Source organism: Echinococcus granulosus (genome assembly GCF_000524195.1).
Source record: "Echinococcus granulosus chromosome Unknown EG_S00067, whole genome shotgun sequence".
In the NCBI taxonomy this organism is placed as follows: Eukaryota; Metazoa; Platyhelminthes; class Cestoda; order Cyclophyllidea; family Taeniidae; genus Echinococcus; species Echinococcus granulosus.
The window spans coordinates 283,182-354,702 of NW_020170447.1; the positions used below are offsets into that span (position 1 = coordinate 283,182).

The 71,521-nt window shown below is 43.7% G+C and overlaps 5 protein-coding genes across 5 annotated transcripts in view; 1 reads left to right on the forward strand and 4 right to left on the reverse strand. All coding sequences in view use genetic code 11, as the record gives it.

Annotated features, from left to right (window-relative positions):
- EGR_06991 (Receptor-type tyrosine-protein phosphatase zeta) overlaps positions 1–8,379 on the reverse strand; it is a gene marked incomplete at both ends in the record, with an annotated part of 29,417 nt that extends 21,038 nt beyond the window's left edge. Inside the window, 4 exons of the mRNA XM_024496240.1 lie at positions 237–371; positions 6,562–6,696; positions 7,168–7,344; positions 8,233–8,379. Coding sequence (XP_024349357.1) covers positions 237–371; positions 6,562–6,696; positions 7,168–7,344; positions 8,233–8,379 — 594 coding nt within the window. The remainder of the gene's footprint in view (positions 1–236; positions 372–6,561; positions 6,697–7,167; positions 7,345–8,232) is intronic.
- Positions 8,380–14,514: 6,135 nt separating this feature from the next.
- Positions 14,515–28,589, reverse strand: EGR_06992 (Guanine nucleotide-binding protein G(s) subunit alpha; the record flags this gene model as incomplete). Its single annotated transcript, XM_024496241.1, has 12 exons — positions 14,515–14,624; positions 16,000–16,093; positions 18,913–19,144; positions 23,663–23,795; positions 23,854–24,010; positions 24,057–24,247; positions 25,031–25,202; positions 25,246–25,467; positions 25,508–25,895; positions 25,942–26,062; positions 27,188–27,553; positions 27,632–28,589. The coding sequence occupies 12 exons, from the start codon at positions 28,587–28,589 to the stop codon at positions 14,515–14,517; spliced, it is 3,144 nt and encodes a 1,047-aa protein (XP_024349358.1).
- A 2,848-nt stretch (positions 28,590–31,437) lies between these two features.
- On the reverse strand, positions 31,438–32,109 carry EGR_06993 (Trafficking protein particle complex subunit 6B; the record flags this gene model as incomplete). Its single annotated transcript, XM_024496242.1, has 6 exons — positions 31,438–31,481; positions 31,525–31,618; positions 31,650–31,733; positions 31,765–31,882; positions 31,914–31,990; positions 32,023–32,109. 6 exons carry the CDS (start codon positions 32,107–32,109, stop codon positions 31,438–31,440), a joined length of 504 nt encoding a protein of 167 aa, XP_024349359.1.
- A 16,968-nt stretch (positions 32,110–49,077) lies between these two features.
- EGR_06994 (Eukaryotic initiation factor 4A) lies at positions 49,078–53,874 on the reverse strand (the record flags this gene model as incomplete). Its single annotated transcript, XM_024496243.1, has 8 exons — positions 49,078–49,197; positions 51,488–51,682; positions 52,410–52,491; positions 52,540–52,680; positions 52,716–52,885; positions 52,929–53,477; positions 53,515–53,827; positions 53,858–53,874. 8 exons carry the CDS (start codon positions 53,872–53,874, stop codon positions 49,078–49,080), a joined length of 1,587 nt encoding a protein of 528 aa, XP_024349360.1.
- Positions 53,875–55,074: 1,200 nt separating this feature from the next.
- EGR_06995 (DNA-directed RNA polymerase) overlaps positions 55,075–71,521 on the forward strand; it is a gene marked incomplete at both ends in the record, with an annotated part of 38,888 nt that continues 22,441 nt past the window's right edge. Inside the window, 20 exons of the mRNA XM_024496244.1 lie at positions 55,075–55,377; positions 55,448–55,576; positions 55,655–55,888; positions 55,922–56,119; positions 56,605–56,820; positions 57,254–57,350; positions 57,430–57,500; positions 58,252–58,371; positions 58,585–58,782; positions 58,905–59,043; positions 59,268–59,419; positions 59,500–59,603; positions 59,653–59,773; positions 59,853–60,012; positions 61,355–61,516; positions 62,650–62,761; positions 65,576–65,654; positions 67,018–67,266; positions 67,590–67,892; positions 71,440–71,521. The exon at positions 71,440–71,521 is cut by the window's right edge and continues 56 nt beyond it. Coding sequence (XP_024349361.1) covers positions 55,075–55,377; positions 55,448–55,576; positions 55,655–55,888; positions 55,922–56,119; positions 56,605–56,820; positions 57,254–57,350; positions 57,430–57,500; positions 58,252–58,371; positions 58,585–58,782; positions 58,905–59,043; positions 59,268–59,419; positions 59,500–59,603; positions 59,653–59,773; positions 59,853–60,012; positions 61,355–61,516; positions 62,650–62,761; positions 65,576–65,654; positions 67,018–67,266; positions 67,590–67,892; positions 71,440–71,521 — 3,229 coding nt within the window. The remainder of the gene's footprint in view (positions 55,378–55,447; positions 55,577–55,654; positions 55,889–55,921; positions 56,120–56,604; positions 56,821–57,253; positions 57,351–57,429; positions 57,501–58,251; positions 58,372–58,584; positions 58,783–58,904; positions 59,044–59,267; positions 59,420–59,499; positions 59,604–59,652; positions 59,774–59,852; positions 60,013–61,354; positions 61,517–62,649; positions 62,762–65,575; positions 65,655–67,017; positions 67,267–67,589; positions 67,893–71,439) is intronic.

Genomic DNA, 71,521 nt, shown 5'->3' on the forward strand with positions numbered 1-71,521 from the left:
AGGGGATATTTGCATCCTGTATGCACGATGTTTCCAACTCTTGAGAGATCCCGTATAAAACCGAATAAAGGGAGTCAACCAATTTGACTGTTTTGATCCTGGTAACCGAATGTTAACACACTATCAGAGGTTGCGTCATTTACTTTTGGCAGGTCGGACGTCTTTCAGATGGTTCATGATCATTTTATTGGGTGCATGAAAGCACTAGAAATGAAGTAAAAATGGGGAAGGCTCACCTTTTTGCACTTGACATTCTTCACTAGAAAGACCCTCGCCACATAGCAGGCCAGGTAGTCCTCGGAGAGCATTTGAACACTGATGTTACCGTAGGTCTGCGGTCCGCTTGAGGGCCAGTACTGATCGCACTTGCGCTGGAGGAAAAAGATGAAGAGCGTTAGAAAGGGATTGTACTTTTAGCAGATCTTGCAGGAGAATGATACGTCTCTTCGATGTATGCGTGACCACACTAGCCTTTCTAGTCTCCCACAACCAGACCTCCTCAAAAAGACAATTTGGCCACCTACAGTAAACTTGATTTCATACCTGTGTAGATGTTGTGCGGCTGAATTAAGTCTGCTTGAATTCGGCCGTGAGGCTTAGCACAGAGGTACGATCACAGGGAACTGAAAGGGGAGGGTTATGTAGTAGGAGCTATGTGGACTTGGCATTGTGATGCAATCCCCGTGCCAGAAGTCTGCCCGGGTCACCAGTGCTGCTTTTGGATGGGTACTTTAAAAAGTCTTGAGTTGTCATTCGGAAACCGAAACTAAACAACGACATTCCTTCTTGCCTTACAGTCGTTTTTACCTAAATTGGGTACCATCCCGATAGCGGACGCAGAGGAGCAGTAATAGGAAGTGTTAGGGAAAAATATCAAAATAAGGTGGAGGTCAATTGGCGCCTGGATCCGGCCAGTCTTCTGCGATTTTAGCCCCACGGCAGTAGTGTAAGGTTAGGCTAGAACCGCTCCGCCTTTCTCTTCTTCCATGAAGCTATCTCAGGATAAGTTAGGGGGCTGTATTAACTCAAAATTTTACTTTTTGAAATAAAACTTAGTGAAAATAGTAGACGAATTTAGCTCAAGAAAGTCTAGAACTTTTGAAAAAAAATCTACAAATGCTTGTGCAAGTCACGAGATTTGACAAGAAGTGTACTTTGAATTTCACGTATACATATCAACGATACAGTGAATTTTCAAAACCAAATTCCAAGTTAAATTCTGACAAGGCAAAAGTAAAAATAATGTTATTTTGCTTAATTTTAAATAGGTCGAGACCCAACTGAGGCTAAACACTAACAGTAAACCAAGCAGATCTGAAAAAAAGGGGGTGAAAAGTTAAAAATGAGGGCTAATTGCATACTTGTCAGAAGTGAAACTAAAACACTTTTCAGTCGTCAAGGAAAAAAGTCTAGCCCCCCCCAGGCTGCTGACATTTGAAAGGAGATTATTTTCAAGGTGCACGTGTTAAGCTGCTTCTAAAATAAGAAGCAATCGGACTTCTGAAATTTCCAAGGTACTGTCACCTTCTGCATCGACTGGTCCTAACTTTCCAACTAAAAAAGTCTAAGCAACTCTTGATCCAAGGAGAGTAAATGAAATTTTGTGGAAGGCAGCATCTTGCCCCCTCTCTCTCTTACAAGACCAACTTAATCCTCCGCATCTTTTTGTTTTAATGCCAAAAAAAAATTACCCTTCTTATTTTCGCAAAAAAGCACGTTGGCTTGTGTCACTCATTACGTGGATTGTTTCAAGTGAATTTCATTACGACAATCGGATCAACAAGTCTTTTTCTATTAGTGGATACGGCAAAAGTTGGAGACCCGAAAAAAAAACTACGGAAGCGGTTACTGTAAATCCTTAAAAAATGAAGAAACAAAATCCCAAGGGACTTTTGAATGAAATCTACTCTGGGACTTTCCGACCGCACTCTATTCGTGTTGTCCAAAAAAGTACCCGATGTGTTTCTAGAAACCAAAGGAATTGAGATACGGTGGAAATGCCTATACAAGCCACCTTTAATTAGCTCCTTACAAATGACGAAGAAATGACTTCGCTTCCCATGTGGAGAAGTGCAAACACAGGAGAATTCTCACAAGCTCTCTTAATTTAAAACGATAGATTAGACTCGAAATAGCAGGAGCAGAAAGTGAGTCTCCCACAAATACGTAGTTTCTATTGAGTTGTTAGAGGCTAACTCGACTGAAATCGGCCATTAGCAATACGAGGAGCTAATAAAAATCGTAGCAGATTGTCATAAAACTTAACCAACTGACAATAAAATGAATAGCACGCTTTTTACTGGTTCCAATTAATGCTGGTGACTGCACTTGTTTTAGTTTCTACCAAATGTCAATGCCCTTATTCATTGGCGAACTCTCAAGGGGAGCAGGTCAATTTTAAGTCTTCAAAAGAATGCAAAGCAATCGTTCCCATAGCATCCGAAGAGGAAGGCCATAAAACCATGCATAAACTGATTTAGGGTTCCAAGAGAAGCCAATAACCCGTCATTAAGTTAAAAATTTTGGGGAAAAAGACAAACTGGATAGCATTCATTTACAATTTTCTGTTGGAAGAGGTTCACCCCTCTGCCACTTTACCAATCCAATTTGATTTCATGATCTTAAGAGAATTTCTACCTAAAACGCCATCAGTCTTCTTGGCCTTGGTTGATTTTAACATAAACAATTAAACTGTCCAAACAAACCTCCCTGCCTCCACTTCGTAGAGAAGTTGCTGTTCAATGTCAGCAAGGGCATGGATTACATGAAGCCAAAGACTTCACCGGTTCATTCCGTTTAGCTGAGCCGGAAGACATTCATGTATCCGGAGGTGGCGAAGGATCTACTACTGAATTGTACAATCGGCAAAATGTAATCTAACCTCAGATGTTTGGAAGCGTAATACCAGTTAAAGCTGCTATTGAATCAAAAGAAACATTCAAACATTCCCCAAATTGCTTACTAACAACAGAAAGTGGTTGAAAATTCTGGAATTGATCAGCATTCCAAGATTCATCAGATCGGGTGTCGGATCTCCTGTGACTAAAATACTCTAAGGCAAAGCATAACAGCGCAGGTGCCCATCCAACAAGAACCAACATATCAACCCACAACTCGTCAGAGCATACACTAGTGGCCATTTTCACCTGAAATAAGTCCGAGAGCGACGGACGCGATCCCCCCTCTCCGCCCCCCTATATAAGGCAATAATTAATCTCAAATGAACGAATGTCACGGCGACAGGCAGGGGTACGGACCCACGCATGGGCGAACGGGCGAGCAGGCAGCGCTTAATGGCCCGGAGGCTGGTGAGTGGTGTGCCCGCTCAAGGACGCGCCATTATTGTCCAATGAAGCACGAGGCACGCGCACGAACACACGCACTTACAACGTGGGCTAACACTTGTGCCTCATTAGCATAAGCGTTATTATTGTCGCCCAGGTTGATTCCCTTCGGGGCTTAGACTAGGAATACATGAGATTCATTTTAATGGCCCCAGTGCCAAGGTCTCAAAAGCAAGCAAACCACCACACCCTAGTTGCTTTATTGTTCCAATACGACATCAATTGCCACGGATGATAATTGATGACCCTGATGACAAAATCTCCTATTTTTGGGGGACATACTCATTACACCCTCAGCTTTAGGTAAAGTTCACATCTATCTTATTGTTTAAAGTTCAGCAGACCAATCTGTGACACGATTCGGTACAATCAGTTGGCACGAAGGGCATAATTTTACCATGAGGCGTCCTCGTTAATCCATTGAGATTTTCTGCTTCCCAAATTCATGACAACGTGCAACCTTTATAGAAGTCCCCGCGATAAATCTGACTTAAAAGATGTTAATGAGAGAAAACCTCCACCACAGGAAAGCTACGTCATGCAAGTCGTTTGTGTGTCAACTACAAGACGCATTGCGCCGTCGTCGTTGGGTAGTGATCGTCTGATTCCAGGAATTGCCACCTTTTCATAATACCATGAATATGCGCCTCTGTAAGGTAGATACTGGCTAAATTGGATACTGATCCAACAATGCTTCAATCCATTCGGGTTTCCTTTTCCACTTCTCGTGGTCGTGGACTCCTCGAGAGCTCTCTGTATTCGCCTAGTCAATGTAGCTCCTTTTGCTATTTTAGTTTACTTAACGCCTACCCTGCGGGAGAGTTTTGTCCTATGCAAAATTTCCGAAGCTCTTCCACAGTCGTTGTCATCCCAGTCAATAAAAAGTACTAGAGACATCCGGCCTAACCGAGGAAGCATTCAGATGGACACACTTAGGTGCTCCTTGTTCCGCCCTCATTGTTTCAAAAAAAGACACGCAGCGGGGATGCCTTTCAATTGCCATCCACAAATCTTCAACAAGTAACGCGCCAGTTTTACCCTCTCCCCAATTTTTTCTGTAACAGAGCGCCAAGTGATTCGTTCTCTTGCCAGGTAAGAGAAAGACTGATCAAATGAATTTGTGGCGTGTGAGACAGCTTTTCGAAAAGACGCTAATACCCAGGGCAAAATTCCATTGCGGATTTTAAAATCCGCCTAGGAAAGGCCCAGACGAATGTGATCATTCATTAAATATCAGCGAAAGTTCATTTATGGACTCAGTTTTCTTTTCAGGCAGAAGAGTGTAGATTCGATAAGGCGCAATATTTTAATCACAAACACATCAGTGCAAGTTGTAAAACCTGTCTTCCAAATCACCCATTTTGCATAAAAATCAGACAACTTTGAAGGAGAAAAGGGAAAAAGTCCCAAAATCAGATTAGAGCCTTCACCATGCCCTGCTCCTGCATTGTAGCACAATACGCTATTGTTTTTTGGCTCGCAGTTTTGAAAAAGGGCCCACTTTGATGCTCTGCCATCGTACATTCACGGAGTGGACTGGCCTTTGGACCGTGCCAGTAGTCCCTAAGTCCCCCTGTGTGTCGACAATGCATATTGCGCCCGAGTGTCGTGTCTTCCTTCGTCTTCAGGGAAGTCTCGAGGCGCTACAGTACAATCGTTTATAGCCCAAGCCTATTTCTGTACAGATTTCCATACAAGATAAGGGTTGCAATCTTTAATTCGACTGCGGAATGGAATGGTCAGCCTTTGTCTATCTTGCGTCAAATAATGGTTGTAATGACGAGGAGGGAGGCAACTCTTCTTCAACCACGAGAGCAGGAAATAAATCACCCCCTTCGCCCACACCAAAGCAGTGCCACCAATTGGACCAATTCCAGGAGTGTGTATGCAGAGAACATCACCACTGGCGTCTGCAGTTAGGCATCGTAGCAGACCGACCGAAAGCAGTCATCAAAGAGCGAGACGAAGAGGAAGAAGATGTACTTTCTTTTGGCGAAAAAAAACAGCAATGCGCATGCATCTCTGGTTACGCACTCCAATTTTGCCTGAGCAGTCGGCGATTCCGGCATAAAAAAATTACGGTGGCTTGGCGACAGATAAGCCTTCAGATAAGTAAACAAAAAAGTCTCCCTTCTCGGTGACTCGTAAAAAAATAAAAAACCTCAAACATTACTTTGGATTTTCTTCCTCAAAAGAATTGTGGAGACGATATTATATTCAGAGAGGAATGCAAATGCGCATTTATGACACAGAGACGATACTGATTAAACCCATTTTTCCAAATCCAAGTTAGTAGAGTAGATGTCTGAAAGGGGAATACAAGTGCCACAAGCAGATTGATCGGCAAATAACAGCTGCAAAAACAATGACAGTTAGACAGCAGAGAACCCAATCACAAAATCGGCCAAAAACTGTTACCTCCAATAGTTCATGAGAAAAGTCCGTATCGCACAATGGACTTTCTCGGTCAATTCGAAGATCAACAACAGGTTTTGAGAAAAAAAAGCTTACTGTACGGAAGATGGGGATTTCAAATACCCACGATTTCGTCAAAATTCATGTCAGCAGGGGTAGATTGTTCGAAATGATAGCGCCGAGAGTACATTCACCCGGACCAAAAAGTATGGGGACTGGTTACACTTTATGGGTGAGTGCATAAATGGCTCACAGCAATTTCCAAACAACGGAAATTGGAAATTGAAGATAGTAATTGTTACTTTATTTCACTAGGAATTTGAAGCGAAACGATGTTGCTGTATGGACGATTTATTTTAGGGGAAAAAGTTTGATTACACCGGTCAAACCAAGTGGAAGGTTTAATAATGCCAATATTTATTTCCGCATCCGCACAAAGGAAGAGAAACCAAGTGACATAAGTATCGTGATTAAAAAGCATCTGGAGTGATTGAATCAAACGTGCAATTCTACATCATACCAGCTTTGGTCCATGAAATTGCTTTTATTTTACAACAGACATATCGGCCACTATCTGGTGCACACTTTTCTCAGACGAACAGTTAGAATCTTGTTGGGCGATTTCGCTTGGGAAAAATATTATTTGCATTAGCGATTGCCTTAAATTATGCGAGGTCACGAAGCCTGTTCTAGCACAGTTTAGGCGTGGGCCAACTTAAATGAAGCACAGTAGTCAGAAATGACATTCACTGCGTATCTAGAAGTGAGTGTTCCTCCAAAAAATAATCATGCAAAGGCTTACTCGGCCACGTTCGACAAAGTTGGAGATCATAACGATGATGTTGGAGTTCTCATCCCAAACCATCTGCCAGAAGTCGTCGAATGTGGTGTCCTTCGGACCTTGAGCAGCGATAAAAGCCCGCGGACGGCAGAAGCCCTGAAAGTCAAGAAGAGGAAGAGGGCTAAGACTGTCCAACTTACAAAGCCCTTAATTCTTCCGTGCTGAATCGTTTTAACAGAGAAAAGCTTGACCTACCATACCACCTTTACTAGATAGAATTTGATTGGCATAAACGAACTCTAAAAATGCCCTAATAGCAGATTCAGGAATTCGTGTTACCAACATCAAACAAGTACCGTAAAGTACCAAATACCAATTTTTGTAGCTTAATCAATGCCAAATGGTAATAAAAGAGTTAATGAATAAGACAACTTTATTTGCCGAAGAACATGTGCTATATTTTATGAAAGATCCTGTGTTGAAAGGAAAGCAAGAAACGCCAAGTCATGAGAATCCGGAAGGCAGCCTCAAGGCTGCGGCACGTCACGCAGACGTCGATGAACATAATTTCTCAGAAAGCGGCTACATCCAGATGGAGACAAAAGGCCTCCACGACCTTGGATATACACTATAACTCTTCGGCATGGTTAACTCCCTCAGAATGGGCATTTCGCAGCACCCTTCCCGTTTGCGGCCCCCTTGTTCAGCCACAAGTGCCAGTGGTGAATCCACGGCCATCAGTAGACAGACCGCCTGCAACATTGAGTGTGCAGACGAAAACATGGCGTCTTCCCGTCCAGCCGTCTAGATCGGCGAATCTGGTGATTAGGACAAAACCGCCCTTCCATACAAGATCACTGACGCCGACAGAGTGCCTCACTAGTGAACTAGGGACGGATTACAAGACCTAGTGCACCGAGCAATACTGAAAATCCTACAAACCTATTAGGTCGCTTGACAGAATTGATGAAATATCCAGGTAAACACACTTCCCAATTTACGCATCCGAGCCAAAATGTCCACTTAGTTGACTTATTCCTTGTCATCCTATCACCGGATGCTGGAATGGATGGCAATACATGGGGGGACGCGGAGGTAACCTCACCGCCGGAGGGAATGAACAGCCCTTCCTCCAAAATCAAGGCTTGCAATTTAATGAAGAATTAAATCACTGCAAGTACGAGAACTTCTAGCGGAAGACTCAATTCCACTTCAACTGATTAAGCCTAACTCGGATGCAAAAATTTAAGAGGCTTAGAATGCAGGTAATGGATAATATGATGACACCAACTATACCGCCGTGCTAACTCCTATACGAGCCAATCTGAGCATCAAAGAAATAGGCTCCAGCACGGAGGCCCTTATAGCCAGTCCACAGGAGTGAGCAAGAGGTCCGACATATGCGCATGTCCCTGTTAGCTGAGTAACTAAGAAGAGTGGTAGTTTCATTTTCACGTATTTATAATATTTTGAATAAACTTGCAGTAGCACATCTAAAATTCATCAGTGCGTGATATTAACCAACTAAAGAGAACGAACGAGAGTAGGAGTTTCGAGATGTTCCAGGCTGTTCAGAAATCAGGACAGCAATGGAAAGTTTTCAGAAAGTAAAACCAAAGTAAGAGTGTTCTCCGGGGCTAGAGAAATCTTCAACATCACTCCCCGTTAGTAGCGACGTCTTCTGGAGGCCACCTGCAAGTTTCCCGTTCTGGGCTTTTGCTTACTGGGACGCCGTCTCAATAGGTAAGACGGGTCAGTCGGGACCTTCTCCTTGGTAATCTGTGGAGCAGAATCCACATAGGGAAGTGGTATTCGGTAGGTGTCCAACGGTGTGCCCATCGGCAGAGTACTCCATCGGATTGCTGATTCCCCAGCGTGCCGCAGGCGCAACTGGTCCCAATGCCTCGTTCAAGTGTCATTCCCGATTCTGACGTCCGTATGACCCATTTGCAATTACTAAAAATTTTTAAGCGACCCACCAATCGTGTCTCGGTTGGCAATCATGAGTGTAGACACTAGCAACCGATGAAGCTTCCATTAAACCCGCTTTAAAGCCGTCTTTTGGCCTAGTAACCATGGCTGCATTGATCGGGCGAAGCTTGAGCCACATTAGCGACTAGGCCGGTGATTGACAGTTTCACAAGGAAGCATTTCGAGTTGTCTGATGACAGCAGAAAACAGCTGCCCCATCTTCTCATGCCCTCAGTAGTGTTTGCTTGAATGTTCTAACAGAACGCACGGCTTGACTATGTATAGGATTGAGGGTTGCACGGTAAAAGGCATATCCAACAGCGTGTTGACAGCGCAAGCCGCGGCAATTTCACGAAGCAACTTGTTCCGTTGCCTCTGACGAAGGGCTCCGGTGGCAGTAGAGGGAATAATGGATGCTACTACCAGCCACTTCAAAAAGGCATCCACCATAACGACTGGTTTGAGGAAACCGGCGTGGAGTCATGATCATAGATCCTCTAGATGAGGCCAAGGTATTGAAGGAGGATAGTTTTGGCTAACGTGAGTCAAGTGGAAAGCTGATGTAACCTCTTGAGGATTTCCATTTATGGTTTATGAGGTACTCTAGCTGAGTGCAGCTAATCCCAGTTCGTTCCGATTGGTACTAGGTCCAGATTCAGCTAATCGAACCGGCGAAGGCCAAGTAGATTGAAGTCATCGTTGGTGGTGCAGCAAGTTCCAGGATGTGATGTTTCACAAAAAGACACAACGCTAGAATTGTCTTGAAAGGTTCGGCTGACCAACATTTGAACCGTGATCTAAACAATCCACCGGACCCGTGATTTACCGATCGGCGCCATAAATCCCCCAAGATAATGATGATGTCCGGGGTGGTGCCCTGCTGTAGCCGCACAGGATGGCCATTGTAACGGAACATGACGTAATTCTGGCGGCCAGGCTTGCTTTGATCACAAAACCTTAGCCAGTTGGTGCCGGCATTAGATTTGGATGGATACGATTAACAACACCCAACTTTGTTGTCTGCACTGCCAGAGGGGGAAAAAGTAGGTGCCCTAGGTCTTACCGCCAGGGTATTGACTGTTGCAACATGGACCAGATTGTGACAGAACAGGCTTCAGTGAGCCAGACTGATCTGACCGGTACACGGGATGGACAATGGAAAATAACTTACTTTTCAGACAGAACCAAAGTGTTGTCATGATGCAGACTATTTAGGGACTGGTACGCGTCAGCGACTGCCTTAATTGACATTTGGATTCTATTCCAGGTGCCCCACCACGTGCACTCAAATATTTGCAAATTGGAGCGACTAGAGAATGGGACCTTAAACTGAATGACAGTTAAGAATTTCAGTTTACATTTCCAACGTAAAGAGATCGTCGGCCCCATGCAGATCCAGCTTCAAGTGTTTGTAACGTACACTGAAAAGCGATAACCCTTTATTGAAGCAGTTTTGCAGAGATTTTGCTGCCTCATCAAGAAAGCATTCGCATGGATTACGTGATGGTATCGGGTTTCAGAAGAAGACAAACCTTCTACGAGTCATCATTCCAACGAGTTCGATATTGAATGGGCCCTCATACTATTTGAATGGTGAATAAAACGCATTGTCTTCTGGGTCATAGTGGAACTCCACTATGACCTCATCAATAGCATCAGTTGATGTTGGGGCCATTGTGAATGATTGAATGGACAGAGTCAAAACCGTTTATGCTAATAAACTCATTAATTTCAGTTGATGCTCGAGTAGTAATTCAAGTTTTGAGTCCATAAGGATCATACCAAAGAGACAAAGACGCTGCTGCGCACATTCGCGTTGCCGACATACGTGACGGAGCCAGGGGACACAGCTCGCACTTACGCACTCACTAACCGAGCGTTGGGGACACACGATGGTCCCTTTCTCGCATCGTTACTGCATTTTGATTGGCCTCGGACTTACGAGGATTGCTAAAACACTTAAAGTCTATTAGTTTGTGATACCAGGCAGCTAGGAGAGCCGGACGAGGACGCGAGTCCCGAAACGCTCTAGGACTGGGCATGGGGAAGATAACCTCCAGGAGATGGAAGCAGGTATGTTTTTGGGAGTTGCAGGCCATCCTTCTTAGCACAAGGGTGAGGTGTCAGCCAGCATCACTGTAACCGAACCAGGACATCCTAAGGGTCAGCGTTCTTGGCGTTTGTTTATTTTAATCAAAAATCTCGAACACACTGACGCATCAACGAGATCGACTAAATAAACACTGTGGTGAATGAGTAGTTGAACCACCTACGGTTCTGACGGTCCGATCGGTTAAGTCCTGGCAAAAAGTCTCGTTTCCAACGAAAAAGAGTTCATCATTGAAACAAAAATAAATAGCAAACCTCAAATGCACATATCTCATCAATGCGGCAGAACCCTTCCCAAACAAGGCTCATTTTCACTGGGTGGGAAGAATTTAGAAAGCAGATCGGTCTGGTAATCAAGAGTTTGTTTATGCACCGTCTTCACTGCTTGCCGTGACTCAGAGCTAATTGAATGGCTAGGGAATAGGGGATCTCACTAGTTCATTCTCTCGCTCCTTCATCTAGAAAAACAAGACGAAAAGAAGGGCAGGCGCGTGCCGAAACCATTATGCATAAACTCAGATGAAGAGACGTTCGGGAAATGGGCCATACTGCCTCCATTCACCACATCGCATGTTAATAAACCCGCATAAAGCAAAAAACCCTAAGCTGGTTGAACAGGAGAATCATCCTTCACAGCAGATCATATAGCATGCTTTAGATTACAAAAGTGGAAAATGAACAGGCTTCCACAGCGCCCTTAAAAACTATCTCAACCGTCCCTTTGTGTGCGTAAATGAGAAGGCACTTCAATGCGCACATTGGTAAGCTGAAGAAGGCTTACGCCGGGATGCATGATCCACTGTGGAAGGCAGAATTCAGCTACTTCGGCATCCTCTGAATCCTGGTCAACAGTGGAGTGAAATTGGGACGGAACAAATCGAAACAGTTCACAAAGTAAAAACTGATATAGTATGGATGTAGAACCAGTAAAAGGTAAGTTAAAGCTGGTGCTTATTAGGACTACAAAAGACCGAAAAAAGCAAATGAAAAGTAGGAATGAAGTAAGGCAAAAACTCCATAAACTAGAGGGGGAATCCAATTAAACAAACCCAAATCAAACCAAAATAAGAAGTACATTTAAGAAGTGAGATCAAAAGACTTGGAATCTCTTAATACTCCAAAAAGCATCAAAGCGATAAAGGAAATCGCCCAAAATAAAACCACCCTGTTAAAAGATTCAAATGGGTTTTGCTCTCAAACAGTAATTTCTACAAAGAGAGAGCGGCATTCAAAGAGCCCGATAGTTCTTGAAAGGCACCTTGGGTCTCAACGAGGCACCGTCCCTTATTAAACGAATCGAAATCTCATCAACCATCCTAACGCCTCTTAAAATAAAGCAGTTCTGATAATTTCACTGCAAGTGAAAAACAATCCACTGCCTCTGAATTCGCCGACAGCTCGCTTTCCCAGTTTAACCGTGATAAATTTTGGGAATACAACAGGAGTCAAATCCGCAATTGATGCGACGGAGAATGGGCATGCAGAGAAGTGGTGTAGTTGCAAGGCAGGTGGGTGAAAAATAAGAACGCAAACCACCATCTGCCCGAGGTGGGGAGAGAGAGAGTCACTCACGTCGACGTAATTCGCGTTGATGTAGTCCGATTTGCGTCCGTTCTTCAGAATCACTCGTGTGTGATCATCTGCGCGTGCATCGTGGAGGAGGAAAAAAAAGGAAGGAGTTACTTAGGCGTACAATGAATTAAAAGGTTTAACTTTCAAAGCCTACTTTCATCTTGGCCATACTTTGTGGTTTTGCTAATGGACGCGCAGTCTAGTAGTTCTTGACTAAATGAACTGTTTTATTCCAACTTAATGTGGTGCACGTCTATCAATTTCTAACAGCAATGTAACCTTCGTCGACACCAGTTTTTTTTCATAGAATGGATACTCAGTAAGGGATGAGGTCTCGGATAGGCATGAAGGTAACAATATCGCCAAATTTGTTGTAAATTTTATTGCTGCAGGTGAATCCTGCATGGACATATCATAAAAGTATACTATTCCCTTGGTGAATGTGGAATATTGTCTCATTGTTTTGGACAAAAGTATACTGGTTCATCTGAAGCCTAATTTCATGCTGTTTATTTTCAACATATTAGGGAAAACAGAGTCCGAAGGTCAATACTGCTTGCCCTTTGGGCCACACCGTATTACTGAGCACGGGGATTGACCCCATCGGTCATGAAGTGTACCTTGAAGTCGACCCCGTGCATACGGAACTACTTGTTTGTAAGGAAAACAGTACGCGCACCAAGTGGCGTCACTACGTTACATTAGACAAAGTTCAAGACAATGGGAAAACGAATGAGACAACTTATCTTTTTAAGTATTTCTACCAGTCTCAAAGGAACAATGGATAAAACGCATGTGATTTAGGCACCGTATTAAGCACCATTTTAGGCGAAAGGTTTGGAGGTTGCTTTCTCTTATCTCTGTCAGGAAATATGAATCCTAGTATTTATGAGTTGTGACCCGAATTGTCTTTGAGGGATTTCGTTATACTTTGGACGTGACAGGACCTTCAAAACTAGAAGCCTTCACATATAAGTTTGAAACCATCGAAGATGAGGTAAAAATAAAGACATGGAGTGATAAAAGAACAGTTCGAGTTTTTCTTTATTTCAATGAAGTGAATCGTACGATTTAACGCCTCAAAAATACACGGGAAAGTCGAAAATGCTATCAAAATATGCTATACAAGCCGCAAGGATGATAGATTGCTGACATCTGGCGTCGATTTCTGGAGGGTACAGAACACGTCCCTGATGAATTGCTGAATGGGAAGCTCGCATCAACGATAACAGTAACAGTGATTCCCGTGGAAGAAGAGGTAACAGAGGGTGGGTAAATTGCCCAAAGCCTCCCTCTAGAGGTAAGTAACAACCCCTTTAAGGTACACTTCACATACAGTAACGTGATTTACGACCATCTCTATCTCCTCTTTATCGACAAGGGTGGAGGGCAAAACACCATACCATTAAACCAGACGAGATCTAGGGATTTTAAAGCATTAAAGACAAAAAATTACGACTTTGAATGGGAAATGCATTTAGCACCTAAAAGTCGAGTCCCGATCATGGTATGACGAGGTGAGGGCATGAAAAACAACCAAATTACAGAAGTGGAGAGACGAAATTCGCATGAAACAGTGGTGAGCGAAAAGCGTGATGCAGCCAAAAATAAGTTACTTAAAGGGAGGAACCCCTTACTCACAGTAGTTTTCAACGCTAGCAAGATACTCGTGAGGAAAGAAAAGATCACCATTAATGGAGTATTAGTCAAACAACCCACTTATCCAGACATCCCAAGGTCACCAGCCCATCGCAGCTCCGCCTTTACCTTTCTAATCAATCGCCTACTCACATCAAATGCATTGGCCCAGAGTAAGTCCTTTCACTGGAAAATTCGTACAGGCAAGGCATTCAATGATTACCTAAGTCAATGAACACCCACTGTCTTACTTCTTTGAGCAACCTTAAATTCAAACCCAAGCTTGCGACGCAATAAATGCCTTAGCCACCATCCTTTCAAAATGTCATTCACTGCGTTCCATGGAGCATTCAAAGCTGATAACACTAAAAATACCAACAAAATGGAAAATGAAGAAAGATCGACATACTGCTTAACACCTCCCCCCAACATCGAAGTATTTGGCACCGCATGCAGCCAAGCTCTCAAGGAGCAACCGAAAGGAATACATTCGAAAGGTTGTTATAAGTGGTAATTGATTGCACCGGAAAGTGTCAAGTGGGTGCTCACCTCGAGCACCTTTCGTCATGAAGCATAAGAGCCGCCACCCTCAGATGGAGACAATTATGAAACCTGCATAAACTGTACCAGAGAAGTAGCCTCCCGTCACACGCTTTTTGTAAGGCGTATGCAAGGAGTGCAGGCTCAGCCCCATCGACGTACGAATTCGGGATGGGCGCGAAAGGCAAAGGAAGCAGCAGAGAATTCCAACTGACCATAGCCGTGAATAAGGAGAGCGAAGAATTCCCGGATCACTTCAATGGAAACAGTTGAGAGGATAGCAGAAAAGTTAGATACGATTCCCGCATTTCACCATGTCTCGGATTCTTAACAATTTTCAGTTTAGTAAACAGTGCCCTAGAGAACAGTGAGCACAAGCGCTTGGATGTTTTTTTTTCCGCAATTTAGCTGATTATCGAGTTAAAGGTATCAACTTCATGAGGCAGATAAACGCTGGTGGGACACCAGTTCATTTGGAATCAGGCAGCGGAGAATGCAAAAGACGCATCCGCCACCCATGATATAAACTGGGCTTGTGCGCGTGAACTCGAGTACTGTTGACCTCCCGACCAAACGATCAACAGACATGACCTCAGTACAAATGTCTCTACTGCTGACTTGTGCGAGTAAGCAAAGGGGATAATAAAAGACCAGGAACGGTCCCAGTCTAGCATAGACATGGCACTTGATTGACCTTGGTGTTAGCTCATCGATACGTGATATCAGGTAATCAAGAGGGCCTGAGCGAGAGCACGACGTGCTAGAATATTCGGGAACCAGCCATAAAATAAAAACTTCCAGCAGGCCGACCCATCTGGGACTATTTTCGAAGTAGCTATTACCAATGGAACACACCGTGACACACTTCAGAGGGTACTAAAATTCGCTGTTTAGTCGAGACACTAATATTTGCTTACACATTAATCAAACGTTCTATGATCACAAGAACGTAGATAGAAATAGATAGCAAGGTGAGATTAACTCCCAGAACCTTTACAACTGCCAAAGTGAATCACATACGAATTTGCAGTCAAAGCAACGAGTATATCGCTAGATTCCAATCAGGTAATAAAACTACTGATTTATATACTTCGACGATCAAACGAGGTCACAAATGACTACTCATTGTCAGAGAAGCAGAAACGGCGACAACTGGGGAGGTGTGTAAGAGGGGGAACGCCTGGTGATATGATTCACTTTTCACAATTCTCACGTTCAAAATCGCACCAATTTCTAGGCGACTTCAAATAATGGAGGTTGAAAACTGTCTTTAGGGTGATGACAAACGAATCAATTTGTGACCCGATGTGCAGCTATCCATCCTAAACAGTAAAAATACTCATGAACCACAAATTTGTGATGCCTTGTACCGCTGTTTTTACATAATTTAGAGAGAAGATGCAGCCTCCGGACCAAATTCAACCAGCTTGCACAAGTTAGTCAACCACTCTCAAGAGAGATTTTATCAGACCCTCTCAGGGTGGATGAGTCACTGACTTGGAAAGACAATGCTGGACGAAATTTGAGCTTAAAGAAGATGCGCTACTGGTCGATACCTACCCTTAGACTTAATTATACCCCTCATTCTTCTTCTGCTGGTTTTCTGCAGGGCTATAAAGAACAACGTACAGGGGAAAACGTTGGTGTAGCGATTCTTGGCCATGTTATCCGGCAGACGAGCGACCGACGTTGGCCAGCTGGTGCGGACACTTTGTTCAATCGCCTAGAAATAAAAGACGGTGAGAATACTGGCAACGCAGTAAAAGTACTGACGTTTAAATGCACATAACCGAGTCCCCTCCAAAACTCACTTTTTTGTCTTCAATTTAATCGCTTGAAATGAAAGACAACCTAGTAATGTATTGAGAAGTAATGTTATTCTCAAATCCAAGGTAAGTCAATAGGGGAAAGCTGAGGACTAACGGGTTTACAATTTGTTGAATTGCAAGTCAATTAAAGTGGAATTACACGTGGACTTACTCCATCTATTCACCTGGACATTGATGCATGGAGTTTGTTGCCTCCAGTCTCATTAATGGTAACTTTTACCAATGAATATGTAAGTGAAAATAATAGTAAAGTTTCAAGAGTTTGCACTTTGAGAGGGTCTTTTTGATCGGTGTAGACAGTCAGTAAAGTGCGAGATGGAAGCCCTGTTTTTGTTCCAAAGGCTAAAAGATCGTAACTTGGATGGATGACATACGTTTGTCAAGACAAATCATAATACCGTAAAATGAGATCAAGACATCGCATCACTACAGTGAGGATACGTAGCTAGCTAGTCTTAGGTAGATAATTTAATGCCACTATCAAAACTTTTATACCATTTCCTGCATTATGGCAGATAAGCCGATGATCAGATGGATGAGCAACGAAGTGAGCGGACGCTTTGGTGAAAGAATGGATGCTTGAGAATCAAAACCAATGATAACTTGTGTAGTAAATGGCGGATGAGTGAGTGTAAATCCAAAAGGATAACCCGAATGAAAGCTAGAAGGGGTGAAACTAAATAGTTCGATACAATTTCACGTCAGTACCTAGTCGGGAGATTGAACAGAGACTGGTAGTTGAATAGGATTAATAGCTAGATGAGGGAACCAAAGGAAGCTCAGGCTCCAAAATGGATGCCATTCCGGATGGATGGCTGGGCCATTAAGAATTAGTGGGTGGATACATGGGTGAATGCTACTGAATGGGAGGTTGGATGTGCGAATAGCCGATCGGAGGCATGACAGGCCGGTAAAGGAGTAAAACACGAAATGACTGTATCTAGTCAGAAAATTTGAGGGATGAATCAAGTGGACGAATAAATAGGATCGACGAATGGACGGGTTGATGGATATTAATTCGACCACCACATGAAACGAGCTAGAAGGATATTTTAGTCGGAAGCTCTAGCAGTTAATTTGGATTTTCACCCAACATGCAAGGCACTTGGGAATGCTCGAAATTGAGTGCCATTGGAGGATTGAATGGGAAGAGTGTAACAGAAATAGACCATTTGTCCTTAAAGTAATAAAAGTGAAAGCGATAGGGACCAATAGCTCTTGCAATGTTTCTGCATCAACATGGCCATAACTTTTATATCTAATTGTCAAGTGTTTCAACCAACGTGAATCCACTTTCAAGGGAGATAAAAGCACTAAATTTGGAAATAAAATGTCCGAGAAAAATCAACGGGTAAAAACTTGATAAAACGAAATCAGGACACCCCGGAAACTAAATTAACGATGACATTATGCCTTCAGTAATAGTACGTTTGGGCACGATTGATACTGTGGGAAAGCGCATACGTAAGACTCCAACTTCAATGCCAATTGCGTGTGCATTTTTATGCAAAATACTCGTGACTACCATTGAAGGCAGTTGGGTAGGTAAGTATAAGAATAAGCTCGAGATTGAATGCGTTGAGTTGAGGGGTTTGAATTGATGAATGAGGCATTGCACAAGCGCATGAAGAGATGGACAAATGTCAACAGATGAAATAATAAAAGGCTAGATGCTGGTTAGACTTATAAATGAATCAATAAGTCGTTGATGGCACCAAGTCGCTTGATGGCATCAAGGCTTGTGCCAAACATTTACAGTGTCTGGTTGTTAGACAGAAAGATAGCTGGATGGGCCAATGATTGGAAGAATGAATGAACGAACGATTACGTCGATAGACAGATGAGACCCTGGACATACTAGTTGGACAATAACTCAATCGGAGATAAGCAGGTGGATAGACAGGTAGAGATAGATGGAAGGAATCAGCGGAAAGTAAGAAGTCAAAAGCGCACAAGTGGATTCACCTCACCTAGGCAGGAGAAAAAGTTGCCGGATTGAAGTGCTGGAAGTAGCAACAAATCGGTGGATAAATAGAAGACTGCACTTAACAATGGATGAGGCGTTGAACGAATAAATGGATGGGTTATTGAGAGTTGGATCAAACAAATTTTTACTTAGTAGAGATAAGTGGGGAAACGTAGAAATAAACTGATGAATTGGTAAATTGAGTTAAATGGATAACTAGACGAATTGTTGAGCAGAGCTGATAGCTGGACCGATCAGCACAACCACCTGAGCAAAAATACATTGAGGGATGAAATGGAAATTGGTGAGAAAATAGATAAGAAATTGTGAACCGCTGGAAATCGAATGGATTAATAAGCAGAGGAAATAGCCCATAGCTCACTTCTAGCATTTGCTAATACTTATTAGGAAGATCAGACGGTTCGACGACGGAGTAAACAAGTTGGCGTGAACGATGGCTGAATGTGCGAATGGGAAAATATTATTCGGAAATGGAGAACTGAATGGACAGAGGGATAAATGAATAGAAAGTCGCAAGTCCGATAGACTTAAAATTGTCCAAGATTTACTGAAGCTAGTCAGAGGTGCAGACGAAAAAAATTGAAATGACAGCTTGAAAAATAGTTGAATAAATTAATGATGGGATTGGACGATAAATAAACACGTACTTGAAGCTTAAAAAACAGGGCTGAGTGAAAAAGAAAACACCGAATTCATATCCAGACAGCAAAGCGGAGAAATGCCTACCTCAAACTCCGCCTGATAGCCTGCATCATCGTCCACATGATAGCTGGCCACGTGTTGCGCCAGTCGCTCGGCTGGAATGGGCTTGTACGGACTGTCCTCGAAGCTACGCATCTTCGGTGTGACCAGCGGGGTACGCGCATCGTCTGTCCGATCGCCACCTCCGCAGCCCATACCAAAGTCGTCTCCCAGGCTACCAACCACGCCGCGACGCTTGTAGACCCGCGAGGAACGACTGAAGAGTTACCAACAGATGACAGTAAAGGTAAACACTGGAAATATTTCAAAGCAAGAAAATGTTAATACGCCAAACCCTCGTTGAGGTATCCCGAACTCCCTGTCTCTCAAAAATGCTAGGATGTTTGGTTCCGGATAAAGGCTTGCAGACTGTTGACAAAGTACTTCACCACTAAGACGGTGACCGAAAACCATGGGAAATGTAAAGCTCGTGCAGTTAAACTACAATAATGAGATCCGATCTCCATACCGGTGAGATGGAACTCCGCCAAGGTCATATCTGCAGGATTATTTATCGGCCCTTCTATTTTCATGCTCTCATAACCAAGCAACTCCGAAGTGACTTTAGACGAATGGCATTTGCTTCAATAGCCCTGTTCTTGTCTAGATGGTAATTTCGCTGCCTCTGACAACGTCACAAAAGCTCGGAGCAAAGTAAAACCCGATTAAACGGCATTCAAACACGCGACCTTTTCTGGTTCTCACCATCCGACCTTAACGCTGACGACGTAGAGGTCTGTCCGTGCCATCTACGCAATTTCATGCCGTTTACACCAATGCCACTGATCAACTTAGGCGCCTCGTAACAACGTCTTAGAGGCTAAGCTGATCATTATACTGGCGGCAGGATACATTGCATACACTGCCCCTTGCAACGTTGATAGCCGCTTTCGATACTTCTTCACCGAAGGTTGGAGTTGATACTATGGCGCCAGGGGAATATGCATTTACAAAAGAATAATGTGCACTGAGTGTTCAAGCGACAACAAGGTCACATTCAATGCTTAACGAATCAACCTCCACGCTGCTACCAGAATTCCAGCCTTTTCTATACGCCAATAATTAAGCTACTTTCAGACTCCTGTGACTTACAGAACCTTCAAGAATAATTTAGGCACTAGAGTAAAATCGAAATACCCGGAAATACCAAAATGAGTGCGGTAAAGAGCTTATGTGTAGTTATTTTGTACGTTTAGGAGCGCTATTTATTCACCTTTTGATAAAAGACGATGGTTTATTTAACCATGACGCTCCAATTGGTTGATGTGAGGTCGCCCACATAAACTTTGTCCAAACAAAATTGTTCTTGATACGACGTCAACCGCTAAGGTGGAGGCAAACAATTTGGCTGGTGAAATTAATGCTCCCTTTTGGGGAGAATCGACCCCTTTGAACGAAGGCCTTGGAGACAAGATTCCCAGGTTAATAGTTAGAGTAATGACGCCGTTTCCACAAATCACGATCGAGGCAGGTATTGCGCTGACGGTTACACACCGATAAGTTTCTGCAAGTCAGTCGCTTGATACATGCAAACGGCAGTTCACCCCTTTCGTGATTACTCTTCTAGTAATGCAAAAATAGAATTTCAGTCGTACCAGGTCATGGTACAGACGAGGAACAATGCTAACGCGTATCGACTGGGAATAGTCGTATATGATGGCTGCAGCGCTAACCTGGAAAAATGCTAGAAGGATGATGATAACGGCAAAACGAGTGAATGAATGGATGAACTTATCACGTAAATGCCAAACCCTGCTGATAACACAAAAAACGACACTTTCACATCTCAAAAACGCAAGTTAAATGCATGAAGGGTACATGCGATGGGAAATGGATATGAGTGAATAGACGAATGGAATAAACGTAGAATTAGCTGATTTGTAGGCGGGTAAATGCAGGACTGAATGGAAGATGAAAGTTAATCTTTTCAAATCAGCCAAAAAACAAACTACGCAATTTGTCCTTCCCAATCCCACGGCGTCAACAACGATTGTGGCTTTACGTTGATAAGAAATATGACAGCTTTTAAGGGCGAAGAGGCGGAAGAAAAGCAAGGAAAACCAAGTATTTTTGCAAATTAAATGCGAATAAGCTACTTTATAACGAGCAGCTCCTCTGGTTAGTAGCCAACCTGGGCAAGTTGGAACCTATAAAAGCACCGCACAAGTACTGAGAGCTCAAAGTTGGAGGATTTTGAATGATATTTGCTTATATTTCGGTGGTATTTCAATTGAAAAACCTAACTTGAGGTAGTTGCATCTTTCATACCTCCGGCCAAGATCACGGTTAGATAGGTGGACAAACCCTGTATCGGACTTTTAAACGTTAATTCTGCACACTCAAAAATCGGACTATTTTGATTTATTTTCTGTCGACAACGAATATTGAGACAGGACTGGGAAAAGCACAGATATAAGCATGCTTAAATGTCCTCACACGCACAATTCAGATCCAGCTTGCTGGAGAGAGGCAGTCGCATGCTCCGCTTGAAATGGCAATTTAAAACACCTCCTCCTCCGTCCACCCCCCAGATTTCTCAAGAAAATATCAAAATACGGACAATTCTCGGTCGTTTTCCGCGCTAATATTGCTCCATGAGCTTTAGCACAGTAACTGCCAGCATTGCAGATGTGTGGCGTGTTACTTGCTAATTTACGATGGCTGTGGTCAACACTAACCGTGCCGCAGACAAATGGGTTGATGCTAGTCAAAAAAATATGCAAGATCTTGTTCAACTGATAATTACGTTTTCAAATTCTTGAGTGGCATATCCTTAAGTAGAATACGCCTTCCAAGAGCTGTGGCGGGGCATCTTTTAAAAGGCAGGACCCTGTCTCAGAAGCGGCCATGGTAATGTAAATTATACGATGTAGTCATGTGAGCAAAAAGACGCGTCTGGGAGACTTCGTTCATATAATGAAGTTCTTAAGACCACGCATAGAAGAGAATAGGCGTCCAGCGCCAAGTCAGTCAGTAAACAAAAGTCTGTATGCACTTAAAAGTGCCTGAATAGTGTCCAACTTGCTGAATAATGTAAAGCAAAGTACAAAAAGCCTAAACTATCAAAACCAATCTGCCAACAAAGGTAGATAAAAGTTTGCCATCATGAAAATGGATCGACAAGACTGACAACGAAGGTTCAATAAACTGCTACGTGAGTGACAAGGAGTCATGATTACTGGTGAGTTGTGCAATTGGCTTCCTTACTTTTCTCACAAGTGGACCTGGTAACGCTAGGCCAAATCCAGATATGTTGGAAAGCCCTCCTCGTGGATAATCCTGAAAGTGGGCCATCTCTTGGACAATCAGCAAAACTGATGTTGAAGATAAGGACAAATTGCAATGCGACTAGATTGCGCGAGAATGACTGGACTGGGTGGTTGGCCTCGGCGAATCCCACCATTCATTGCGCATGCGGCAAAGATGCTCTTGACATTGACGTGGTGGAAATGAAGTCAAACAGAGTCGTTGGGTACATGGAAAAGCAGATTTGAAATGAGAATCAATGGGCTGAAGAAATGAGCGAGAAGAGCCACAACTATAAGGTATTTGTATATAGGAAAAATGAAGAGGTAAACCGTTGTGCATCAATTCAACACTTGTGGCTACAAACTTTGGAATAAGCTAAATGGTTCAATTAAAGCAATGTCGTTTTTACTCTTGAGAACAGAGTCTCTAAGCTACTTATTGAATAAATTCTAAGGCAATTTCACAGCTTCTACACTTTCCGATTTAACCGAAACGCCGAAGGAGACTAAACAAAGTGAGATTCCCACAGTACCAGGCAGTCGATCAAGTTGGATGTGTGCCTGTTGTGATGAAATTCACTTTCTTCATCAACAACAAAATTCTCATAGTTATTAAAAAAGGTGTTGCAAGACCTCAAACTGACCAATTGGAGTAATTAGGCAGTTCCACCGTTTCTGCTGTGCACTCTTCAAGGCTCACGAAAAAACGCACTCAATGGGAAAAAGCCGCAGTAAAGAAGTATACATGAACCGTTCGATTTAAATAAATCATAATTTATTTGTACTTCGTTGTGAACTGTACAAATAGCAAACCTTTCCTAAAGAGCTGCTTGAAACCGCATCATAAAAAGAAAGCGGACCCCTCGATTCAGTTTTGTGAATCTCGAAGCTACCTTTCAATCAGGCATGATTTAAAGTAGGCCGCCTGTTAGGTTATATCCTACCAAATTGAAGAGCGGGAGTAAAAAACACATAAAGTGAAACTGCAACAAAAATATGCTGAAGTCCTTCTTGAGTCAAAAAGTGGGATAAATTCTACTTTTAAAGTCGGGAGAGGCTCATTTTTTTTTCCAAAATCTTCAGTAAAAGGGGTTAGATTAACCGTTTACAGTGTTCCAAAAAAATCAAATTGGGGAATGAAGGATATCGTAGCCACTCAAGTACAGCGGAAAGGAGATCCCTCCTGGATGCATTCAGCCGATTGCATTTCAAATTGTACAAGAGTGAATGAACCACCGCCACCTAATCTCTTCAGCGTTGAATTTGAGAGTCGCCGGGTAACCTTTCTAAACTGAGATACATGTCAATTTATTCTTTCCTAGCCACACCCCAAAAGCAAATTTGAACCGTAACTTTTGTTGATCCCATCACCCTCAGGTAAGACAAATTCCATAGAATTTGAAATAGCGCCGTTTACAGAAGTCTTTTGGACCTAAGATCCATCTCACTCCTTTAGGCGTTTCTAAACAAATAACTGATTGACTCACCAGTAGAAAATGGAGAGCGCCCCAACACAGCAAAGCATGAGGAAAATTGCGAAGACGGCACCAATAATCCCACCGATTGCTTTGTCACTCAACTCACCGAATTCGGCCGGTCGAGAAAACATTTCTGCTAGGTCTAGGAGGGAAAAAAAGTAAGAAAATGAAAGGATGAGATTTAAATTAAAGATACTTACGATCCAGATCGAGCTGGAGAACATTGGAGGTGGCACCGAGAGCCTGACAAGGCCAATCAATTTTACAGTCGCGGGGCCGACAGACCGACCGCACAGTAAATTTGAGGACGATTTCTTGACCCCCAAGAAGATTCACACCACGGAAGGGAAAGGTGTACTACAAAGGCATGAGGAGTTGCAATGGGTTTTGGAATTTAACTTACCGAGAAAATTCCATTATCCCGGAAAGTGGAATTGAAGGTGACTTCCTCACAGATGCTTGAGATGGTGGATTGCATGCAGGCCAGGAAGCAATGGTTGCCATCCGGGGAAGATGGGGGGTCGGCGTATACCCAGGAAACCTTGATTCCTTCCAATGTGGCCGAGATGTTGAACAACGTGGGCGGAGGGAAGTCTAGACACACAACATAATTGTACGCCTAACTACTAGGATGTTATCAGTCTCACACCGATGGCACGAAACTCTAGACCCTCAATCCAACTTTCAGGCCCGTATGAGTTATAATGTATTCAGAGGTAACCCAGATGTTACATCAGTAGCGACCTTAAAAAATCCAGTCCAAAGGAATAACAATCTCCACTTCGCCAGCTCAATGCTAGAAAAAAAAGCTGCCGTGGATATGTGAACCAGAAGCGCAAAACCGAAGGTCCATCGAAAAGCATCGGATTTTCGCGACTACATCCGATCTTGAGTTCCGCATGACAACCGGAATTGGATAAAATCAGAGCCCTTCATAAAAATGCACCCAATGTTTATGTGAACACAGTAAAGGCGAAAAACTGGGAATAACCAAGGTATCAGGCTGAACAGTATCAAAATGGCAGCAGGATGAAGAAACACAACCCCGTGAAGGTACTTGCTATTATGCGTTTTCTCCTCTGAGCAAAAGTTCCTTTGAAAAACAGTAAGCATACAGAACACGCCTCCCCATAAAACATCATTCAGACTTAAGGAAGACAGCAAATAAACTCCTTACAATCTAATTCATGGCAAGTAAATCCATCAAGTGGATGTAAAATTTTAATGACTTCATTCTGGCTTACAAGTGGTTCCAATGTATTGTGATCTGATTCCCATGCGCGTGACACGGAGACCTGATTGTGCTGCCTATGTTACTGGTTTCTCAGCTATTCTGCGAGCTTACAAGTGGAGTGATACAAAGGAGAATAAACCCACCGGGGCAAGAAGTAAAGTCCTGTGTAAGGAGGCTAAAATCACCCAACCCAACACTGGTCCTCGCAGCAGCTTGCATTTGATAGCAAGTGGCATTCCGAAGCCCCTGTATGGCAAAGTACGTCTCCTCCGTCTCCGCTGACGCCACTGTCGATGAGTTACTGCATTCTGTCCACTATGTATACAAAAAAGACTGAGGAGTCTAAAACGAGCCAAACCTTGATGAGATAGCCCAACACGACACCGCGGTTGTCGGAAGAAGTGAGGCTGACTCGAAGGGAGTCTATGGAACGAGATTCCACTTGGAGTAGAGGAGGGTCGGGTAGACCCTCTCGCGTCGTGAAATTAAGGACCGATGGAGGTCCGAACGTTCGACCGTTATAAATAGACACATTTACACGATAAGACGTGTATGGCAACAGTTGCTCCACGGTGTAGGACTTTAGGAAGGGGATAATAATAATGATATGAAATAAATACCTCGGTTTGGTTATTGATTAGTGTGACATTGATGGTTTTTCGAAAGAACAGCATCTCCAAGGCTAGTCGAAAACCAAAGAAAGGGCCGAAAAGGTGCTCGGGTGGTTTGTAGGACCCCGGACAGGAAAAGGAATTGTCACTAAGGGGAGTAATATCGCCGGCTGAGAGGTTAAAAGTAGCAGAGGTATTGGTGAAAGAGGTAAGGGTGATATTTGGCGCTGCTGTGGGGGTACCGGGTTTCGTGCAGACACTGCCATTTAAGCTAACTGGCCCGAGACCAATCGGGTCACGAGGAGTGAGACGAACAAAATATTTTGAGTATGGACTCAAACCATTGACAACTAGCTTCTGTTGCGCGGCAGACACACTTGAACTTTTGTTTTGAGGCCTTTAATGGAAAAGAAAGCAATAAGGGCAGAAGTTGACAACCATACCCCGTAACTTGAATCTCATAGATAAGAGAATTTGGGACTTGTCTGTCATTCTTCCATCGTAAAAATATTGTGGACTGATTAAGAGCGGATAGTCGCAAATTGTTTGGAAGAGTAGGAATGTCTAAAAGAGAATAAAGTGTTCCGTTAACGTACCGAGAACAAAGAGTGTCCAGAAAGCAGTAGACTCCCCGTCCCGAAAACAAGAATAATTTCCTTCATGACTTCTTGAAACATTGAAAATGTCAAGACGATCAGAAGATATGGCGACATTATCCAATTGAGGTGTGTCTGTTGAATTTAGTGTATGATTGAAAGGACCCAGCCAAAGCACAGAGCCTTGACTAGACAACGGTCCACTTAAAGGACAGGAAAGTGAAACGTTGGATCCTGAGCGTACAGAGTGATGAATGGGAAATAAATGTGCTACCAGCATTAATACAATTAAACAACTTACATATTGCAGCACCGCTGTTGATATTTGAGTCATTAGAGGCAGACAAGCTATATACAGTGAAATTAGGAGACAAAAATTGATACAGTAATATAAAAATCGTCAGCATATTTGGACTAAGAATGTAATTAAAACCATTTTTGACACTCAGAACTATGTACACCGACGCGCATAAGGCAGGCCCAATTTCGAACTGACCGCAATCATTCACTGCCTACTCAAACACGATAAGGATGGAAACAAATTACTATGACCAAGACTTTATTAGTAACCTAAGATGTTTAAAAATTAAAAGCAAACTGCTATACAGTAAAATGATATATTTTATGTGGTCTTAGTCAAAATTTCTACCAGTGCTTTCTGGATATTTAACTTAGACCTTACTTCTTTCACAAACAGGTATATTGATAGCATAGATTACGCAGTTGTAAAATAAACGTTCAAGCCAGCTTTGTCTTCTACAATTTTACTACGATTTTTAATAGTTTTTAGTGCACATTTCTCCTAATTGTCGCAACACAGCCGTCTTGATATCATTAACTTTTATCTCCTACACACATAATAGTAAGTGTTAAAAGCAAGGCTTTTCCATTTTTATTGTTACATAATGCAAAAATAAACAAATTTTATTCTGTCAATTCCAATTCGTGGGGTTTTTTGGACTGAATAACCAGCGGTGTTTTTTGTTTTGCCATTTTTGGCTGCATGAATAACTGAACCTTGGAAGTGGACTTCGGCATGTAGTTTATTTTACAACCAATTCACTGAGCGCCTTTCCCTGCAGAATCTCCTTACAGGAGTCAAACACTCGGATGACATTGCGTTTATCAATCGCTGTCGTGGGAAAAGGGTAAATCTTTCGCGTTTTTGTTTCCTCGCACTGGGCTAGAAAAAGAGTTTTGATAAAGTGGGTCACCGTGACGGTACGGTACAAGGCCACGCTCATTAGTTTCCGAAACAGTTGCATGAACTCAATGTCGTTCATTAGGGTGTCAATTGTGCTTTCCCTTACATCCCCTGTCAAAGGCCAGGTTGTTATAGCCTCTCCGTGGAGCGCCTTATTTAACGTAGTCTGCACCTCATTATATTCCTCCATCGAAACCTCTTCCATACTCATAGCCCCCATCTCGTCCTGCCTCCCTAACACGGCATTAGAGGCAGCTGGAAGAAAGTAGGAAAAATGCTTCTTCCATACCTCCATTTCGCCTTTCTTTTTCTTTTTTTGCATTAGCAATTCACTTAGAAAAGTAATCGTAAACTTCACCTGTCCCTTTTTGTACTCGGGAAAGAATTTTAGAATCGGATTTTTTCCTGATCTCACCTTGTCGGCCAACTTATCCTGCTTGTTGAGAAAGAGGATAAAGGATTTATCCCTCAATAGACTTTTCGTCCAAACCTGACCCAGCAGCTGATAGGATTCTCGTAGACGATTCACACTGTGATCCTCCTCCAGCATCGTGTCATATGCCGAGGCGTCAGTCAGGAAGATCACCGCTGTCACTCCATCTGTCATCGCTTCAATCCACTTTGCTCGCTGTTCCCGTTGCCCACCGACATCCACCATCTCAAAAGGGATGCCATTGTAGACAAGTGACTCCGTGTGAATACCAAGAGTCCGCGTTCGACATTGGAGCACATCCTTATCACTAGGCAAGTAGTCTGGTTGTCGAAGGACATTCAGTTTTTCCAGAAAGTAACTTGCACTATCGATTTGTTGAAACTCGTTTCCACGTTCCTGAGTAGCCCGCACAGCACGATCAGACCAGAGGCTCGCGCACATGCCGAAGAATTTGTCCCGGGTCTCACTATCAGCGTCCACCGTGTACCGTGCAATTGCATCGGGATTAATCCTCACTTCCTCATAGATCTTAATGACTTTCCGTTGAAGGTCTACCATCTCTTCGGAGTGGCTATTCTCCAGTGGGATGTCCTCCGCGATCATAAACGTGCAGATGTTGGCCAGAGCCTGGATGATGTTCCGCTGAATCTCGGTTAGGAATTTAGATCGATAGGCCTCGGGAAATGTCCCGTGGGGAGAACTGAGCAGCTTAAGCTGCTTCACGAAGGTCGATTTGCCCGACTCACCAGTGCCAATGAGGAGGATGCGATGTACACTGCGGTTCTCAATGCCATGTTGTTGCATAATACGGAGGAAGTAGTCGTTGCGGCGTTTATCCTCACCAGAGAAACAGTCCATGCTCCTAAGGCGTGAATTAGACCCACCATTTCATGAATTGCGAGGAATGCAGGATTTCAAACTTCTTTATCGATCAACGGCAGAGCTTATTTTATTCTCCAGCTTTCCACTAAATTAATTGATATAGCACCATTTTTAGAAGGCCAATCAACATAGAAGAGGCATTCTTGTAGATCCCTGGGCTCCAAATGTATTTGTTTTTTCAAAAGTTCTTTTTCCACAAATTACTACAGTGAGGCGTTTTAATAATCACTTTGACATCTTAATTGCGCTATCTTTAAACAGCTTTGTTTTGATGCGGCAAGCAGTGTTGACAAAGCGACACTCCTCTGGGCAGGAGGCTTTAAGGTGTTGTATTAATCGAGAATCCAGCTTATGGCAAATCTTTTGGGTAAAATCCGACACCTTTTTACATCTCATGTGAACTCATTAAGGAAGACAAACTTTCTAAGATTTGGATGATATTGTTCTACCGGGAAAATAGGCAGGAAGTGAATAGACTACTAAGTACATTTACCCTTTTGTAAATTTCTGCTACAGTCGGGAGATGGCTGGTAATTTTGTTGCTGTGGCAGTGCCAATTCTGAAGATGTAGGTAGGCACACCAGTAGGGAGAGACAGTTCGTTGTCAAAATACAGGAGGGCTAGAATGGTATAGACATGATCCCTCGGGCATGCTGACACGGCGGAGGTAGGGGATGCCACAACTCAGGGGTCCGAGTGGTAGGATGTACGGTCCAAAAGTTGTCTCATTACGTATCCATCATCTCTCGTTGAGCATCAGCGATCACAATGCAATCGGCGCTGTGAAAACTACCACGGTCCAGACGTAAAAATGATTCGTTGATTTTTAGTCTGGAGAACGAGTGATCCCGACGTCATTAGTGTGGCTCGTCAACTTTGACGGATCCACATTTCCGGCATTCTTGTTAACCAAAACGTAAGAATTCCCTCGCCTTGTACCGCTCAAGGGTGAACGATGCCTGGTGACGGGCGCATTCCACATGCCACTCATCATTAGAGGAGCATTGCCCTGAAAGTAGGAGAGGACAGTATTTAGCACCTTTTCCTCCTTGCTAGATTGACCTCCTTTCACATCTGCTCCGCCATCGACTTAAGTTCAATTCAGTTAGTGGAGACGTAGAGGAATCATAATTTGTTTGCTTAATACTTGCATCGTTACACAAGTATTATGATGGCTTCATGATAGGTATCTTTAGATCGTTCAAACCCGTTGGGACTTCATTTATTGATAGCCTTCTTGGAGAGCACAGGATTAGCATAATTGTCAATGGTGGACGTAGCTTCAATAACCCTTCTGCTGTGAGTCTTCGCAAATGCAGCCTTCCACAGCACATACATCCTTATGCAACATTTATCCCGGGTTTCCGGTATTAAATTCGATATTTTTATTCGGTTAATAAAGCGCCAAGATCATTCTCTGTAGAGGAACAATTCGTCGTTGACAAGCCGAAGGCCTGAGACGCCATAGACGCCCTTATGGCAATGTGTTAAAGCTCAGGGGAGCTCAATAATCCGTGTAATTAAGGGTGCGGTCAAAACAACTACTCTGTTGTCACAAAATCATGACCTTTTTGTCGTTTTATGGTTGAGGTTAAGTAAGAGGATTATTAAAGGCCACCATTCTGGAATTTTGCAATTGTGCTCTCATCGTTGCTGCGAAAATAGTGGAATATTTAACTTCCCAAAGGACTAAGCTTGACGGGTAGGTTGCATGACTATTCTCATATCCACAATATAAGAGACTCAAAATGGCCAAGAAGGATCAATGTGAAAACTTGCTCCCATTTGGAGGTTCCCAACTATGTGGAGCTTTTCAGTCTCTAGCAGTTTGGTGACTTGGAGCCCTACGCACACACCAAGTAGATTGAAGCAACTCGTGTCTCAGTCCTTTCAGAGATGAATGGAGGTACTGGATGCCGCCATGACCTCCGACCATTGGGACGCTACTTGTTAACTATAAAGTACTTGAAATCCATTGTAAAACCCTCTCCTACTGACTACAAGCACAAATGGGTAGTCGAAAATTTAGATGATTGAAAAACTGTTTTATCGCTGTACTGATTCGCTCCTGGGCATAAATTGAGCAACTCAAAAGCGCATGAATCTACAGTTACCATATTCGTACGCTGTGGTGATCCTTCGGGTCTCTTCAGTGCTTACCTTTTAATTTCATCTACCATTTGTCCCTGCTTTTTGAATACCGACCGACTACAATTGTGTGAAAACTAATGCGACTTTTCGGGTCCATAAAACTACTACAAAATGATTAATTCCATCGAAACTTGCCAGAGAGAATCTGCGATACTGAGAGGTGATAATCACACAAACAGCCAGGAAACCCTACAACCTAGGCAGATCTTCCAGTGGATCTCGAACCCTTATCGATTTCCAACTTTTCCGCGACTAGCCCTCCAAATAACCGCTCTGCAAAGAAAACTAACTGGGAGGAATCGTCGATAGATCACCGCGCCAACCACCCATTTTAATACTCCGAGAATCAAATCCTCATTAATTTAACCGAGGCACGTTTCCGAATGGCCACCGAAAATGGCCCCAATACGCCGGAGTAGTGTGGCTCTACAAACGTGAACTAAACGCCCCTTTAAACAACTCATTCATTAGTCTGACGTCAATAGTTGCAAGAATACTTGCAGGTAGCAAATTACTTGATCAGTTATCTCTACCATGTCTGTAAGCTTCCGAAGCTGTTTGGGAAAAAAAACCCAATGTGAATCAAAAGTCCGAAACAGAATATTGGGTCAAGGAAATATATTTACATTACATGAAGGAAGAAGAATGCAAAACACCTCATTTTATATCACAGTCAAGACGTTTTTGAACGAGGTGACACTCGGACAGTGAAATGACCTATTCAGGAAGCAGGATTAGTTAATAATACGCAGCAAATTACAAGTTGGAATCCTTGGTATTTCTGCATTCACTATGCAACTAACGCCAAGACTTGACAGACCACCCCTTAGAAGTCCACAAGCAAAAGCCAGAATCTAGAAAATTGGGGGAAAAACATTGAGATACCATCTCAACACTTGGGTTGTATAACTGACTTGGCTCAATGCGAGTGAGATACGGAAAATCACTATCAATGAGCACATACACATCCTAGAAAATAAGTTAAACTTGATCATCTTACGGCATTATTCGTTTTCAATGTACTAATATCCTTCTGGAAAAGGTGAGACCAGTATCCCCTGCAAATAAACTTGACGATTTCTATCTCTGATGTAAACCGAGGACTATTCTTCGTTAATCTGATGACTTATTAATGTCACCACAAAATACCTTTCAATGGAACGTTGGCCAATACGATAACCCATGTTCTCGATTAGATGTATAGCTGTTGTATGTCCATCAGAAAGCTATTGACATAAGGCTAGAGTAGACGTCATACATGCTTGGTCTGATTTGTAAAATATTTAATAATTTCATAAAATAGAAACTCGAATGACTGCCTCACGCCGTCACAATGCTCTTCCATCACTCACGCCCTCACACTACCTTCCCAAAAAAGTGCACACGAAAACAATTCCGCGATAACCTTTGGACCTATTCAAAGTTTTATAAAATTTCTGCGAAAACTATAATCTTAAGAACTCAAGGCATTTTGACCGATTTTAGTCACAGTTAAACAAAATTTTTGAAACTGTGGCGAGTTTATTACAGGTTGCGTTAGTGTACTTGGCCAAGCTCAGTATTTATAGTTGTCTATCCACTTGATATTTGAAGGGCAAGAGAAAACATCATATTTAATCTGAAGGTCACAGTCTCATCAATGCACATAAACAGGTTAGGAAAAGACCTTAGCAAGGGGTTTTCCTTGCTCAAACCGAAGCCTTAGGGGTTTTTAACTAGCGGATTCCTGCTCTTAATGTAGATTAAGCTAATAAGGACTGAGACCAATCTTCCTACCCATGATCACACATAATACAATCTCTTTTAGTTGAAATGATGAAAATTTATCGCCCCGACCCTTTCATGAGGTGGTACCAGTTCACAGTAAAGTGGGAGAAGACATATGATTAATATAGCGTTCCGAGACTCCCTGAAGACGAAAGAAGACACAACACTCGGGCAGAATATATATTCAGCGCAGAGAAGGTGTCTGGGCTATTGGCATGGCCCGAAAGGCCAGCCCACCCAGCGAGATACAAGAGGGCTAAATCAAAGTACAAAAGTGGCGCCTCACCAATACCGAGGGATAAACCACTATCTTATTACTCTAACGTATTTAAGAACCGGGTCTATTGGTATGTTCCTGAGGGCATGTCGCCAAGCAGAAGTATTACGTATGGAGTCTTAAGTACCTGCGCAATTAAACGCAGAGTTAAACAATGTACCAGGGAATTACAAAAACCGTGTTTCATCGACAATAATTCTGCATGTTTTTAACTTTTATTTTTGGCATATCTGTTGTCCATTAAAAGCTTAAAAACACGCAGTACCATGACTTCTGTTATTCGGAGGGAGTAACTTCTACTTGGTATTCTGCCCTCCAATATGAAAACATTAATCACAATTACCATCCGTCTTGGTATCTGCTTAATGAGCCTTTGTGAGCAGAATCTCGTTCGCCGATCAGGTAGACATCTTAGTACAATTGGATTCGAGCCTTAGCCGCAGCCACTCACACCCTCTGTACTCTAGTGATGAGACTCTTCAAGCTGGTGTACCTTGTTACGTTCTCAGCGGTGAATCGAAGGCTGCTTAGTGGAAAGGCAAACAAAAAGGCAATATAGTGACACACCTTTGATGGCCTTTTGAGGTCGATGCGCCATCGCTTGGTAATTTTTGTGAGGGCAGCATCATCGTTAGCATCCTTATTCATTCAATAAAACCGCCAATTAGGCAATGAATCTGGACACGTAGATAAGCTACATTATATGCGGACTAGTGGTGTAACGCTCAATGGGTACGAGAAATTATAAACCTAATGGCCAGGACCACCACTTGCTTGGCTAATATCAAAGAGCAGATGTTGAAATATCAGGAGCAATAAGCATCCGTAATTTGTCCTGAATACTAATTAATTCATGGCTCAACCTTATTTAATCAAGCTGCACTTTTGAAGAACCTCAAAAATATTCTCACTTTCCATCTGATTTTCCAATTCTGGATGATCACGATTATGTGACTGTGTGACTACGAACAATCGCAACACCTGTTTTACTGTCATTTGACGAGGTGCGGTTCAAAGACTTTCTACGTTTGGTTCATTCCTGGTTGGATATTCCAGGATAATAATGCAAAATGAGTTTATGCGATGCACTAGTCAGCTTATCTAAGTCTGATGTTCTCAGCGAGGCAAACATTCATTGTAGGGCAGAGCCTGTATTGCCAATATGAGCAGCCCCTCTTCTCCTTTGAGCATCGTCCCGACACTCCCCTTGGTCAACCTCCCCCGTCGGCCACCACAACGTAGTCGGTGCTGAAGGAAAAAACACCTACGAACCAACCGCTCCGGTCATCGAATTAGCGTGCAATTGAGAAGGTATTTGATCGCGCCGTCACTGATTTCAGCAATTCCACATGGATCTGGAGTTTTGTCCTGTTTGGAAATCGTATTACGGGAAAGGGGAATGTGCTGGCCACCCCAAATTTACATTACCAGTCGTAATAACGCTCGTCTAAAAGCAGGGTCATTTAGTAATGGACGATGTTTTGAATAGTTTCGTGGCGATAATTTATGGCAAGTTCCCTCGGCAGAACAATTAACGCGCGTAAAACACCGAAGACCCATTTTTATGTAAATATCCGGCTGAAGTAACAGAGCGACAGCAGACCCTCACTAAGCCCATGGGATATGCATGTATTAGGACGCTCATGCGGGGATGCCTTGATTGTTGGAGGCCATTGGTTTGCCTTGCATTAGCACCAACTTTTGGGATTTATATTCATTAAAAAGGGAAAATTGGGGAGAGGTCGACTTGAAATCACCCATCGGCACCTCGCCCTCATTGAAGTGGGAGTCTAACGTAGATATTGCAACTTCCGCCAGTGTAAACAATCACCCCAATGGTGGAAGTATGACACCTTAATGAGGCAATTGTGGCAGTCCATTTAGTTCACCTGCTTCTTTACTGATGCGTTGTTAAATGGACCACCAAGACAAGCAAAATTAAACAGGCCCCTCCTGCAAAGATATGTATTCCTCTTTGGCCTTTTACCTCGTACTTAGCAAAAAATTTGTTCCCTTTTCAATGAAGACGTTCACTTAATGTCACCACGGAAAGGAGGGAGGTGTTAGGGCTAGAGTGCCTTGTAGCATGGTTTCCCTATACCAGTATGTAAGCAGATGGATTGGAAAGGTATCCAGTGCGTTGTTCTAGCGGGCATCGGACATTTCAAGTCCGACTTTTGTTTATGAAAGGCTCTCCTTCATTGTGTTTAAACCGGTGAAATGCTGAATACTAAGGGCGAGAAATGAAGGTGGCACCAACGGAAAGCCATCTTAAACCATTCAAGTTTTCCTTAAACGCTGCAGTAGGTATATTTTTTTGAAAGATGCTCCTATCTTTCACCTCAACATTCGTTCCGGGTTGCCGTATTCTTCTAAGCACAAATATTTTGGTTATATTGTAGTGTCTCGTGGCTTTCAGGAGAGCTGGGGGGCTACAGGCATGGCTTGGGTACTGTGCCACGCGATGGAAGTACAGCCTTTGAAGACGCGTAGTTGGACTAGTAGCCACTCTCCTCTTTTGAGCTTTGCCCCCTAGTCCCCATGGCCATTCTTCCGTATCCGGGGCACACAACATAGTTAGTAGTTTAAAAGCCATCTACGAACCAGAAACGGCAGTCATTGAAGTTTCCAGCATTCGATTATAACGTCCATGTCGCGATTCGACAATTCCACTGTGTCCAGTGCTTCGCCATATCCTTGGACTCTATGGGGGCGGGAGAATGCACCAGATATATACATCTCAATGCCAAACAATGCCCATTGAATAAATAATTTCTTATATCAGCAGCTAGTTATGGGGTGAAGGCATCGCTTGTTAAATTTAATCACCATCGCCATGTGGATGTCGTCGACACCCTTATAATGAACTGTTCAGGTCTGGTGTCGCTTCAGTTATCAATACCCCTCTTGTAGAAAACAAGATTGGGGTAAGTACCAACAATAGACGTCATTTTTAGCTCTTCTATTGAAGTCCTCACGAATTCGGTCATTCGCGGCGGGTGCTCCTCTTCCGTGGGGTTAAAGTTGGGTAATCAGCCATAGAAATTGGGACATAATCAAGCTTAGATGATGTGGAGACTGTTAGCATGACCGAATTTCATGTCACAAAGTGAATATGCAGTCAGCGGAAACTAAGGTGCCCTCGTAGTTAAATTGGTCATCAGATCACCTCAGGACAAACGTCCAATTTACTTTGTATCAATGCTCATCTTTTATCCCCGATTGACGTTGTTGTAGGAAGTGATAAAATCAAGTATATACCCGACATTTAAAAGAGTTCAGGGTTCGTCTTCTCACGTTTCTTTGTCCTTTTGAGGAGTTCCAATTTGACATTAGATGAGAAATTAAATATATCTCACCACTTACGCCTAACCGTAGACTTGGAGGTTGAACCCAGACGGTGGAGGCAAGCGGTCTGGTAATGGCTAAAGACGAGAAATTGTTCAAGTTTCCGTCATTTTCTGTCCTACCACAGGAGTAATCGTGAGAAATGGAACAGTACGCTTTTTTTTTCAAATCTGAATTTTATGCGTGCATGTTAGGGCAGCCAGGCGGAAGAAGGAACTGGTGCTCGTTCGCTGATGGCTGAATACAATCCCTTCTCCCACAAGTTCGAAGGTCTTTTAATCTAAAAGTTACAATCTCTCACCTTCCCCATGTGTTGGCGGATGGGTCATTTGGCCATTTGTTCCTCGGCGCACTTAGGACTCATTTGCAGGGCGGCTTTTAAAAAGGCCAATGTTCAGATTATCTACAATTCCAGGACAAAACCGCCATTTTAGCATTCTAGAAGCTTCCGCTCGGGAGTTGAATTCCCGGACGTTTTGGAACAATTCCAGATTTGTTCCCTTGTTATGTTCGCCTCATTGACCACCATGATGTGAAGATAAATTGAGCAAGTAATAATAGCTTCACTAAGGTCAAGGGCATTCAAAATGATGGGATGGCAACCAGTCTGGAATTCCAGACAGCAGACACTCTCTTACACTCCATACAACTTGGATTTTCACATTATCAAGACTAAAAACCTCGTTTTTTTGGGCCATGTCTACCGGTTGCTCCAGCTGGGATCGTAGTAGTGTCCCTGTCATAACAGTCAAGCGGTCCAGTTAAGTGCCAAATGCTAAGGTTACCTTCGAATCCCAGACATTTCGTACCTGTTAAAGACCAATTTTGAATGACCAGGACACCCCAGTTACACCAAATGTGAGGATGAAGAGAAAATGTTCTATTGCGCAAAGTGAAGCTCTCTAGCACGCCGTGGTATGGGAAGATTACGGTGGATATTTTGTACTTGATTAGATGAGCAATTTCCAAATATTCTTGGAGTTGTCTGTTAGCGAGAAGGAGGAGCTTATCGAAGTGTGACGCCTTGAAGGCTTAATTGGCATAGCCCTCCTGACGAAGCCAAGCCTAGTTGAGAGATGAGTCAATGATCGCTTTTGATGTTTTGTGACAATTTCTGACACATGAGGCCTTAGAAGATGTCAAGTGGACAGGAGAATTGTAATAAGGTGAGATCAGAAACAGACGTTTGCGATTTCCTCGCTGTCTTTTCGGTCACCCAAATCGCCTTCATGGGATGGGCAAATAAGTTTGGGGGGGGAATAGCCCTCCAGTACGTTATACTTTGAAATAGTCAGCAAAACAATCAAGATACCTTTCCCGACTGAGCGTTGGTTGGCTCCAAACCAACCGAATAATCTCTTTCACCCTTGATCACGTGATTTTTTTATGATAAGGTGCGTAATGCCACGTACAGAAGCATTATCAAAAGGATGCGGAAGAGGTAAATGGCTTGGACTAGTGTCTCCTGCCCTTCTCACCGCCTCACCCGCCGGAGTGAGGTATCAGGCCCTCTTTTGAGTAGGCTTTGAAGATGTGTGTCTAAGGTTATGCCGTGCATGCAGGAATGCGACTAGACCTTCCTTCCGACTGTATCAGTAGTCCACATGTTTTTTTGGACGGGTGGATCTCGTTTGCAATTGTTTGGCCTCCTGAGAATGATCATTTCTTAAAAAATAATTGCATCTGCACTGAACCGCACACCAAGCAAGTGGAGTCTCTTGGGATGAAGTGCTGCTTGCCTCAAGAGTGTTGGGTGGGTGGTGAGCAAATGGATTGGGGACAATCAACTCTAAGTTTGGTCAGTTAGTAACCTTTTTCGCTACGTAAGTACAAAGAGTCAGTCAATCAAAAGTCAATATGCTAACAAGCTAAAATGCACGACAGCTGACCTTTCTCACACGTTCCGAGTACTGTAAGGCTCCTTTTTAGTCGTTGGGGGAGCACTCACTCTTGCCTCGTAGTTTCCACCATGACTTCTTTTAGTTGATGTAGTGGCGAAGAGACCACTCAGGTTGAACGGATCAGATCATGACTCACGGGACATGCTTCAACGGCGATATGTTATTCGTTAGTATGGGAAAGAGAAGAACTTTTTCAACGTAAAGCAACCCCTACGTTTGAGATTTGATTCACCACTAGAACCAACCTCTTTCTTCAAGTCACTAATGGGCCGTACCTTCCCTTACCACACCTTCTCCAAGTGCTACATTGCGAATTTGACGACTCGTCTCATCACTACAAGTTCCATTCACATCCTTTAGCTTAGTCTACATGACTCTTTATGATAAAGGCTTAGAAAAGAAAAGTGGTGGCGTTCAGTAAGGTGTACCGTGCAGAGACCAACACAACCCCTTCGCTTCAGGAATGGCAGCATATTAAACAGCCATATGGACCTCGCATCTCCCATCGAGTTACGAGTGAGTTTCTTTGGTCCTTTGACAATTCTCGTACACACCAAATTTTCTTCAAAGAAGTCCTCAGTCACTGTTAATTCACCAAGATGCTGCCTTTACAGATAACTTCCTTTGGGAAGACGAAATAGTCAAGTTGCTGCACTTAACTTTTATCGAGATAAGTAAATTATCTAAAGGGTTTTTGTGTTTTTACTAAAGGCATTCAACAATATCAGGATCACATTGTTTCAAGAATTGTCAAATGTGAGTCTGCGACCTTGAGCATGTGTTTTGTCCCTCATTACCTTCATGTCTCACTATCACACATCTCTCCTATCGCTTTCGCTATTCCATCATTGCCTTTGCATCCACCAGTTGCTATAGCAGCAACAGTGGTGGTAAATCATACCCGAATACGTGTATTGGTGTTAGGCCATCCGCACCGAGTCATCGCTGTCAGTGTTATGATTTATTTTTGTCATTAACCCCAGAAAACCCTTCTGCTTCGTTTCTAGAGGAGTCGCTTTTGTGGTTAATCTCCAGACATTCTAGAAAATAGAATGCCGCGGGCTCGTTCACTCTCTCTTGGCTGGTCGTTCTTGCGTGCAGATGGGCTTGACGTGTGCTGGCACACACTAAAAGTTCACGGTGAATTAAAAGCCATAATAAAGCGAGACTGCAACCACTCCGTCCTCATTAGCCGGTCATTCGACACACACGTAGAGATCTCGATTCCAGCTTACCCATACTCGTCGCCAAATGAAGAAGTCCGCATTGAAGTCTTCGCGCTTTGGTTACTGGGGTTAGGAAACCCAAAAGGACTCGGAAAGTACAATACCGTAGTGATCTTATACTTTCCTTCGATTCACCGTCCTTGCGATCCACCTTTACGTCAATGGTAAATTCACTAACTGCCCCACCTTATCAGGACATCAGAGAACACTTGAAGTAAACATGATCAGAGAGGCTGACCGTCAGGCCTTAAATTTCCAGAAGAGGATGTCTGTCGTGGATGGGTAAATCGGTACAGATTCACAAGAAGGGGATTGAAAAACCAACGTTCAACAATGCGGTGAATCGCAAGGTGACATCAGACATGGAGCTACTCTGCTCACTTTGCTTGTTTGTCACTGCCCTAATGACTAAGCAGAAAGCGGCCAGAATGGAAAACGGCACTGGAATGAGAATTCAATAGGGAGGAGAAGCCGATGTAGAGTTTCGGCTCCGAAGATCACTTTTAAACCTGTTTTTGGTAATTATTCCTTCAGGTGAGAATCGGTTCATAAAGTCCACTTTTTGTAGATGATAATTCAGCCTTCACTCCAGCAACAAGAGGTCATTGAATCCCCCTCTACGTACTTTGGGGACCAAATTTTCTCCCCACATGAAGCTTTACTGACTGCATGTTTTTAAGACACCGACCATGTTCAGACTATTGAAGGAGAAGAGTAGTACCATGGGAAGCGCCAAGCGAGAAAAATGCGCTTGATAATGTTATCTTCTGACCATGTGTGTAGTAGTATTAGTCCTTCTGTTTAGCAATAGTAAGTCTTCCAACCTACAATGGTTTGGTACAATGGAAGGTTAATGTGAGAAGCCAAGATGACGGGGATGGTAGACAGCGCAGAGAAGAGGTGACAGGCTGTGAGCAGGAATGAAGGACCATCCCGTAAGACGGACATAACTCACCGCGATCAAGGAGGCCGCACAATCAAGCATGCATTAAATCAACCATAAAATCGCCATAAAGATAGTGACAACTACCTGGCATTTTACAAATCACTCAACACTTTGAGTAAGTTGGGTTTGGGAAGAGAAAATGGGCCTCAAAAAATGTATGCGGTGGCTTTGACTACTAGACAGCAGGACGACTTAAGGAGCAAGTGCGGACCACATGAGACTCGAGGGAATGCGCCACATCAGTCATTCTGCACATTTGGCAGGTATTCACGTCACCCGCACTCTGTGTAGGAATTATCGCATGTATGAGGGTGCAGCGTCAAGGTTAGCGTTTGTGTGTGTAACCACGTGTGCCGCCTTTGGTCACGCATCATACGGTCAAAAAAGGCGACAACTTAACTCATGTACTGCGGAGTGAAAAGGGAGGGGGTAAAGCTGTATCCAATTGGTTTAGAGAACTTGCCACGGGTGAATGACATGAGGGGTACATTCATACTCCTGCCTTGTTCTAAATTCCGATCTTGGTACTCCAAGTTAGGTCCATTTATCATTAAAATAGTGAGTTTGAGCCTCACTGGGTTATAACCACTCGATATCCCGATCTCTAACAGATGAATTACAATGAGAAACCTCTAGTAGATTAGGTGTCTTCCAGGTAAATTTTCTCCTGCAAAAAGTCTTCGGTCTCCAAGTGAAAACTGCTCTATCCACCAAACTAATTTAACAATGTTCTGAGAAAAAAGCCAAGAAACTTTGTGGAATTATTGACCCAAGTCTTCTATTAATGCATCAAGTCTCCAAAAGTTGGTGCGTGATTGGTTGGTCTGAAGGTCATGCGGCACACTGTGTGGTCATACGACTTTTCCTCCACTTCCAACGGGGCACGTCTCGTCTCCTGCGCTGCGGTTTTGTGGCAAACTCTCATTTGATATATTTACTTAGACCAAATGTTTCTCCAGTCCTTAAAATAGCCTGTTTACTAAGCCAAATAAGGCATTTGAGAGGTGCGTATGCTCTTTGTGAAGGCTTGTCGACTGACAGGAAGTCATCATTCACGGTGGTGACGATTTAGTGGGTGCATTTTTACCGAATTCAATGACTGCATTAGCGAACTTCCAAGTTTGACGCTATAGTTTTTAGACCACTGACCCAATACCAACTGGTATGCATGTCCCCGGGTCAGCCGTGATTAGGTGGTGGTCCACATTTGGAACAGCACAAAGCTGACATTCAGGCAAACATTTAGTTGGTTTTACTTTACAGATAAAATTCACTACTTTATAACATGTCTGATCCGAATTAAAGAAGTTCACCAGTTAATTTGGAGGTCGAGAAAGAAAAGTGAAGAAGGATCGTTTGGTCATGAAGACGGGCCCCTCTGATGCCGAAATGGGGCACAAAAATGCAGAGGTGAGTGGTCTACTGTTTGAAGGCAGAGAGTAAGGCAAGTCGCAGCGCATTCCCCATGAAATGGACAGTAAAAGAGACATCAAGTCGCTTCACAGATCCCTTTCGTTTGTTATTGTCGTCCCCAGCACTCTCATCGGCCAAATTCCTGTGGTAGCAAATGTTGCAGTTCCAGTTGGAATTTCTGAGTTGCAAGGCGAACTGTACTGAGGAAGAGTCACTCTGGGAGATGATGCCAAAGGATAGCCATCAGTCTGGGGCAGGCATCACCTGCATGTCAATCGGTTTCCGAGGTTGCGTTTTGCTGGAGGGTAATATCGTATCCTTCAGCTTATGACGCATATTAATGCAGTTTCTTGTGCAAACTTGAAGATGGCCTTTCCTGCAGTTGATTACGATCCAGTAGGGCTTGATCACACCCCATCAGTGGTTCAAACGTTTGAAGTAGGCAGAATCAACGCCTCTGCTGCGACTCATCCGTAGACAGCAACTTCCATCGGCAAAGACGAGATTAGTTAAGTGGTCAGCAAAATGAAGGAAACTTTTTACTTAATTGGGATTCCCTCACCACTGCCACCATCACCGCCATCGACGGAGTGCTTTAAGTCTTCATTGAAATAGAGAAAATATCAATGTAAAGAACCAGGATATCAACATGTTTGACAGTTAGTGTGGAGAAGAGACGAGAGTGAGGTCGCACAACTCGCAGCGATCAAAGAGTCCGCGTGGTCAAGCATGCATTAAAACTGTCGTCAAATCATTTCTTAACAGAATTTCGGGTTAAATAAGAGACAAATGAAACTTGAATTAACTTTAGAGGCTTGTTTGTGCATCTGTCTATAATCTACATTCGATATTTAAAATTTTCCGATGAATTTGAAAAACCTAACGTCTTTTCAGTTGATGTGAGGTTGCATTCCCTCTGTGTGATTGTTCATGCCGTCGTGGCAGGTCTGGCTGTTGACTTCGGATAGACACTGCTGACATGTCGTCTGAGTGATTCACCGTGCAGCGCTCTCATACACCAGCAACCCTCATTCGCTCAAGCCCGGTGTCTGCTGCTCCGCCGGTAAACTCGGTCCTCTCGCGTCAGCAGGCGAAGCAACCACCCGCAAACCAGCCACACACTGGCGGCGCCGTAAGGCAAGTGCTTTGACGGAAGCGCAAGAACCCTGGCTACACAAAAGGCCGCCTTAGAGAAAGCAGCAGTACGGAGAGCACAGGGTATGAGGCCTCGTGGTGGGGGAAGCCATACATGGAGGCGAGAAGCGCGCATCATAAATGCAGCTAATTCACCCAGATCGGTCGCGTTCCATTTGTGATAGCATCGCCTCTTTGTAATGCTAGTTGGTGAGGATGTCTAAGGTAGAATTGATGGACGCCCACTGATTGCAACGGTATAGACGTAGAGGTAAGGCGCGACTTCACTCCCCTACTGAAAGCCGACAGTGGTCGTGTAATTGAGGCTGAGAAAAGGGTTACAGTTGACCCATCGGTAAAGCAGATCCACTGGGAAGCAAGTCACACTAAGAGAGGGAGAAACCGAAAGTGCGTTAGTTTCACTCTTCAACAGTCTAATCGGTTTCATCCCCACCCACCGGACAAAGAAGCCTCAGCTAGGGGCACCGGCTGCATCAATTCGTGGTACGCCTTCAATAGCTTTGACATTCTATAATTCGTTAAACAATTTTAAAAGTTAGTCTTCTAATATGTATTAAATTGAAAAAGTAAAATTGCCTTTATTTAATCCAACTTTGACGCTCACCTTTTAAGCGCTGCATGTGACTTAGCTTTGACTTCTAGCTGGCGTTAAATTGACCATGGAAAGGTTGCCGCGTGCTCCCATTACCTCGGCACTCTTAAAGTGGCAGAAAGTGGTGGTGTAACAGAAGAGTGCTTTGTTTTAATAGTACAGTTACTGGCGCGGTCTTTTGAGTTGCGGCAGTGCAGTTCTAAGGCTACAGCAATTTCACCTCCACCCTTCTCGACCGTAATTACACGTCGTGCTTCCTCGGGTAACGAAGGGAGAGGGGGGGAGCGAAGGGGACTGGCTGGGGCTCTATACCAGAAGCCCAAATGATGCATCCCCGCACTGCCATTGCGGTCTCACTGTTTTGGGTTTCTAAGGCACGGTGTCAAATTTGACCGAGATTGGCAACGTTAAAGAAGGAGTGCTTGAACAAGGCTATAATAGCTTCAACCAAAGCCATGTAAATTTTAAACGACCTTGACAAGCAGGTATAAGTGGGTGGGATTTAAAAAGATGTCAAAGTAGACTACGGAGTCGTTTTAAAATATTGACTTGTATAGGTGTTACAGGAAAGGTTTTTTAAAAGAAGAGGTTTGTTTGTTTGAGGGTGTCGTAGAATGTAAACTCCCTTAGTGCAGTTTTAAGTAGCATATAAAAGGTTTATGAAATTAATCCCATCGGAGTTGCGTAAGAGCTGGTTGAAAAATTCTCCTTCCAACTAATTGCTGAAAAGGGGTAGTTGTTGACGATGTGCTCCATCAGACACGGGAAGTGTCTCTTCGAGATCCAGGGTATTGTGCTGTCTTCGGACAAGACAATCACGTCACACTGTGCCAAAATCGGGTTCATGGAGCCAATCCATGGCAAGAGAGCATTGAAACTAATTTGGAACATATTAACCAGGAAGAGGGGTATTCTCCCTGTTAATCTTTCACCTTCAATTTGCTTAATCTTGGTCTTTTGTACAGCTCTGATAATGTCTTCAATTCTTCTTGTTATCAACCACCGGGACTTCTTCTAGGGTAGTCAGGGGGGTGGATAAATGGGCTTATCCCTCTCTGAAGAGAGATTGATGGTAAGACGGAAGCAGCTTTGGAAAGACCTTAATGTGGCAAAGAAACGGAAAGAAGTAAAACGATAACGACTTAAGTTTGAGCCATTTCATGACTGGTGATAAGGCAAGGTCCCAAGTTTACTGGATGAGGCTGTCAAATGTCGACATTGCTGCCAAGTGGGGAAAAAGTGCTACACATTAGGCATCTGTTCTCGTTGACGACTAAAAAAAATCACAGTAACATTTGAATAGAATGGGAGGGTATGATAAATGTTTCAATTGCGGCAAGGGCTACGAAATGGCATTGGTGCGGTGTAACGTTTACCATAACATCGCCAAAGGATCGGTGAAGAACTGTCACACCTTGGAACGGCGAGAACTAGGCTCTCGACCTAGCGAAGGCTTTGAAGCGCACTCCTTTTTCCTCACCGTTGATTAGGCCGCCCTGGGGTGAGAAGCGTAATATCTTGCCCTCATCACCTACACTTATGCCTCTAAGAAGGCCCAGTAACAAGCCGAGTTGCTAAATATCATTCACAAGGCTACCGTCAAAGGCATACCGAGGCTGCTTTGTCTCTGGGGAATAAGCATTCCTGAATAAAGAATCTCTACACTACACACCAAGCTGGTGTAGTCTCGGGTTTGATGTGTTACCTGCTTCATGAGCGTTGAGCGGGTGGGGAGTGAACGGAATGGGGATAACCAATCCGCCCTTTGGCCGGTTAACAAACTCTCTCGCTGCAAAAGCACAAAGGGTCAGCCAATCGCAAGGTAATCAGCATACAAGCTAAAATTCGCGACACCCCATCTTCCTCTAATCTTACGAGGGTGAGTATGAACTTTGTGGACCTGGGCTTTGGGTGGCACTCACTCTTACTTCGTAGTTTACACCGCTTCTTTTCCCTATTGGTTGATGTAGTGGCAAAGCGACAACTCCGATGTACCAAATCGGACAGTGACTCACAGGACAGGTGTCAATGGGAACGTGTAGTTCAAAGGTATGGAGAAGAGAGGAACTTCCCGAGCGTAATGCAGCGCCTACCTACATAAGGATCCACCTCTTGATTTAAAAAGACAAATTGGGCGAGAAGTCAATTTCGGCTTGATAGGTGGATGGTCTTGAATCCTTCCCGTCTAGTTCGACCGACATTCAACGCGATTCATATCGAGCGAGTGCTGTAGGTCCATGCGCTATCATTCCCTCGGGTAAACAAGGTTGGTACCAAGTCAGTGCAACATAGGTAGGCCAAACATTGCCCGCCCTATTTTTGATTTCTTGATAAATGTGCGCCCAATGTGTTGACTGAAGTTCGCGGTTCAGGCATCGGATTGGATGCGTGCGTGGCGATTGCACCACATCCACCCTCTCTCTCCAGCTGTGATTTGACCTAGCAGCTCGTAAACGACCCCCGCAACTGCAAATTGTTTGATTACCACGATCTCTCTATGTCTTTTTTCCAGTTCACCCATAAATACCTCTTTTTTACGCCACGGTTTTGGGTGCGAAAACAAGTACTTTCTTAAAGGTACTGGATACTTGATCCAGATTGCTACCTTAGATTCAAAAATATTCGGCAAACTTACATGTGTGCTAGAACTCGTTTGAGAAGATATTTTAACAAATCCATAAAAGAGATAGAATGCTAAAAACTGCCTCATTCCCTTCTGAAGTTTAATTCCTGATGCTTGTCAATTTTTGGACACATTTATTATATTAATATTACTCCAGTTTACGTTCTAAAACTTCTTCCCCTGGGAGGTGACAGGTGCTGCCTCCTCGCTCACCCCCTCCTCCCCGTATTCGCCATTTTGACGTTTGAAAAATGAAATTGAAACAGAAAATCCAGTGTCGCAGTGTATAATCGCCATTGTGATGCTCTGGTTGTTTAACTCCCGCTTTTAGTTACGAAGGCCCTTGAGGCTCCGTCGTTGTACTTTCGTCCGTAGGTATGGCCTCCCGGGCCTTGCCCGTAGCTACCCTCTCCCCCATGACCTTCTGTACATCGATGATACATATTTTGTTTAGATGTTGTCTTATTTCCACTTCAGAGAAGTCTCGGGGCGCTACATTGGTAGCAGATCCCAAGGCACAACTAATCTGTTTCCCATTGCTAAATGCTAAACTTAAAAGCGAAGAATTAGGGGCACATGCTGCTGATAGGCAAATCCTTGATGATACCTAACGAAAAGGTTGACGGTGACGCCTGCCTTCGGCAACTTCTTAAGTGCCATGTTTGCAGGAAAGCTATTAACAACTGAAGTGACACGCCGTGAATTGAACCCATCCGGATGGACATGGCTGAGCAGCACTAAAGTGAGAACAAAGTGACAAGAATGAATAGACGCAAAATTTTATCCTCTTGGCGTTCCATTCGGTGCCAAGTCTGTCAACAGCTTATCACTCCTCCTGTTTACTAAATAAAAAAATTATTTCTATATCGTACCTCATACAAATCGACCTAGGAGGAGAGGAGCCTTGCAAACTGACGGAAAAAAATGCTTTCTGTTCAATTTTACTTAACCCTTGTTCTGAACCAAGCTTGACTGAGAGGTATTCTGCTTCCAGAAAATGTCCGCAGAGAAGGGCGCGTGACAGATTGAAACGATTTCGTCGGCAAGGTGCATCCCCTCCTCAAAGAACTGTACCTCCAAAACCAGTTTCTTTAGAAAAAGGTACCAAATAAACACCATGGCCTAGTACTCCAAGGTGCTCCGTAGGCCTAAAATTTCCAGAAAAGATTTCCAGTCATTGTCAAAGTCAGTTGCTTAATTGATAGGCTGACATCTGACAGGTTTACTTTTGTGGCAGGAAGGGCCGCACACAGGCAGGCGGCAAATTCACCTGGGAACGGTTGGCCTTTGATCCTGATGATCCAAAGACGGCATTTTTACTTCAAATAAACCACAACTTGGCGGCAGTAGCAAAGACAGCGACACTAATGAGTGACCAAAGGTGATCCTTCGGTACTTTTTTGACATCGCGGATGACTTCGCATGGAATTTTTAGCTAAAGTTACACATTTGAATGTCCTTTACTTTAATTCCTCCATTTCACTCGACGACTTTTTTTGCTACATTGAACAAAAAATTTGGCTGAGCTGTTGGTCGGGCTCTAACGTGAAATTGGGTCACCCATAGGCGCCGTCATCAAGGCGGGGGGTGGGGGTGGGTGTGATTAAATAAGCCATTGTCACACGCCCGTTGTCGTGGTCACGCTTGTCCATGGGTCAAAGCAGGCAACATGGGTGTGAGGTCATGTGATTCTGCGGCCAGGTCACGCATCTGGTGATCATGCGAACACGCATTAGTCGCCCCTGTTATTCCTGTCCATTCGGCCCACCACCCATTGCCTCGGGGTCGGGGACTCGGACTTCGCGCGATTTGAGACCTGCGTGACGAGAGAGGAATTGAAAGCCTCCCATCGTAATGTAGACTTATTTTTACTTGACAAAGAGGAGGCTTTGATAGGCGTGGCACATGTGCAAGGCTGTTTTGAGGTCTGAAATGCTATGCGTCACATATGTGCTTACACAAAAATAGGTTTAAATTACCCTGATTATTTATTTGATTTCGAGTGAATTTTGGATGTCAAAGTGATGCGCAATGTGATTCCATGGGTTTTCGTGAAATTTGACGCCAAATCCAGGCCCCTGTTCCATTGCTTGTGCCCACACCACAATGCAAGACGTCTGGTCATTGAATTAGTTACCTTGAACTAATTCACTGGTAATTTTATAAACGCCTTCACAACAGTGATCCTCCATCTTGGGTCAAAGTCCATATTTGATTTACCACCTAAGCTGGCAGCATAGGCAGTGGTAGAGGTGATGACTTATTCCATTTGCCTGCCTCGACGGAGGGGAGGGGTCGCCTCGTAGCAGGTATATGAGCCCTTGTGGTACTGTGCGGAGGCGTGGTGACTACCACGTCACTCAGCTACTTACTAAAACACTGGAAGAGGTGCATGCACAAGTGCCAATAGGCCGAGATTTTAGTTGACTCAACTCGTTGCGACCCGATGTCGATGTGCAAGCCATACTCTTCTACCGGATTCCAAGGACTCTACAATGTTTAGTGGATGGATTGACTGACATATTTGACATTTCGATTAGTCGCAACACTATCTAGTGTGTCTTTAGTGGAATTTATGGTGGATTATCCGATCCACCCACCTCTGCTTCCGAATGATATATTCGTCAGTAGGGCGGTCCTCAACCCACCCAATTCGCACACTGATTCATCCCCCATCAGCTTGTACTTAATTTATGCATAAATTCAGGCCCGGATGACAATAATTCCCTCATCTCGCCCCGTCATTCACTATTACAGATCTATCAATCCTCGAGTAGTTCACCTTTTCACAAAATCGTCTACCACTCACCCCAAGTTCGTTCTTAGATTTGCTGCCATGATATTCATTCATAGCAATGACAGAAATGAAACAGTCAGAAAGGGCGGCATTTCAAGCCGAAGGAGACTTAAATTTGACCCATCCATTTTGACAACGATTCCCTATACTTCGGCAACATTGACTCTGAGACTAGACAGTTTTCACCCAAGCAGAAAATTACATATGTAATGGCCCTAGTTACTCATAATTAGACTAAGGATCCACACTGACTGCTTAACCCAATGGTTCAGTGAATGAGGATGATGTTGGCAACGCTGATGACCTCATTAAGGTCAAAGAGCACTGACGCATCGACCTCAAAAAGAGGTTTGAGGTACGCGCCTGTGATGACTTTGTAACTTTCAAGCTGTAGCCAACATCCAACCCACACAAACAACGAGGTTGTACCGACTGCTCGCACGGTACGTCATAGCCTCCCTGAGTCAATCCTGAAGTTGGGGGGCGGGGAGCACAGCAGTAGGCAGGACGGCTTATATATGAACTGGAAGGCTATACGCATGGACGCGACGCCGAGGCACCAAGATGGTGAGCGAACCGTGCGACTTCACGCAGCTAAATGCAACAGCAAAACCAACCTGGGGTCCAGTAGTTTAGGTGGTACCCTCTGTACAAAAAACTTTCCATTTCTCGGGCTGAGTCGTTTTTTGTGCCTTTGGAAGGGAGAAAGTGGGGGAATGCTGTAGTTACTCAAGGTGTGAGTAATGCACCGTAAACAAAGGAGGAGGAAATACATCAATGTCATGGTTTTTAAGTCAGCAAACAAAAAGTGGATACGATGCATCATTCATACAACGGTTGTGACACCCGGTTAGTGCGGATGATTGCTAAAGTTGACACACTGCTTTTTAACTCCATTCTCATTACCGAAGCTCTAGTAGTACTACACCGATAAAAAAGGAATTTCAAGTCTAGGGTACCCGATACTACTTAAGTGAGTAGCATCAGGTGATCTCAGAAATGCACAATTAATTGACAAAAATTGTGGATATTACCAAAGTACTTCATAGCTATTGTCGCTACCACGACAACCCTGACACTGACCACCCTTGGTTCAAACTCCGTGCACCACAGCGCTTGAACGGGATAGAGGAGATAGCCAGCCCGCACGATCCCAACACGATCGTGACGACTCGCAGAAATACTTTCACTTATTTTTCTCCCCCAAAACTGTTTAAGGGTTACGGAGTGCATAATGAGGAGTAATTAAAAGGAAGAAAAAGGAGAAACTACATTAATTCCCCTGGTAACCTTGCAATTTAAGCAATCATTAATTTAGCTCTACTTAAGAAAGGGAGTCTCGCAGGTAGTGCTTTCATTAAAAAAGCAAAAAACAACCAATCTATTTAATTCCGATTTTTCCGCGCCCTGAGGGGCATTCCTGTTGAAACCCGACTAGCCTCAGGAGCACCGGTTTACCCACTGCTGCTCCTCGTTATTTACTGTGAGTGGGGCTTTCGACTCGCAAAGACAATCACAAAAACGCGTTTTGGGAAGAGGTGAAACCAGTCACAGCGAAGACTGGCTTGAGCAACTCAACAATCGAGCTATTAAAATGCACGAGTTGTAGGTGACGTCAGTGTCTAGACGGATTCAAGGGAGGTTAGAGTCGGAAGTGCAGTCAGTAATGACTTAGATGACACCCGACGTTCCTATGCTGTCTCGATTTCATGAAAGGCTACGCACGTCTCTGATGCAAGCCAAACTTTCAACGGCGCAGATCCATATCAGACTAAGTAGACCAATAAGTCCCTTCATCGACTCCATGCAGAAATGGAACCTATTTCCTCCCCCTTACTCCACAGCTCCACTCGCAAACAAAAACCAGGAGTGTAGAGCTCAAAATTTCACTCATGGAGGTTTCGATCACATCCCTTAAATGGAACACCAAAACCGCAGCAAGGAACAGTAAACGACTAGTACGTCCTACCAGTGGATCGCCTCCCACCACCTCACCAAATCGACGCTTGACTGTGTCCGGGCGTGACAATGTCATACATACACGCATGCCTGCCACGGCGGCAGTACAAACTCAGAGGTGAATTCCGAGAACCCTCCAAATGAAGGCCTTGCCGATGGCGGAAAAAGCAAATGCTACCAGCACCGATCGGTAGGAGATGAAACCTACGTAGTTGATACACCTCCCCTCTGACTTTTCTTAGTATGTCTCGCATCCTAGTAGGTAAAATTTGCGTGTCGACCGGAATGCCTTCCTCAGTCTTAACCAGGCGACCACCACCTAACCTTCAGCATTGACCCCCACCTCTACAGTTATGTCTACATCCCTACGATCGATAAACACCTACCAATTTTTCCCCACATCCCCGCACTGAATCGCGTCAAAAAGCGCCAAATTGAGTCCAAATTTATGGAATCGTATTCCTAAAGTGGCGTTTCACATTATGAGTGGAACACGGACTGGCCGAGAGGCGTAGTTATGACGTGTACTCCTCACAAATGCATGATTTCGCACTACACAAAACCACAGACATCAAAACGCCTCTCTCACGTAGCCTTTCTACGGGCTTTTGCCACGGTAAACAACGACGAGACCATTAACTGATAAGATTGCTGCTGGAATTTTAATGATCACTGCTATTAAGCGTTTGCAACATGAGAATTCAGTAAAAATGACCCACCACAGGTATGACATTGCTAGCAAACGTGGAGTACTTGCAGAACCGATATGGGTGCCTTTGATCCTGCCTCCGACTGTGAGCGCTGGCAAGGGTAAGTGGCAAGTTCAATGTGTGTCGCAGCGTAGAAAAGGCATCACCATTGCACACCCGCAGTGCGATAAAACAGAAGTCCAGCTCAAAACGGTCGTCACCTGTCTACTGAAGCTCGAACGACACAAGTCTAAGCTATTCCGTCCGGGAATCAAACGAAGCGGATCTCAGGCTAGAAACATCCTGCGTACACTTCCAGCTTTAAACTCATCTATTGTACCTGCAGCATCATGTGGTGCAAGCAACAACCAAACAAGCTGCATCTTTGATGAAAGACCGATTGAAAAACGATACAGACTGAGTTTTGAAAACATCAACACAAGTAATCCGTGCTCGCCTGCAAGTTTCGGCGAAGCCGTATTCGTGACGTGAGAAGTGGTGTTAATCAGATGTCACGTCATGCGGAAGCCACATCACTCACAAACCCATATGAAACAATCAGCATAACTTGCGAGATGGGAGGGGTGATCAACGTAATATCCGGCAATAGGTCACATTGACAATTTTTAAGTAGATAACATACAGACGGCAAAATCGTTGAAACAGCGATATGCCAAGTGGGTTGCAGGAAGCCAAACAGCCTGGGACAACGAAGTACACCTTTAACTCCGAATAGCAGCATATGAAAAAGTGCAATCAAGCTCAAACAATCCGGCACCTAGTTGAGATAGTAAGTGCCCCTCCAGCGCAGCTGTAGGACAAATTTTCCTTACACCTTGGTAAAAATCGCATTGGACCTACTATCGCAAGAATAGCGAATCCAAAAATATTAGTACAAATTACAGGAGTGACAAAACACGGTGACCTAACAGTGATAAAAATAATCACTAACCGACCCCATTGGGTTCTTCAAAAATCTCAATCGTAACATATATTTACAAAAGGAGATCAAAAGCAGCGTTGAACCGATAATCCTTAAACGTACACTTTAATATCTGATCATATCCAGGTTGTCTAATTACAGAAGATCCATAATATTGTCCGGCATTTCTAGTATCTGAGTGTGGTAGTAGTTCATCAGCTGGTCCAGCAACGGCACGTCCGCCTCAGTAACAAAATTAATAGCTACACCTTTACGCCCAAAACGGCCACTACGACCAATTCTAGAAGCGTGTAAACAACCCAAAAGCTAACCCACCTATGAATGTACACCTCACGACGATTTGGAAGATCGTAATTCAAAACAAGAGACACTTGCTGCACATCGATACCTCGGGCCAAAATATCCGTACTCAGCAACACCTTTGAGCTGCCACTACGAAAATCGCTCATAATGGCATCACGCTGCTCTTGTGTCAAGTCACTATGCTAAATCGAGTAGCGTTAGAGAAGTAATTGAAGTGAGTCTTACAATACACGACACTTTGAACTTTCGACGTACAAGTTCCTCCTTGAGGTTTATTGCTTTCTTGACGGTGTTCACGAAGATCACAACCTGACCAAGATCCAAAACGGTGTACAAATCCAACAAAGTCGGCAACTTATAATCCTCCAGCTTCACTTGAATATAGAATTGACGAATGCCATCCAAAGTAAGCTCCTCCTTCTTGACGAGAATTTTCACTGGGTCTTTGATCATTTTTTTCGTGATTTCAAAGATCTCCGGCGGCATAGTAGCCGAGAGAAGAATTACTTGCGCCGTATCTGGCAGACAACTAAAAATGTTTTGTATTTGCGTCTCGAAACCGCGAGAGAGCATCTCGTCAGCCTCGTCTAGGACAAATATTTTAATGTAGTCCGTCGATAGAACCTGGCGTTCCATCATATCGAAAACACGACCGGGTGTGCCGACCACGACATGCTGCCCCTCAGGAAGAACTTGAAGATCTTGTTGCAGACGCGTGCCACCAATGCAAGCATAGCACTTCACATTTAATAAGTGGCCGATCTTTTGAATCACCTAAAGTACAGATAAGATAAAACAACAGCCAAGTTACTGATTGAATTTGTTTTGCCAATTCTCTTGTAGGTGCGAGAACCAGAGCTTGACACTTTGTCAAGTTAGTGTCCAGTTTTTGTAAAATACTGATAGTAAACGTTGCGGTTTTGCCTGTACCCGATTGGGCTTGGGCAATGACGTCTCTGCCCTGTAGACAGGGCAAAATCGCACGCTGCTGGATAGCAGAAGGACGCTCGAAGCCGTACTGATAAATACCACGCAAAACTTCGTCACGCAAGCCCAATTGGTCAAAACTCTCCACAGTTTCGTGGTAGTTAGTTTCGATCTCGCCATCTTCCGGTGCAGGTTCACTAAAAACAAAAAGAAGGCATCAACCGAACCCTACCCCATACTGCATGCAGTTATAACGTAATGAAAAGTGAGGATTTAAACAAAGCCCACCAGTCTATAGGTTTATTAAAACATCTTCTTTGATTAAACAAAGAGCATTAAAACATTTAGCTGGATCCAGCGCTTTTATATTTATTTTAAATCGCTTATTATGGTGTCAACTAATTTGCAAGTTCGTGTTTTTTTCCGAACATGAGGCACTTGTCTCTAGCACATAAGTGACCATTCCGGGAGCTCCTCAATTCCCTCTACATTAGTCAAAATGCCTTTATTAAAAAGGCGTTAATGTAACTGAAACAATGTAACCAATGGCTTACAAAGAAGGTTAGAGCACGCTTGTTTGAAAATGCATTGTAGGCAACACATGTTTAGAACACGATAACCACGTAACCGAGCGGATGCCATCGACAGGTACAATGTCTGATCTCATTTTCATTATAGTTGCGAACAAACTTTTGTCCGATTTTCCAAATAAATGAAGCCGTTTCCACCTAGTCTTCTCTTTCAGAGGGTAGGAAGCCAGAATTTTGTCGGGTGGACGGTGTTCCATAGCCTAGACAGACTTGAGGGAAGATTTGGGTGGCCAGGGCGTGAGGGGGAACTAGTTCGTTTCAGTTAACATCGTAAAGTGTATTTTTTGGTAAATTGTGGTGAGGTGTACAGAAGCTAGACCTTTAAGCGTTTGCATGGTTTCTGACCTCTGCGTGGAAAGCATCTCCCTATAAATGCCTCAAGATTTGCACCTATGTTTTGTATATCTCACAGTTTAAGACACGTTTAAGCACACTTAAATGCCAAGTATGTGTGCACTGTTTCACACTAAAAGAATAACTTAGCTTTGTAGTTTTGTAGAACCAAATCTTGCGTATATATGAGCTTTTAATCGTGAAGTAAAATGCCGTGCTAGTGTTTATTCAAGATGCTTAACATCTAATAAGGTAACTTTTAAAGTAATTTAGCTGAATTTGTGGCAAATTTTTGGGTACAAAAATTTGCTTTTGGGCATGGTCGTACCCAGTAACAGCCATGAAGCCTAAATGCTTATTTCTCAAGGACACTTTGGTCCGTGTGTAACCCATTTCCATACTCCCACGCTTTAATTTTCATATGGGTGCATTCGACAACTGATGTATAAATTTACTATGCCTCTTGTGACCCGTCGCCTTCATGGTAATGTATTACAATCCATTGTTATTTATAAGGCTCAATGCCTGACGCCATGGTGAAAGATGTACCTGAATCTTTGCAAAGATACAGAAGCAAATATGTTACGGCATCCAGTCTGTTGGAACAAATTAATGCTGTGCCTCGTGCTCGTCTTTTTCCATCACAGCTCAGACTCATTTTGAAATATCAATCCTTTCTCTCCCTGAATTTTCTCGAGTCTTGTAAAACTGTAGTTTCGGAGGCAGATACAGATTGCAAAGAATTGAGTTCAATTCTTGGTCGAATTTATTTTAACAACGATTCATTCGCTGCCTACACGGATGCTTGTCTCCAAACAGCGGAGGTTTGTAGACATTGCTTGGTCTTTACTCAACAATTGACTTTTTTCCCAAATCCTTTTTTGCTCATTTCAGAAATTTCAAATGCTTAGGTCCCTGATTAATCGCCGAAAGGAATCTCGTATTGAGGAGAATCTGGAAAAGGGCAATGTAATCCTCTCTGACTCCCTCTACGAACTTATCTGTCGATATTTTGCATCTCGAGTGAGTTGTGCCGTTTCCCTTGAATAAAGTGCCTATAGTCCTAATGCCGGAACACTGCTTTTTTTCATGTATCCACAGGATGATTGGCTAGCTTTAGAAAGGTCATTAACATGGCTTCGAGAGGATGGAATTCCACCGACATTCAATATCTGCATCGCCTCTCTCGAATGTCTCGGCGGACTACTTCATCGGTCCATCCACGGGAAGTCCCTTCCAAAGTCACTGAATCACAAACTTACTACAGAGCACCGCCACATTCACTCTTACGTCGAAGAAAAGTCCCTCGAAATTATCGCTTTAGCCGAAAAATATGTAAGGTAGTGAAGTTGATTTATTCCTAAGTAGGGTATCAATGTCTATGAGGATCTTTTGAGGTATCCACGTCAAACGCAATCGCTTGAAAAGATCCTCACGGCTCTCTTCTTTGTGACTCCAGATAGGGAGCCCAGTCTATCTTTCCTTGCTCCCCAGTCTACCACACTTCGGACTTACAAAACTCGGGAGACTACAAAGCGAGTTTCAACTGTGTTAGATAAAACCCCGGTAAGTTCCTAGTCCCTTCTATTTATCCATTTTTATTCCACAACGGGATAACATTCCAAATTTTTTGCTGTTTCGAGTGATAAAGTATTGTTGTTAAAAGTCTTCGTTTTTCTTCCTGATTGGAACATCAAAATCTAGTTTCGTGACTGAAGTATATGTATCTCTCTGATTTCCCCCCAACTAATACTTAAATAAATACCCTTGTTACCTGGTTACCTGGCTTGTCGGTTAAATCAATCCTGAAATCCGAGTTTACGCTTACTTTGCTGTTTTAATGCATGAACAAATTATTCCTCTCTATTTTTCAAAAAGTCGCCCTATTTCTTATCACTGTGGCAAGAGCCGAAAATGTGCTGCTCTTGTTACTGCCCAAAACAGTATTGTTTGAAGGAAATTTCTTTGTTGTTTTAAGTGTTTAATTGGTGTCCGAAACATTGCGTAAATGTGACTTAAATTTGACGTAGTGCTTGCGCTATCTCTTTCAGTTGTCACCAGTGAATATCTTTGCCGATGTCTTTCCAAGTTCCCAAGCTATGGTTGAAGCGTTCCAGGAGCAAATGCACTTGGAAATTATGGGACAGGTTCCAGTTTCTCCTGTGTTACCGTTCTTTGAAGAAATGCTTAAGGAGGCACCGGAAATCGCCAAAACTGCTATTCACTCCTCACACCAACTTCGACATCGCTTCCGTCCTGCTGAACTCGTAAGTTGCGAAGAAATACAGCTACATCGGATTTGCAGTTAGCACCTTTCCATACTGCTGGTAAATGACAGGCATATTTGATGTTTTGTTGTACAACCTCCATTGCTGCTTATTCTTAGTCACTCAAACGAGAATGAATATCCATTTTATATCAAAAACGTTCACCTCCATGTAAGACCTCGACGGCGAAAGTCTTTCCAGTAACGACCATATTTTTCAACATCCTCATCCACATTTGGGGAAGAATGTACACTTTGCGTGGTTTTATTATTGTAACAACTGCCCTACGAAGATGTTAGAGATTTATTCTGCGTTGCTTGGTGTGGTTGTAGAACTTTTAGCATCAGCTTACCACAACCCCTTTTATGATAATCAAACACTGTATTTTTTTGTAGCAAATGCTACTTAGATAGCTGGTATTACACTTTTTCAGCGGCAATCCTTGGAAGCTGAACAGAACACGCATTGGCGACGTCAACTCACTGAAGCCTTTGAGGCGACTTTACAGCGCCTTAAAGTTGCCCATGCGCGTAAGCTCGATTTGTTAAAGGTGATGCAACTTGATAGGCTGGGATGTCTCGATGCAGCTGGTTTTTTTTCATCTTCCAGGCGGGCAAATCACGGCGTATCCGTTTCTGAAAATCCTACCCAAAAAGTCCTATGTGGACCTGATGATCCAGGTAGCGTTTAACCTAAATTATTTGTATCCACTGGGATCTTTGGGTCTCCTCCACTTTAAAATGATTCTTCTTAATTCTGACGTTTGTCCGTTGAGACGTTTGGATCACTAAGACCAACCATATTTTTCAATGAGGGATTCTGTCGTTCAATTGAAAACTCTTGCACATAAGGAAACAACTTCGCTACACATGAGACTGATTAGAAAAATTTTGTCGTCTAGTATCTGAGAGATCGTAGCGAACTCTGTTTGAGGGAACTCTATTTCCATACTGAGAAGATAAGTTTGTGCTTTGGACACTTTCTCCCTACGTCACCCAGTGTAGGAAAAACTACACACAAGTTTTTTCTGCCCTCGTCATCCCAGAATGAGGACTCAAACGGGCGACTACGTGGCACACTTTACTTGCGACCGTTTTTTGTGATAAAATCCGCCTACTTGTTTATCATTTTGCATTCCTTCACTCCTTAGGCGGAAGTGGTCGTCGATATTTACTTGCTACTAATGCGCATATAAGTAGGCAAGTTGTTTTATTTCCTAGGCAATCGATACAATCGTAACAGATACTGCACTGCAGCACGTCAGTAGAAGTCTTTTTCTGCTTCGACTGGGTGAACGCGTTGAAGCTGCATGCGTAGTGTGGCGCAAACAAAATGCTGGGATTCTTGAGGAGGCGAGTGGCGATTACTCATAACACCTACTTCCGAATACTCAAGGGTGTGGTTTTATTTGAAACGTTTGATCTCTTTTAGATGGCCAAAGCGTACAAAACCTATGCAGACATGTTTACGTCTTCAACGCGTAATGTTGAGCATTTTCGTGAGATGTGGTTTCGTGCTTTGCAGGTTAACGCCGAAAGTGGCGCCAGTTTGGTATGCTACTTAAATAAACATGAGTAGATGGGGAGAAGTTCGCCAACATGAACTATTTTGCGCTTGTCCAAGTTTAAAACTATTATTCTCATATTTTTCTAAGGCTGTTACATACTTCTTTTTATCTTCCGTGTGCCAATTCCTCCAACAGCACAAAGTAAATTCTTCTGAAACCTACTTAAGCAGGAATTTTTATTTTCGGCCTCCCTTCAGGATCAAGAATGGCCTAAGTGGAACAGTCACATCCTCCTGACGGTAGGCCATGAACTCTATCGCATTCTTTACGACAATCTGACTTTCAACATTAACGCATTACGTTCTCGAGACGCCTCAAAGGTAGGGCGACAGGAGGCTAACGTTCTTTTCGAGGTTTCCTCCGACAATCCTGGCGAGGCACGCTACGAAATTCGGGTTTGTCATAATTCTTCTCTTCTACATGCACGCCTCCAAGTCGAGATCTACTTTTACAGTATCATTTTTAAAGGGCAATCAAACGTTTTGTTATGATTATGACCTTCGTTTCGGCATTCCAGGTGCACCCAACCCTGCTGAAGTGGTACAGCGCAAGTGATCGTTCCTCCCCTCTGATGTTTAATCCCACTGAACTGCCAATGCTTTGCCCGCCCCTGCCCTGGATTGATACCAAACACGCAGGCTACTTGCTCTCATCGAGTAAGCAAAAGTCGCTTATTAGTTACAGAAAATGAGCCTATACTTTGAGCTCATCGGAGAGCGTTACGGCCGTGTGAATATAAAGTAGCTTTATTATCAAATTGTAAAGGAGCTGTATGGTGAGTAGTGCTGGAGCGGTATGAGTAGAGCCCCTCGCCACCGTCGTGGGGATAAAATCACTGGGAATGCCCACCTCTTATTGGCGTTTCTTCTATTTCCCTGAGGTGCCGCAACGCGTTTCATCCGTAAGCCCAATTACTTCCCTGGTGGTGATGCATCTGCCAACGATGATCTGGATTTTGATATTTCAACTATCCCCTCAGTATTTGATTCCTTGAATGCCCTTGCCGCGTGTCCATGGAAGGTCAATAAGCCGGTAGGTAGTTGAAAAATTGGTCACTTTCTTCAAACCTTTAATAAAAACTAATTCGCTCATCCCTTTTTCATCTTTCTCAGATCCTAGACGCAATGCTCCAAGTAGCACGAGGAGGTGGCGACAAAAGTCTGAGCATACCCGAGACCAAATCCCTTTTTCCCATCCCTCCGAGAAAGTTTGACAGGTATTTCCCGCTTTGGTCAGACAAGTAGCCCCATTTTTTCCACCTTCAGCACTCTCACGCGCGAAGAGCGTATAGCCGCCTACCGCCAGGCACACAATATTCGCAAAGTCCACGACGAGACTCGATCCCTTTGGGCCACTGAAATGTATCGTCTCTCCATAGCCAACCACGTGAGTTTGAAAAAAGTGGCGGCGGAGGTGGGAGGTTTTAGAGGCGTTTTACCTGCACGATTGTCTTCCTTGCCTCTAGTATCGCGATAAGGTGTTCTGGTTTCCACATAGTATGGATTTTCGTGGTCGTGTATACCCCTGTCCACCACACTTCCATCACATGGGTGAGTTGTCGATTACTACTTTGCTGACGGACGCGAGTCACCTCGTCTGTGCAATGTATTTCAACGTTTTCGGGGGTTCGTATCATTTACGAGACCCGGTTTTGTAGGCACCTAAGCAGTCTTTCGTAGTCAGGAGTTTGCTCTTCATTTTTTCAGTGCTTATTAGCTAAAATATCGGGATTGTTTAGTTGCATTCATGGCTAAAAGGCACGCTTGGAAATTTCTTTGATTGATTGGTGTTTGTAACAGATGCGCTGATTTTTTTGTAATGCGGATAGTCCTTACTCAGGGTAAAGTGACGCGATTTTAAATTCAGCCGGAGGTTGCCCATACAGGAACGGACGTAACTGAGGCATCCTTATTTAGTTAGTGAAAATTTCAAAAATCATCATCATATTTAGCCAAGCATAGCTGTCGCTGCTCATTTTGCCTTAGCCGGTGGCCCATTTAAGAACCACTTTTATCCCAAGTTCGGCGGGTTGTGATCTGTGCAGCATCTTACCCAAAGCGCGAATCCGTTGTGTCTTTTTTGAAGGCAAATCTGTATTATCCTGGATAAAACCCTTGTAATTCTACAGGCTTTCTCAGTTGTGATTCGAAACGAAGTTCATTCTTTCAATACTGTCTTAAAAGTGACGCCGATTAGTCAAAAATGCCTCGGGGATTTACGAACCGTTTCGCCTGGTTGATTGAGTGATCAATTGGTGCTTTGAGACGCAAACTGATAGTCTTCAACAAAAGCCAATAGCATCTCGTATTCGCTTCGAAAACGGTTGAGAATCTTGTGAATCTGGTGTAAGAATGGTCAGTAACCGTTGGTTATTTATTCAACACAAGTCGCAAGCGTCTATTTTTATCGTTGGACGACTTTACCGAAAAATTGTTGTCATTCTGGTGTGGAAGTATGCCTCTGAAACCCATTCTACTGAAAACCATTCTTTATCCATTCTATTTTTCTTTGCCAAATTGTGGCTTTACATTCTATCCATGGCGCAAATCCAGTGTCACTCCTCCGGGAATGTTAGCGGTATGTAGGGTTGAGAAGTTTACTCTAGTCGAGATTATTTACTGACTGGAAATATCTTGGCATATCCGTTCTTCCATCTCTCAGCAATGATGTATGGCTTCCTCTTGTTAGAGAGACTGACACCTTTTTTCAAGTGAACGAAAAAGTCAATCTGACGAGCTGATAGGTCTCCTATCGTAGCATTAGGGGTGTCGATCTTTTTGGAAATCTTCCAAAGCAGATCAAGGCTGTCACTGAACTTTCATCTCACAGGCCAACAAAGAGATGACAAATAAAAAATTCTCATTTCTAATTCCTCATATTAGCTTGGTCGGCGATTCCTCTGCAACAAGTGTTTTATTTCACAAAAACGGAGCCTAATGATCTACTTTTTCCCCATCTTTTGAGCAGGAAAAACCTCCCTATGCCTCATCTGTCGTTCGGCTGAACTCACGTCTCTCACCTTTGTATTTTGCTTTGGTCGGATAATAAATCCGCCGCCAGTGCTGAAGGAACGTGGTGAGGCGGGACGGCACGGGGCGGGGCGGACGGGAGGACAGATGGTCGGAAAGTGTAAGGGACCGGGGCCGGGGGGGTTGGGGGCGTGATAGTCCAGCAGCGATTAGACGCACCGTCACGCAAGCCCTTGGCGCCTTTTGGCATTATTTTGATGGTATTAATTATTTGGGAATTTTGTGTTTGCAAAGTATAAAGTACTACCTACTTCAGTCCCTTTGCATCGCTGTTCCGCTGTGACATGTTTTCTTGTGTTAAAGTCGCTCATTGTTGCAATCCCTGAGGGGTAGAGATACCAGCAGTGTCCGGTTGGAGATCCATCTTCACATAATCATGGCAAAAGTTTTTTTTGCCAGAAATGCCACCTTTTGACCTTCGTTAGTGTTCGTCATAGTGTTCTTAACAGGAGACATCAACGAGTCGTTATTTGTAGTCCTCCCATCAAAGCTATAAAGTGTAGCTGTCCAAGGTACTCAAACCAGAAGAACCAGAGGATACAATTGCCGTGAAGACTTTCAGACATTCACTCTTGGACCGTGCAAGCTATTTGAGAAGGAGCACAGTAGCCCTGAAATACGTAAGACCCCTCTTGAGTACCTCATTACCCGGAGTTGCTCAGGATGAGGCTAAACGTATTTCTTTGCATCGATATCAAGACTTTATGGTAAGGATTTGAGGCACCTTTACCACGAAGGAAGAGAATAATGAGAATGTCTAGTTTTTCCAATTGAATGAAGCGTTGGTGCCATATTGTTACGACCTGCTATGTACGCGTGTGGGCACAAACACTGAATAACCAAGAGATCGAAACCTTGGCATGGAGGTCTTCGATGCCGCCAAGGTGGGTTCAGTAGGAGCACAGTGTTTGCAGACGGGCTTGGCGACTGAACTGATCATCAAAGGTGACAGTCACCATTCTCACGAACTTATGTGGTCTTGAATGGCCTTGACCTTACAGCGACGCCGTCAATTGGTTAATGAGGAGTACTCAACGAGAGTTCAAATCGAGAAATATCCTAAAATATTCGAAAACAGCCCGGAAGAAAAAGGATTAACCTTCTAAGTAGTAAATTCCAGAACATTAAAACGAGAAAGTTTTTCTGAGGTTGCAAGTATCCTCAGCACGTGTTTCGTTAACTTTTCGTGGAGAGAAATTAATTCTCACTTCCATTCCTTCTCTTCCTCCACAGGCAGCGACGTAGCACGGGGTCTCATAGTCTTTGCTAAGGGACTCCCGCTGGGGGAGAGAGGTCTTCGATGGCTAAAGATTCATCTGGCTAATCTCACCGGCAATGTCAAACGGTAGGTACAAAATGCCTGCGTCCGCTTAAATCGGAGGCCATAACTTTTGAGTTTGTCTAGGAAAGGAAACCCTATCCATTTGCATACCTTTTCCAGCGTTTAACTAAGACACAGAACTCGTCAGCACAGAAGGATTGGCTAATACGGCTAATCTATCCTAGGCTAGCCTGACTGTCTTAGTACCTATCATGCAACCACCTTGGGAAGTTAGAAATGTTGTCTTCAAAGCTTACAACTGGAAAGATTAGCCTCCTTGGGGAGGTCATGCGTGGATCAGGTGCTTCAGGATAAGGCGCCTCACACACGGAGTGTTCACAGAAATGACTGCTGTGGACCGGAGACAATCATGACCTGGAGTATCAACGACAAGCACGTGAGTGCATATAAAGTGCTGACACTATTCAGATAGCTCAATGACCGAACGTCCATTCACCGTAGGAGTCGTGTACGAAGTCTTCTGTCGATGTCTGAAGGCTTTGTATCTTTCAAAAGAACCTCATCACCGCATATTTTTGCCGTTGTCCGGTTCGATATGTCTGGATTGGGTTTAACCACTACTTATGTGCCGGTTATTAGCCATAGAATAGATTTGCCACCTATTACCACTTGTGCTGCTGTCGCAATAACCTCTCTTGTTTGAACAAGTAAAACAGAAAGTCCCAGTTTGACTTGAACCATCGTCATGCGCCGGTAGCAGTGTACTAACAGCTTACCGATTTTCAGGTAGAAAGCGTCACGACTGCAGGAGGCGGTTTGGAGGAAAGTAAACAACTAAGGTCAGAGATTGATTGCACAGAGCGCCCACGGTCAGGACTTCATGCCTAACTAGCGGCGCTGTTTTTTTTTAACGGGGTCTCTGCCACTTCCTTCTTATTTCCAATTCTCATATCATTATGTCAAGAACTTTCAAAAATGTTTGGCGTGCCTAATGAAACTGTCAGTTTGCACCTACGCTAGGTGGAAGTAAGTCTTGAAAGCTGGCCAAATGGGTTCACTCACACGCATTAACCGATAGGAGGGTGAGATTGCAAGAGTACCAAGCTGGTCTCCCTACTCTTTCACCTACTTTATAAAAGCCTACCTTTTTGAGTTGTTTTTCCCCTGGTTTATGATGCGACATGGTTTTTGAGTTGAAAATTTAGACGAAGGAACCTACCATTGGTTGTACTCGATAGTCCCGTTCACAACCCGGCCTACTACTTCTGAGGGAGACACCATGCCATCCCCAAAAGACTGCTTTGTGTATATTTGACTGCGGACTATTGTTCACTTGTTGAAAGGCGAATAGCAATTATGAATGGGACTTATCTACTTGCTGCAAGACAAGTACAAGGACAGTGAATAAGTTGGAAGAAGTTCTTGATTTTCGAAGGCAGTGCAAGACCTCGTGGAGTCACAAAAAACTGATTTGTGAGAGGATCTTGTACTGTACTTTGTTATGGGGAGTAGGCAATACCTCAGCTCCTCCTCCGCACTCCCCTGACGTTTCTCCAATCTCTAAGCGATGATCATCGCCTTTTCTTGGCATCAGAAGATTACTTACTAGATAGAAGCCCTGGAAGCAAAACAAATACGTTTGGAGCTGTGCTTGGTTATCTGCTTAGAGCGCCAAAAATTTCGTTCAAAGCAGAACTCACAGATGGTTAGTCTCGACGGGAAAGGATTAGATGCTTGGCTAACAGTGATTACTCCAACACGTGTCCAGAAGTCCCCTTTTTCTACCCCAAAAACCCCATGAACTTGTTCGGCATTGCCTTAAAGAATTAAAGATATCGTCATGTCGCTGAACCACTTGAATTTCACTGCCTTCCCTTCATCTCTCTGACCAGGCGACAACACCTTCACCCGATGACTCACCCCGGGACCATCTCAACTCCTCCCACTTCAAACTCGGCCTAGTTACTGGCGCACTGGTGCATCATTTTCAGCTCCTCTCTTGTGTTACCATCTTCTGTGGGAATATTTATTACTCCTGCTCCCATAGTCCCGATAGAGGGACCGAGGGAACAACTTATCGCGGTACAAACTTATCTATCGCCTGATGCTAGGCCTGATGTGGACACCGCTTTCGGCCAAGGAAAGAGTGTAAAGAAGAGTTTTCGAATTCACTGTAGTCAGTAGGAAAAGAGGTGGTGCTTTCAGTACTTCAGACATGGCGTTGATTCGCAAAGAAGCGGTGAATGATAGGCAAAGCTGAATGAAGTGGGAGGAGGCAGTATCTACCATTGAAGTAATTCCAGCAAACCATACCCGAAATCGCACAAACTTTCTTAGTCACTTTATGGTTGTCACGGTCTTAAGTGTTGGGGATAAATACTTGTGCTCCTCGATTCGGATCTTAGATACCCGTCTGGCAGACACTAATGCATTTAAGGTTGTAACGAACTAAAGCGTAAGCGACCTTATCACTTCTTTATCTCGCATCAGACGCTCCAGTCAATGGGAGACACTTTCGAGCTGTCCAATTCACTAAGCCATGGAAACACACACACATTGTAGGACATAATGTCAAAGATGCCCTATGAGTTTGACAATTATCTCCTCTCTAGACCTCAAGACAAATCACAAGGCCAACTGGCCTGCCAGACAGAAGTAGGCGCATGGCGTCCTTTGGATACGGTCAATTAATGCTCCTCACTTTTACTTTTTCCCTTTAAAAGATGTCTTTCTTATGACTAAATCTAGCACAGCCACATTCATCCGTAAGTTATCTTCACGATGCCATATTTCATAGCCTTGCGAACCATTAAACGTTGATTGTTTCAATGTCAAATCTGCCTGTTTTTAATTTTCTCACCTTTTTTACCGTTGCAGTTCCTCCAATGACGAACGAGAGGCCTATACCGACAGCATTTTGGACGAAATTGTCGATTCTGCAGATAGACCCTTCGATGTGAGTTCACCACCTCCTTCGTCTTTAAAGTCCTTGACATCAGAAGGCATAAGCGAGTTTTTGTTGGTAATCCTCTCAACAGCGCTCCAAGCATAGACTCAAATTAGTAGCAGAGCTAGAGGTTGATATGCTCATCCACCACCGGATCGTGTGGGCCGTAGAAGGAGCCGCCATTCTGAAATGCTAAAGGCCACCTCTGAGCAGCTCCTGAAAATCCGGAGTTACAAGAAAAAGTGAACAATTCAATCTCCTAATTGCTGTAGTGGGCAGCTAAAAGCGAAACCTCGGGACGTGCCTCCTTCTCGGAAGCTCCCCTCGCAAGGGTTGAAAACAAGACGATAAGATCTAATGGGAGATTAAGCTATTTGTTTTACTCTTGCATAGGTGATATATCGTCTTGGGGGTGAGCGTAGGGATTGGAATTTGGAGATTTGTTTCCGTTTGTTGAAAGAAAAGAGGCAAAATTGTATTCTTTTTGACAATTATTTTTGCACAAAAATTGCATGCCTTTCATCCAGAATAACAGCTAACAAGGCAGTCTTATTGCTGCACGACCTTGAACCTTCAAAAAGAGTGCTTTTTGGATTCAAAAAAATGTCATTGTCCAGTATTCCACAAGCATTTGACTAATTCCCCTTCGAGTCTTATAAATCGCTTGTACAATTCTGACAAAATTGCAAACCATTCAATTGTTCACAAATGCCTTCATTGCACCCTCTTTCCTCTGACAAGATCACAAATAAGCATTCCCCCCTTCAAATTATGAATGATTGAGGCAGATTTTCCACTTATCAAAGTCAAAAACACGAGAAATACGTCTCTTTTTAGCCTTTTTGTATCTTCTGGTAAACTAGACGCGAAGGGGATTTTATTGGGCGAAGTTGTCCTTCCTTGGGTCATTTTTCTCGACTTAAATGAAGAATTCTGATGCACGGCGATGTAAAGAAAACCTGTGGAGGGAGAGGGAGTGAGCAGTAGACAAAACGCCAAGTGGCCTTTTACTTTATTCGCAGAGAATTGCGTCCAGTGGTTTTTAACTCCTGAATTCACCTTACTCTACCTGTCGGGTTAATGGACACTTTTGAGTTCAACTTAAACAGTACTTCTGAAGGCATAGAATGAAAACAAGGAACGTGGACGGAAATTTCATCCCTTTTTTTCCTTATTTATCCGTTCTTTTGAGTCTGCGTTCAAACCCATTCACCCCGGTTACATACAGCTGTTTCTTTTACTCTGGTCCCGGTGTTGTTTGAGTGCTATCTCATTTCGGTCCCCCTCCCTTTTGGAATAGGCTCATTTTCAAGACTGTAAGAGTCTTTCCAAATGTTCTTACATGCTTTCTCTTTTCCAACACACTTTTTAGGGGCGCGGCTGGTGGCGTGAGCAGGAGGAGCCGTGGCAAACACTTGCATGTTGCCGAGAGTTGACAGCCGCGCTCCGTCATCCTACCTCGCCTTCCACCTACGTCAATTACTTTCCTGTCCATCAGGACGGCTCGTGCAACGGCCTTCAACACTACGCCGCCATGGGTCGCGACGAACGCGGCGCCGCGTCAGTCAGTCTGGAGGACTGTGAACGTCCTCGTGATGTCTACTCTGATGTCACCGAAGTGGTACATATTACCTAGATAGGCTATATCAGAAGCATTACGTTCACAGACAGGGCGATTTACCTGCGTAGCAACAGGATCCGCTATCACTGTTTCCTCTTCCTTTTCTACTTAGCAGCAATTTCGGTAGCACCGTACCAGCTACGGGTTGTTTCTTCTTCTTGCTGCAAGCAGGCCTTTACTTAAACTGGTCCTTTCAGTAGCACCAATGTTTGTATTTTAACCTCATTTTCTCTCCAATTAGTGTTTATCAATTGACATCTATTGAAACGCCATTATAAGTAGTATGTGTATGCCCGCTGATCCAATTTGTTAATCAATCACAGGTAGAGGCACGGCGTCGTGCAGACGCCGCGGAAGGCAACGAGGTAGCGATCGCACTGGAAGGCGCGGTACAGCGGCGCGTAATAAAGCAGTCGGTCATGACAACGGTCTATGGGGTTACGTTGTACGGCGCAATGGCACAGATCCGTCGGCAGCTGCGCGAACTCCCAACCTTCCAGACACCCGCTGGTGCCGACGCCGATCGGCGCCTCGGACCAGCCTCTGCCTACCTGGCACGACTCACGCTATCTAGCATCGGGGCTATCTTCTCTTCTTCTACTGCAACCCAGGCCTGGTTTGCGAAGGTATCTTTATTGCTTACCTTTTAAATTTTTCCATCTGGGCTTCATTTCCCGATGTTTGTAGTCTTCACCCGTTCCAAATCTACTGCTCGTTTTTCAGCGAGTTGGTGATTCACTGCGTGCGTTGTTTCCATCTTTAACTTTTGTATACTTTTAATGCGGTCGAAGATCTTCTGTTCAGTCTGTCTATTTTTCGACCTCATCCCATTCGAGAGGAGCTCTTTCTAGAACTGCCATTTTTACAACTGGCTAATTTAGGAAAGTGCAATTTTTGCCTAGTAGATAAATCAGTCCTTTAAATTCCAGGTTGCAATAGGTTTGAAGAGGTTCTCTTTTTAATTTTCGTCCAATCTATCACCCGATTGTTGCCCGATTGCGCATGTGATTGTTCGTACGTACGCATTCAAATGTGTTGGTCCCTACATTCGGCACCTTTCATCGGGTCCTTTACTATTTAACCTTTATTTTGAAGCCTCGTATCACGAAGTGTTGGTTAGATCTGGTGGACGTGCCTCAAATCTGTCCGCCCTATGGACAAATTTGGACTTGGTTCCATAGCTGTGGGAGCTTTTCGCAGCGTTCACCGCACCGCATTTGGCGAAAGTGTGGCAGCAGAACGTACCACTTACAAAAGGCTAAAGTAAACGGGTCGGTTCTGGTGATGAAACATTTGAGGATAGTCGCAGGATAGTCCTCAAACATTGGTAGTGATGGCGGATTATATGTTGGTGTTGAAAGTATCCTTAGGCTTGGACGTGTGTGATGAAATTGTCTAGCCCATACGCCAGTTAGGAAGAGAGCCGTATTGGAGGCTAAAAGGATACGGGTGTCACATATGTTTGCCGACTGTCTTTCCTTTAGAGATGGATTTCGTGGCGTAATGTTAGGCAAATCCATCCATTACTGGCTATTTCCCACAAAAAACTGCTCCCTGCTCCATACTTTATCCTCTTTTCACTGTGCTTCCTTTGCGTATATGGAATTGTTCACCAGATTTTTATGGGCTGCGCGGCTAATTGAGGTGACGATCTATTCAGCCGATAAGATGCAACTCGATTGTGTGTGAGAGCAACTATTCCAGCGGCCATTGAGTCAGCTGAAAGGAAGTACTTTTCTCACAAGCCGACGCATGACCTCATGCCGCCGCAAAGCTAACTCATGATAATATCTTCCACCGCACTTTAGGATTAAAGCGGAAGGAAGGGAAGTACTGCCTCATCTCATCCTCGTCCATCGTATTCTCCTCTCTTAATGGCAATCTTCCCAAGCTCTAGTGATTTTTATCACCTTTTCCTGGGATTAAAAAATCATTTAGGAGATAGGCCTTAAGCTAATAAAACATGGGATGGAATTGATGCATCGAGCTGGGAATAGTTGCTCGCTTCTAGAGTCAAAGAGGCCTTATACAGTGTGACCCTCGTAGTCAGCTCATGTCTCGTCGAAAAGGTATTACAGCTCAGCGTGAAATTGGACCTTGGGCATTGTTCAAGTGACTTCAGCTGCCTTATGGTTTGTTAAGGATTTTGCTTCCATCCCATCTGCAATCTATCGACTTTATCCATTTTCAGAAGGCGCTTCTTCAAGTCATCATGCCAACTAAATGATTCAAACTACGAGTCGGTTCACGACCGTCTAGCAGCTCAGTCAATTTTTTAGCCTCTGAAAGCCTGTCTTTAGCGTTCCCTATTTCCTGCGATTTGGAGTGAAGCTCCTTTTTAATTTGTCACCTAAGTTCCTGTCTCATCTCCAAAAATGGGCGTGACTACTACTTTTGATTAGTTTGCAGCAGTTTCTTCGTGGTTTGGTTGGATTCTCGATTATAGCTAAAACGTGTCTATCGGCTCATTTACGTCATCCCGTCCAATGGAGATAATACTTCTCTTTTGATTAGGAAAGGTGGTGTAATTTTGAAGCAAGAAGTGGGATTTTGGGAAAGAAAGAAAAGAAAGGGGATGATTTGCGATAGCAGCGTCTTGGTTTGTTAAGACTTGGTTTTACCGCTTCTTCTTGATTACAGCAGTTTACCTTGGCGAAATACCTGCCCCTATTTTGACTAGTTTCGTACGGTATTCGTTTGGTCGATTAAAAGCTTTTTGACTAATGTGAAAACCTTTCTCTTTTAGCTTTCTGTCTTCACTTTTGTTACCACTTTTGCGTCTTCGGTTATTGAGTGAATCCACCTGTGAAGCCTTCAATACCCCACATTCGAGAGAGATTTCTATTAAATTTTAGCCCATATTTTGTAGGGAACCAAGGTGTATAGTGTCCCGAGTCTTCCCCGATGTCGAAAGAAGCCAATACTAAGGCAGAATATGTATTACCAACGTGCAGAATAGCTAGGGATGGGCTACTGGCATGGCCCAGAAGTCATCGGAGATACCACGGTAGTGCCTTAAGCGCGCCCCACAAAAACAAATTGGCGAGTTAAACAAACAAAGCATTGCATAGTCACTCTCGCCTTTTCAGCGTCACCCTCGACGCTCCTCTTGTTTAGCATAGTTGGTTCCCTTAAGAAAAGCACACACGAACCAACTGCGCCGGTTACCGAAGTTGCATGCGGTTGGCGATTCCTGTGAATGTGGAGTTTTGTCCTTTTTGGGAACTGTACTAGAGGAAGGGGTAATGTGCTGGCCACCTTGTATGTTCATCCCTAGTCGTAGAAACACTACCCTAAAAGCATTTGCTTAATAAAGTGCAGTGTCTAAAATAGTTTTACGTCTATTTTTCCTTACCACTATGTTCTTCAGTGTTGCCCAGTCATACGTATGTACCTAGGTTTTATCCAGCTAGTAGGCAGGTGGAAGAGGTATCGCGAGTTCACTTGATTCACGCCTTTATATGGGTCCCGTAAATAGCTCCGTGACGAATTTTTTTGGATGCTTTACGGTTAGCGTTGGCCATCCATCTGTTAGTAGCATTTCCGCAGAACACGGGACTGCGGTAGTTGCCGGAGATAGACGTCAGTTTCAACCCTTCTGTCAGGGGTGGTCACACATTTTCACATCCGCAGCATATGCCATTCTTCCGTTCAATTGGGGTTTAGCACTCACCAGTAGAAATTAGGGTAGTTTTCCACTGGGACCGGAGTCGCTTTCCACTGTCACCGATGTAGTGTTCCGAGTCTTTCAGAAGGACTTCGGGGCTAATAGTCTGACCCAAGGGCCATGCCGCCCAGCAGAAATACAAAGGCGGGGCCTTCAGTGCCCGCGAAATCAACACTAAGAGTTAAATTAACAGCTACAGATTTGGTGCAGTTTTCCCCTTTCATAGTAGAGATTTTGTCTGGTCTCTCACCTAACGTTTTTACTACCTTGTAATATGTCTATTTCCAAAGATGAACTTTTTCTCCTCAAAAATATTTGGTCTTTCTGTCTTCCAAGAATGTGATTTGATGAGAAATCTTGGTCTCATATCCTCCTATTTATCCCTGAAAGACTCATAATCCAACGTCCGATTCTTTTTTATCAGGATTTGGCTTCGCGTGGAGGCATTTCCAATTGCCCTTTTTTGGTTGTGTGAATTTCGCAAATCCTCTGTCCTCTTTTGATAGACTCTCGTCCTTCCCTTCGACCCCACCCCTTCCCACGTCATTATTCCTACTCCCTTCCTACTCTTCTTCGTCCTCCGCTTTC